At 37.2% G+C, this 72,089-nt stretch overlaps 4 protein-coding genes and 2 long non-coding RNA genes across 7 annotated transcripts; 2 read left to right on the forward strand and 4 right to left on the reverse strand.

The window, feature by feature from the left end:
* Window positions 1–3,619: 3,619 nt before the first annotated feature.
* On the reverse strand, window positions 3,620–4,321 carry LOC121052134. The gene is made up of 2 exons (XR_005808151.1): window positions 4,176–4,321; window positions 3,620–4,068 (listed from the first exon to the last, which is right to left on the reverse strand). It is a non-coding gene; the product is annotated as an uncharacterized LOC121052134 (long non-coding RNA).
* Window positions 4,322–6,423: 2,102 nt separating this feature from the next.
* LOC121052061 lies at window positions 6,424–7,002 on the reverse strand. The gene is made up of 2 exons (XR_005807888.1): window positions 6,798–7,002; window positions 6,424–6,682 (listed from the first exon to the last, which is right to left on the reverse strand). It is a non-coding gene; the product is annotated as an uncharacterized LOC121052061 (long non-coding RNA).
* Window positions 7,003–7,879: 877 nt separating this feature from the next.
* LOC112191463 (putative disease resistance protein At1g50180) lies at window positions 7,880–12,046 on the forward strand. Its single transcript, XM_040517015.1, has 3 exons — window positions 7,880–9,009; window positions 11,344–11,939; window positions 12,026–12,046. Exons 1-3 carry the CDS (start codon window positions 7,962–7,964, stop codon window positions 12,044–12,046), a joined length of 1,665 nt encoding a protein of 554 aa, XP_040372949.1. The 5' UTR covers window positions 7,880–7,961.
* Window positions 12,047–12,076: 30 nt separating this feature from the next.
* LOC121048816 (probable disease resistance RPP8-like protein 2) lies at window positions 12,077–14,769 on the forward strand. Its single transcript, XM_024330813.2, has 2 exons — window positions 12,077–13,148; window positions 14,350–14,769. The coding sequence occupies exon 1, from the start codon at window positions 12,147–12,149 to the stop codon at window positions 13,143–13,145; it is 999 nt and encodes a 332-aa protein (XP_024186581.2). The 5' UTR covers window positions 12,077–12,146; the 3' UTR covers window positions 13,146–13,148; window positions 14,350–14,769.
* Window positions 14,770–16,984: 2,215 nt separating this feature from the next.
* LOC112194363 (ras-related protein RABA4d) lies at window positions 16,985–20,775 on the reverse strand. Its single transcript, XM_024334610.2, has 2 exons — window positions 20,239–20,775; window positions 16,985–17,782 (listed from the first exon to the last, which is right to left on the reverse strand). The coding sequence occupies exons 1-2, from the start codon at window positions 20,463–20,465 to the stop codon at window positions 17,338–17,340; spliced, it is 672 nt and encodes a 223-aa protein (XP_024190378.1). The 5' UTR covers window positions 20,466–20,775; the 3' UTR covers window positions 16,985–17,337.
* Window positions 20,776–48,213: 27,438 nt separating this feature from the next.
* Window positions 48,214–51,259, reverse strand: LOC112193823 (transcription factor bHLH130). Of its 2 annotated transcripts, XM_024334069.2 has the most exons (6): window positions 50,230–51,244; window positions 49,360–49,463; window positions 49,112–49,279; window positions 48,875–48,940; window positions 48,734–48,802; window positions 48,214–48,638 (listed from the first exon to the last, which is right to left on the reverse strand). In XM_024334069.2, exons 1-6 carry the CDS (start codon window positions 50,780–50,782, stop codon window positions 48,567–48,569), a joined length of 1,032 nt encoding a protein of 343 aa, XP_024189837.1. In that variant the 5' UTR covers window positions 50,783–51,244; the 3' UTR covers window positions 48,214–48,566. The 2 variants fall into 2 exon arrangements, with proteins under 2 accessions (XP_024189837.1, XP_040373233.1); XM_040517299.1 differs by lacking the exon at window positions 48,875–48,940 and having other exon boundaries at window positions 50,230–51,259.
* Between the last annotated feature and the right edge of the window lie 20,830 nt (window positions 51,260–72,089).

The raw sequence follows: 72,089 nt of genomic DNA on the forward strand, positions 1-72,089 counted from the left end.
TTCAAAAGAATCATGCTATTTCAACCATTGCAATCCAAAACAACAAAGCCTTTAAAACTGAATTGATTTGAGAAGCAAACCCCCAAAACCATTTTGCTCAATGTGATAGAACTCAAGAAGAATGCGGTCGGCAAAATCAGTTTAAAATTCATGTGAATTGTTTCAGTAAGAAAATGGGTTTTGGGCCCTAGAACCCGTATACGATGTTTGAACCAAAAAACTGAAGCAGGCCTTACTTCCTTGGCCTGGAATAATTTTTTTTTAATTTTTTTATTGAAAAAACCCAAAATCTTAAGTACAAACACGTAATACGATCTAAACATTTTGTGGCATGCTCTGATACTAATTGAAAGGTCAAACACAGAATATAAACACTATCAAGCTTACTGCAGATACATGTATGATTATATTCAAACATCCAAGATCACCAACAAATAGTTTAGATACAATTATGTTCAAGTGTTTGTAGTAGTTATGAAATATGTACATATTGGAGTTAATGGTCACATACCTGGAGCAGGCATAGATCAGGAATAGAAGTAGTGCAAACGAGATCTTCTGCGAAGCTCTAAAGTCTAAGAGTCTCTCTATGGGACAAGACGATGAAGACTTGTATATTAATAGAGATGTCACCAACAGAGTTCTACCCATAAGAGAGACTCTGTTTAACTATGACTGATCCTCTATATTATCATCAGTAGTATAAGTACCAAATTAATCTTCGGTAGTCCCCAAATGCATAACTAAATCTTAAGCAAACCATAAAAGATGTTTTCTTTTGCTTACTTCAATCAGCAACTATGAATAACAAGGAAAATTTCAAGACCAATTGGTTCCATATCCACTAAGCCACCTAAATGAAGAGTTTACTGACAAATTACAAGCAGAATTTAATTAATTAGGTTTGATAAACGGAGAATTGGAGTTTACAGTAATCTTAGATATGAGGAAATCTATCTTTGTGACTGTGAGCAGTGAAAGCAGAGGGTTTTCGTAGACCGAATCCTCTTAGTGTGGGAAAAACCCTGAAATTCTGAGATCATCATCTTTGAAAATGCTCAGATCATTATCTTCAACAGTCCTCAGGCCATGTTTTAATAGGGTTAATTTTGTTTGAATTAGGATTTAATATACCGGCGGCTGGTTAAGGACAATTTCTCCAATCAAATTCCCAATATTCTTATCACTGCCAAAGGGTACCCAGGTGGCCAGAACAAGATTAATTTTGAACAAGCCGACTTCCATTGTTTCTCATAACAAGATTATAGATATCCTAATGACTCAATTAGATATGCCTCGACCATTATTGAATAATGAAGGCTGCTTCTTCATCAAGTAAGCCGTGTCTGGATTGCAAAGCTGTTTGTACTTTGTACATTTTGGATACAGAGCATTTTGCCTGAGCTTCCCAAATCTGCCTTTTTTGACCTCTGCTCACAAAATTTGGGGCTGCTCCCTCCTCAGTTGTCGTAATCTTGTTCTGTCAATTGCATTGGAAAGTAGACATTCAGGGGTTTTCAAAAATATACAATACGTTCCATAATTCCAACTCAGTTAAAAGATATGGCCTTCCAAATTCAGTTAAAAGATATTACTCAAATAGTAATATCTGAAGTTACAGGCGCCCAATGACAGTGATTCCAATTGAGATTATCTCCCATATTCCAATGGACTCTTAATCTGTGCTGCTGCAAAAGCAACTGGTCTTCAAGAAGCATAGCACTTCCTCTGTTTTCTGTCCAAGCATTGTATTGTCCTAGATATGATTACTTGGGAAAGTTCATAGCAAAGAAAATTGTACAACGAGTAAGAGAAATAGAGAAGGTGAAAATACAAGGACAGAATGTGATTTTTGGAAAACGGGGATTGCAAGCTATGGATCAATCTTTACTGGGCAGCAGAAATCAAAATAGACACACAGAACACAAATTTTGGTTACGTAGTGAAAATCTCAACTTCTGAGATTAAAAACACTGCAGGGCTCTTACTCTTGAGAACCCAAAATAAGAATCAACTTATAACAAAGGATATGTTTTTTTACAAGACTCAAGTAGCACTCAAATTGCTACACTCACTAGACAAAACTATCAAGAAGCTTTTCTTCAATCTTGTACTCTTTCTTCACTTGAACGATCGCCAATTATCGCTCTCCTTTCTTCACAGCTCCTCTACTGATCTCAAGAGAAGATATGCATATGAGACAATGATCACGAACACTTAAACATGGATCAAGTGTTTTGACTCTTGTGAAGACACAAACTCAAACAACCATACAAGAAACCTACACTATTCTTGCGTTAAGATCAGATCCCCTCTTGACCGTGTATGTGTGTGTATATATGTTGTAGACCAACAACAAAACCTCTATCCCAAGATTCTGACCTAATTCCTCTTTAATTGAGAAAGAGACTTTCCATATAAGAAATACAATAAATTTTAAAGGAAATCAATTACACAATTTCATAAACAGAAAAATATCTTTAAATAAAGAAAGTTAAACCTCAAAGATATTTTCCCGTTTTGTATGGGAATGCCAACACACCAAGTTGATCAAAACTTGTACCTACAGAGGGAGAAGGTGCAAGATTGCATTTGCGAGGACTTTGAGACAAGCAGCAAGCAACAAGATGATTAGCCTAGATGAGAAAAGTAGTTGTTCTGCAATTCAGAATGTTTTGGTAAAACCTTGATTATCACTATTCTGATTACGCTAGATTGATCTCATCATGTCTTTTAATTAGATAAGGAACATGTAATATTATTATTTTTTGAACGTGTCGTATTATTATTACATTTTTATGCTAATTTGAAAATAAAAATATTAGATATGTTGAAAATTATTCAATTGAAAGAAATAACGTAGTAGATGCCACGTAGGACACCACGTAATTTGATATTAGTTTTTTATATAACTTTTTAGGTATATGTAAGCATGTAGCACTATTCAACACACACCAATTCAGAATTATGGCCAAAATTGGTGTCTTATAGCCCATTTTGTAGTAGTGTATGGAGCTATGAATTATATCATTAACACCCCTTCTCACGTGTAATCTGATTTAGTCACATGGTGGGGAGCAATTGAAACAAATATTGAGAGAAATGTGTAGATAAAACCTCATAATATGGACACTTTACATTTTAGAAAAAAGTAGAGATTGAACGATATTAGATATGTTGGACATACAACTAAGGTGACTCCAAAAAACTTGGGCTTTATAGAGAATAACAGTTATATTAAGCTACAAAATGTTACATATAGTACTAATTTCTTCTACCCAGACAGATAGACCAGCCGATCATTGAGTTGATGCCCTAGAGAATCAACATTCATATTTTAACAATGACTATTTCAAAAAAAAAAAAATGACAAGTTAAGAAGATAACGAATGAACGTACAACTTTAAAGATCAAAGAAAATTATCAGGGTCCGTGACTATGAGGTTAATAATTAATTAAGTTTTGATATCTATGTATAATTGCATATCCAATTGAATAATCAGTACGACCTTAATTAATTAATCATTCTCTTCGTAGAACAGGCCAGCCATGTCAATTTGAACATTATATATATAATTAAGACTAGAAAGTATACCCGCGCTTTGCTGCGGGAATCCAGTTGTTTAAAAGAGGAATTACTTTTACAGATGATAATATGGTTAAATCTTATAACATGGCAGAATGTACGTTTATGTAAACTAACGAAGCAATTTACAAATTTAATTTGGTTTGAACTTACTGATTCTAGTGGAGAAATTCGAGTAACATTTTTTAATTGAAGAGACAGCAGGGCTATGAGAACCCTTCTTATCCGGACTTTGCAACGGGGGAGTAAAGGCAGTGAAAGAAGAATTTTCAAAGAAGGAACGGACATTGTGTCTTTGGGCTATGGCAGGTGGATTCTTGGATCAAAGAGAGAAGGAGCCATGGCAGTCACATTCAAGTATTAAACTACTCTGCTTTGGTGAATTGAAATTGTAAAAGAAAGATACAGGGTGCCTCCTCGGATTTTTGCAAGTTAATACAGGCCAAAACAAAAGCCGATGCAAGATATTGACAGACCTCCACCTGACGATCAGGAAAAAGAAAATCCAGAATATAAAAAATATACATATGCTTTTTAAGCTATAGTTAAATGTGATTCAAAATTTCAAAGCAAAGGAGAATGTAGATACCAAAGACGTAGTGATCCAAGCTTTTGTTTGGCGTGTACTCATATATCAGCATCTTTTTTTCCCTTTCACATGGTGCTGTATTGCAGTAAGTGTAACCTCGTTTTGAAACTCTTCAAGGCCTTGGTTTGAAAGTTTTGAACGTCTTTTCAATGATGAACCCTAGAAAAACACATCAATTATTAGCATATTCCTACAAAGCACCAACTTTTTGACTGTGATATGAAGTAAAGATTCTGCATTGCATTTCAAAATTTATATACTAATCATCATTGATGCTACCTGCTGGTATACTAACGTAAAAAGTAACAGTGAGGCTTTTACGTTTAGCTTTGGCAGAGAGCAGATAAAGTGATTGTTTGCTTCTCTGTTGCTGCTAAAGTAATTTGCACTGTTCAAATAGAGCTGAGGCTGCATACAAATAAATGAAAAGAAGTAAGAAAAGAATATCGTATAAGCAAAATGTATCTGGATTAAATCCCCCTCACTATAGTTCTTTAGATTTGAATAGGTATAGTCAAATTAGAGATGATCAACTCTGTTGATATCCAGCATCAACAAAACCCTTAACAAATCAAAACCTTAATCTGTTCAAAAGCAACAGAAACAGAAAACAAAATTAAAGCCGAATTGATCAACTTCCATTGTGATTTCTGCAGAACAGTACTATAATTCAGGCCTGTATGTGAAACCAAAACATCATACATTCATACCAAGTGGGATTTTGCAGTGCAGACCAAGTATTTATGATCACTGATGCTAATTCATTAATTATGGTCAACCATTTCCTCGCTTCTTATGATTACATAACAATTTAGTTTTCATCTAGATGCAAGGGAATAATTACATGGAACATAAGATCATCTAAATTATGCCTTCACAAATAACTGGTCAAGTGACGAAGAAAATATGTATCTCCACAAAATGACCATAGAATAGACATAAAACATGGATATTGCTTAGAGCTGGAACTTAACCCCATTTCATGAATCTCTCCTCAGCTAATTAACTATCCTACTGTCCCAACTATCTAACATAATGCAGTATTTGCTCCAGAAAGTCCAAATTAGAAAATAAGAAGTGAACGAAATAACTGTGGTATCATCATGTTTTAAAGCATTAGTCAATTAATATTTCTGTGAAGGGTGATTACTATAGTTATAACTGGAATTCATTTTCAGTTTGAGCTCTCTAAGAATAGAAATAGCAAAGTAATTTCAGCATTCCACCATTATAGCGATATAATAGTCACACTTGAATGAGGTTAAAAAATTGAGTGGTGAAAAGTTAAACAAAATAAACAAATCAAAACTAAAAATAACGCATTACAGTTTCTCTTTTGTGCAGTGATACTTGGCTACAATAGTGTATGTAAAACAACAAAAGTTAGTGATATCAAGATTGTTCAAAAATCTATTAAAGAGAGAAAAGTCAAATTACATAATAAATTTTAGAAAAGTATCGATGTTAAGTGCAGAAATGAAAATTTTTACTTAACTTCACTCACCTTTCACACACAGAAGACCAAATTATCGTTCACTTCTCTATCGTTACCGACTGATTTTGGTTTTTCAGATAGAACTGAAACTGCACAAAGTAGTTTCAAAATGAGGTTCATCTATTACAGAATATGGATAAATACAATTGTTACCATTGGTTAATTACCAAAAGGATATGAAGTAGAAAACTGTATGTGCTTTTTGAGATATCCTAACTAACCATAAAGCAAAGAGTCCTACAATCCAAAATGCAGTTATGGCAAGAATGCAGCTCTTTTTTCTGCCCCTTAGTTTGAGAAAATATTGCATTTTGAGGCAGAAAGGCATTCAAACAATAAACTAACTGTCCAGCCATCTCACAGGCTCTACGTGATATCAATGAATTTGAAATGAAGTATATTTGTGGACTATTCAATGTTAGTATTCATCAAAGCTAAACAAAAAAATAGGAGGGAAATGGATGAATAAAATGTAACAGATCTCTAAGAGGAATTTCCCCACATTACTTCTAAGCTTACTGTTTTACAGATAATAAGCAAATCAGCTGCAAAATCCACAAATCTAGAAAACCAACTAACCAATTCTATGAAAGAGCTATAATCCAAAGAGTAGATAACGACTGTTAACAACTGTGAAACTACTTGCGGGATACAATTATGTTTTTCACTGGAAAATACAATTATGTTTTTCGCTGGAAACACCACACTAATTCAGCCTCAATCTTTTCAATAATGGAAACCTGAAAACAACAATACTCATAATGTGAAACACAATAACAATAATAGCAAGCAAAACCTGCAAACAAAATCAATGACAACCCAATATCCAAGTATTCAATTTTGAAGCATCCAATCAAATATACAACCCATAATAAATTTCTAATCAAATTCTCACAAAACCACAAATACCTTCCACTTGTGTTGTTTTAGTCAAGAGCTTCCGGTCTGTCTCTTCTCCTTCTCTTCCTTCTTCCCCGTTCTCTTCTCCTTTTCTTTCGTCTCGCCTCTTTCTCTGTGTGTGTGTGTGTGTGTGTGTATATATATATATATATATCAAAAACAGTTTTTATCGAGTGCTAAAATCGATCATCTCGAAGAGTCAATACCCTAAAAATTCAATTGCTAACCTTGGTTCCGAGCTTGGTTCTATAGCAAAGATGGTGGCTTTGTGCTCGTCTGAGAAAACCAGCTTCTCGGTCGACTCTGTTTTGGAACTTATGGTCGTCAATTTTGACACTCTACTATGTTTTGCAACTCTTTGAGTTGCTCTTTTTTGTAGTGATTTTTGGGTTTTGAGGTGGATTTTGACTCGCGTACTGCTCTAGAAGAGAGAAGAATATCAAGTTTAGAACTTCAGATCGATGCGCAGCGGAACAAAATTTTTTTTTCAAAGGAGGGCAGAACGGTCTTTTCCAGCTCCACAAACAGTTCGTGACTGTTCCTAAGCCCCGTGACTGTTCCTTACTATTGCCTTAGGAACAGTAAAACGGTGGAACTCAACTTTAGTATATAGTAAATTTCTTTTCCATCTTCAACTCCTCATCTTTCCTTTAAGAAAATAATTGTTTGAATTGTCAATCTAGGTGAGCGGAGAAATTAATGTAGGCAACTATTCAATTGCCGATAACGGTTAGTCGATCGAAATGCCAAACGGACGGAGATGAGAGAAAATTAATGAATACTTTAATATGAATTAGTGTCTCCATAGAGCTAGATCGCTGGCTTGATTCCGTATTATTTGGTGATAAATATGGAGACCATTTTAGGAATAGGATGCATACCGCCATACCTTGAAATTTTAATATTTGAATAAATTTATGTGATTCTTCTTTTATTTTCTTTGTAGCTGTGATTTTTTATTCGACTCTAAAATTATATGAAGGGAATCCGTCTTCTCTTTAGTTATATAGTCTTGTTCATCTACTCGATAAATTCAATGCTCAATTGTGTTATGGTTGTCATTGGATCTAAATTATAGGGTGACAAATTTACCTAAATTTTTATAGTTTATATATTAAAGATCGATATTAAAAAAGAAGACGATAAGAGATGAAGATGTGCGCATGTGGTTGCGGCAGGAACATGAGTCTTGTGGAAAAGTCCTGTGGCTGTATCTTACTTTGCTGGACAATATAGACTTTCACTTCGAAATAATTTACATCTCAGTTCCCTTGTAATAAGATAGTTCATCATCTATTCTAAAAAAAAAAAAAAAAAAAAAAGATAGTTCATCATCCATCTGCAACTTGAATCTGGTTTGAGTTGCTTTCCTTTTGGCGATAGAAGAGAATATGGCTGAGGCTGTTGTTTCTTTTCTAGTGGAAAGAGTTGGTGACTACATCATTCAAGAAGGCAGACCCTTGTTCGGAGTTGGCAATCAAGTTAGGCGTGCACACAGAGACCTAGTATTCATCAAGGGCTTCCTCAAAGATGCAGACGCAAAGCAACGAGACAGTGAGGCAATACGCACTTTTGTTGCCCAAATTAGAGATGCTGCTTATGATTTGGAGGATGTCATTGAAGCTTTTGTCTTGAAGGTGGATTCCAGGAGGAAAGGAGGTATAAAGAATTTTTTGAAGAGGTTGGGGTGCATCTTCGTTGAAGGAGTTCGCCGTTACAAGATTGGGTCAGAAATTGGGGTAATTACTATCACGATTTCTGATTTGAAGCAGGACTTGCAAACTTATGGTATCAAGGAGATGAGGGATTCCTCTACTTCCCTCCAATTGTGTGAAGCACAACAACTACTGAGGCGAACTTACACTCATGTTATTGATCGTAATGTGGTCGGGCTAGAGGATTCTGTCCATGAATTGGTTGGGCATTTGGTGAAGGAAGAGCATCGCCACCGAGTTGTTTCTATCATTGGGATGGGCGGATCTGGGAAAACAACTATTGCTAAACAAGTTTATCATCACAAAGGGGTAACAGACCATTTTGATTGTTTGGCTTGGGTTTGTATATCTCAACAATATCAAGTCAGGGATGTCTTGGAGAGGATTTATGTCAAACTTCTTTGCCCCACAAAAGAGGAGAGGGATGAAATTGCAAAATTGAAGGATGACGAAATACCAGGGAGGCTTTCTCGTCTCCAAAATGAAAAAAAATGTTTGATTGTCCTTGATGACATTTGGAAAAGAGAGACCTGGGACTTTTTGAAGGCTGCATTTGAATGCCATGAAGACTCAAAGAGCAGAATACTACTTACGACTCGCAATGAACAAGTAGCTTCGCATGCCGATGATAACGGTTTTCACTACCGACCTCCACCACTGAATGAGTCTGAGAGTTGGAAGCTGTTTGAGAAGATTGCAATGAGTGGAAGGAAAGCTGGAATAGGTAATTTCTCGATTCTCCACCCAACTAGATCCATCCTTTATCCGTTTATCGTTCGTTTTCATGTTTATTTATCAAAACTACAATATGCATTGAATCAATAAATGGAAAAAAAAAATTTCCATGCTTCTGGTACTCCCGGCTTTCTATAAATTCATATCTAAAGAAGTTTTTATTTTTTATGACACATATATCATATTTTTCTAAAATTATAGTCTGAAAATGTCTTGTGGAAGATGCTTGAATACATTCAAGGACTCTAGTGGACTTGGAGATTTCCTTATGTCAACTCAAAAAAATAAAATAAAAAATAAAAATAAGCAAACACTATTTTTTTTTTAAGAAACTGGAATTCATTGAAAAATGATCAAAGATTACAAGAGGACGGAACAACTAGCCATCCTTAATTCTAAAAGTAGGCCCTTATATCAGCCTGGTTACATTCCAGCAGCCATAATGACAACTGATCAGACCAAGTACAAGCAGTGGCGTATCCAGGATCTGAATATGGGGTGGGCTGGATTTAAGTGCATAAAAATTTTGCAAGCTCGTAAATATTTTTTCTTTTGAGGTTTGGAACCCAGTGCTGAAACCCCTTAAATTAAAAGTTACGAGTATAAACTTGTTGTAAAATAATAAAAACTAACTAAATCGTACCCTTCGAGGCCCACTCATTTCAAACTCAGTAATCACATAATCATTGTCAATACTCAATACCATCAACAAATTCTTTTCCAATGTTGAGAACCATCAAATCATCAAGAAAGTCATCTTCCATCTTATTTCTAAGTTTATTTTTGATGATGTTCATAGCCGAAAATGCTCTCTCTGTTGTTGTTGTAGAAACTGGCAGAGTCAACACAAGACAAATCAATCTATAAATCATAAGAAACAATGCTGACTTTCTTGATTCAACTAACCGCCGACACAAATCAGACACAGAAGTTGTCTTAGCAAATCTTAGATCCCGCTGAATATATATTAGACAAAAATAACAAAAACACCAGATTATAACTTATAACCAAAACAAAAACAACAAAAAACTAAAACTAAACAACTGAAGCAAGTGAACAATATTTATATAAACAGCCTAATATTCTAAATTTCTAATGACCAAAAGAATGGACACCAGGACATGGCATATTGGCATATATAAAGACCTCCCTACGCCAGTAGAAATCTACCAAGGCAACCACATATAATATTGCATATTTCAAACATTCATATTTAATATTGCAAGCTTCCAATAGCCACCGCAAACCAACTAATATACTAATTATCATTTATCAATAGCCCATCCGCCATCCCTATCACATATTTCAAACATTCATGGATCCACAGATTCTGGGGCAATACCTATACTTGGGGCTCTTTCTCCTTGATTCTGGGTTGGGCTATAGCCCAACCAGCCCTGTGACTGGTTACGCCCCTGATTACAAGTTTTACGCTGCCTAATAACATAACTTGCAAGTTCATGGGCAACTCTATTACATTCTCTTGGGATATAGCCACAAAAGATTGTACTAAGACGCCGCATCAGTAGTTTGATCACTTCCACCAGGTGCACGTCAATTGCAAGGTTCTCCTCATCTGTTTGAATTGCTTGTATTATTGCTTGAGCATCCGATTCAAGTTCCAAAGCAAACACTATATCTTCGTCATATAAACATCCAAAATTTATAATTTTGATATTAATAAATAGTAGTCATTCCTTAAAAAAAAAAAAAAATAGTACTCATGACCTTGAAAAAAAATATCCAAGTTACTCCTAATGGTAGGTACTATTGCAGTGTCAAGTTCGTTGAGCATTGGACTCCCAAGTACAATGTTAATATGTTATACTATACGAATGCATACGAAGTTTTGGCCTTTTAATTAAAACGGTACAACTTTATATATCTATTGCAATATGAAGTTTTGTCAATATACATTGAAACAATAAATACAAAAACCATTGCCTTCCGTGCATCTGGTACTCCCGACCTTCTGTAGATTCATATCTAAAGTTCTAAATTTTTTTGACACATATACCATATATATTCTTCTGAAATTAAAGTCTGAAAAAATAGTATATATTCCTATTTCTATCTTAGAAGATGCTTGAATATATACAAAGACTCTAGTGGTACTATATATATATATATATATATATATATATATATATTAATGTAGTGTCAAGTTCGTTGAACATTAGACTCCCAATATGCCCATTTACACAATGTAATACTATGTGAATGCATGAGAAGTTTGGTCCCTTAATTAAAACAATAGAACTTTATATATTTATTGCTAATTTGTTTTTTCTTTCTTTTTGCTATTTAAAAAAATAATATTTAGATGCTGAAGTTTACACGAAGATGGAAGAATTAGGAAAAGAGATGGTTCAACATTGTAGGGGTCTGCCACTAGCTGTCATTGTACTTGCTGGACTTCTTGCCAGGAAAAACACAATTAAAGATTGGGAAACCATACAAGAAAATGTTGGTGTGTACATAAGTAGAGGCTTTGGCCGCCGGGAAGAAGAACATGCATATGCATCATGGGTGTTGGCGTTGAGTTATGATGACTTGCCATATCACTTAAAACCCTGTTTCCTATATTTAGGACATTTTCCCGAGGATCATGAGATCCGGATGAAGAGTTTGACAAGACTATGGATTGCAGAAGGTTTTATTTCTTTGACAAAACAAAGGCAAAGTTCAGGGGAAACAATGGAGGATGTGGCATACAATTGGTTGAATGAGTTGGTAGAAAGGTGTGTGATTCAAGTAGGAGAGAGAAGTTCAACTTTTGAGAATATTAAAACTTGCCGGATGCATGATCTTTTGAGAGATTTGTGTTTGAGAAAGGCGGAAGAGGAAAATTTTCTCCAAGTTGTCAAAGGTTCTCAAAAAAATGAGGCAATGCATCCAGTTTCTTCTTCTTCTTCCATGGTAACCTATGCATCACCAATGGGTAAGATTCGAAGACTTGCCGTCTACTTGGATGAGAATGATGATAAATTGGTACCCTCACTTAGGGAAAGAGGTGGGCACCTTAGGTCCTTGTTATATATTGGCCCCAATGATTTTCGTTGGTTTCCTAAAAGGAAAGAATTAATACCTTCCAAGTTCAAGGATTTCAAATTACTCAGAGCGTTGATGATTGAAGGTATGCATGATGGAGAAGTAAAAATAAAGCTGCCTAGAGAAATTGGAAACATGGTCCACTTGAGGTTTCTGAGTCTAAGGAGAAGTAATATAAAATCGTTTCCTCCGTTTCTAGGAAACTTGATTTGTTTGCAGACGCTTGATTTTTTTGTTAGAGATGACTACATGTTTATCCCAAATGTGATATGCAAGATGAATAAATTGAGACATTTATACCTTCCATGGAGGTACAGGGCTAGAGGTAAACTGCAGCTATCTGCTCTCGGTGATTTACAAACTTTAAATTATGTTTCGAGTAGATATTGTGATTTGAATGATCTTGCTAAACTAGGCAATCTAAGGAAACTGAGAATAAGATTGTCATCTAGCCAATCGAAAAATCTGGAGAAAATCTTGGATGCGGCAGGCTGCGTGCTCAATGGTATTCGGTCCCTGCGGTTGGTCAACCATGTTGGAATGAAAAGCGGTGCAGAGGTTAGTCAAATAGTTGCAAGGTGCAGTCAAATATACAAGTTGAAGCTATGGGGCCCCACACTAGAACTACCGAAAGAGTTCCACTCCTATTCAAACCTCACCAAGTTACTTTTGTCCGATTGTGCTCTCAAGGACGACCAAATGGCCATACTAGAGAAGCTGCCCAACCTGAAAAGTCTTGATCTGTGCGATAATGTGTTTGAGGAAAATACAAAAGTATTGGTTTTCTCTGCTGGAAGCTTTCCTCGTCTTCAGTTTCTTGAGCTTTATGCTTTGAAAGGAATAACAGAGTGGAGGGTGGAGGAAGGAGCCATGCCTTGTCTCTGCAAATTGATCATTGATTATTGCAGAGAATTGAGTACGGTTCCAAATGGGCTGAGACACCTTACTACACTCAAGGATTTGAAGATTGAGCATATGCCTAAACCATTCTGTAGTAAGCTTGAGGAAGGAGGAGAAGACTTCCATGAAGTCCAACACATCCCTTCCCTTATACTCCAGATTCCGAGGGATTAAAAGGTACACATTGATTAGTTTTATTCCAATCTGAACAATTCTTAGGTTCACCCCTAGGGTGAATGAGCATATTCACCCCTATTGTCGATTAACATACTTTTATTTAATAAATTTATAATCCAATGGTCCATATCTTAAATTAACCTTTAAAGATCATCTCTGTAAAAAATTAAGCGAATCAGAAATCGTTTAATTATCTAATTGAATCAAACAAATAGATGGTTCTAACAACACTTACCACTATTATGATGAACCGTCCATGTATTTCATATAAATGAATAACTGAAAGGTCTTCAATTTGATTGATTTTTTACAAAGCTAATCTTTGTATTACGTTATACAACATGGATGGTTGGATTAGAAAATTATAAAGTTATTATGCGTTAATCGACAATGGGGGTGAATATGCTCATTCACCCTAGGGGTGAACCTAAGAATTGTTCTTCCAATCTCCGTAATGGCACAGTGATATTATCACAATAGAATGGACTTGTATTTATGGCACCTACCTAATTGATTAGTTTTATTCCAATCTCCGTAATGGCACAGTGACCATGCTTGTACCAGCACGTATACTTGCATTTGGCATTACCATCTTATTACTCTTCCTTTCATTATTTCTAAAATATATATATTTTTTAAGAATTACAGATTAGGCTCAACAAAATATCCAAATCAACTGTGATTGTGCTTTCTCATCTGGCATGATTATCGAAAATCAATGTATAATTTTTTTTTTAATACATCAATGTATGATTCTTACAATTTTTTAATTTAGTATAAGTTATGTTTTTCTCTTCTATCTAGCTTTACTCACTTTTTGTTAAAGATCGTAGTGTTACATCTTGAATGGAACCATGTTTTCAAAATATCTTTAATTACTTATCCATCGGTGTTTTTTTAGTTTATTTAAGATTATTGATTTGAATATATCTTAATTATCCATAGTTTTGACTTTTGAGATACTTTATATGAGTCGATATATAATGTCTAGCTTTAGAGTTTTGACTTTTGATATTGAAAAATGGAAATTGTTTCATGGTTCAACAACGTATAATTTTATCCATCAAAATGACTATACAAAATGAACAAAGCCTAGCCGGCCTCTCGTCCATGAGTAAGACGATTTTCTCAAGTTGTACTATAGCTAGTATAAATTTACGAGCTCATATTGGGTTTATGATGACAACATTTTGTTTTGCAGCTTCTGTTTGAGGAAAATCCCCTGCATTCAAACATATCTATCAAAATGGCTATACAAATTTATCAGGTTCTGCTTGTCATTGTAAGAAAGATGGATGATTTTGACAGAGCAACTTCAAGATCTATGGGGATTAATTAAAGGCAAACCAAGTGAGCTGACAAGACGGTTCGATGGTTCCCATGAGTTCAGAACTGGAAAGTTTTTCTACCAGTTGTGGTGCTATTGAATAAATTGAAATCAATGTGCACCTTTGTTAGAAATGTTTTTCTTATATTTTCTCTTGGATTGCTGTTTTTGTGTGCTTCCTATTTAGACTTGTTCCACTAGTTAATGTGCAAGACATTGAGAGGTTTATGTTGTTGCCTAGTTGGATATATGATTGTCGTCTGATATAAAATGCCTATGGCTTTTATTGTTTCCTTCTAAGCTCTAACGCTTAATCCAAATCCTTATTGGAATGGTTGTTTGTAATTGTTTGAACATAGGAGGCATCACTGTTAGTCCAACAATAGTTTAGTTATTACTAGCAAGATAGCCCGGGCGATGCTACGAGTGTATCATCCACATTATTCAATTCAACATTATTGATTATTCAATTTACAAACATTAGTTACACCATATAAGTGCGTCATACATACTGATCACCAATATCTATTCTTCTGATATGATAGACATGTCAATCTTGGAAAAAGTGAAGGCCTTTCAAAGTTGCTATGACGAAAAGTGCACATTTCCTGAAAAGTTCCATTGAGCAACAGGCTGCTAGTGCTCTATTTTTGTGTAAATAAGAGTTATAAACCCATTTGAAGTCGATATGAAAAACAAAACCCCAACACAAAACTAAAGACATGATGCATTATGTGTTTGAGCCCAAAAGTAATTTTGGCAAGATCCTTTAGTGGATTTAGCACAGCGGGCCGATACCTGCGGCCCAAAAATAAGCCTGCTTGGATTTGGGTTACAGCTTCGCCCATTCCATAATCCATAAGGAAAACGAAACCTTATTGGAGTCAAGTAGCAGAGATTGAATAGGAAACTTCAATCAATAATCCTTCTATAGCAAGGAACAGTCAAAGCCCTAGGTATAAATACTAGGGTTCAAGGACAGAAGAAGGACCTCTCTCAAATCAATCAATCCCAGCGATTATAAAGCCTCTCCGGAGCAAACCTTCAACCTCGTTGAAACCCGGTGACCGCGCGCCAGTCCTAGTCTCTCCAAGAGCCGACTGTCAGCATCACCAGATCAACCCGGCGACCGCGCTTCCAGTCCTAGTCTCCCCTTGAGCCGACTGCCAGTGCTACTGCCACCGATACAACCCAGCGAAGCAAGGGTAACGCCCTCGCAACCCAGCGAAGCTAAAGTCACACTTTAGCAAAACCCGTGCTTTCTCCAAACTTCCCAGTGATTGCTCTGCTCAGCCTTCAACGTTGAGTATCGATTCGGTGACGCGAAGAGATCACAACCAAAGTCGTTATCTTGTTGAGTGTCTCGATTTGACCATACTTTATGGCCAAAAACAACCCAATTTTGTCTGACGAAGTTAAACTTAAATCAAGTGTTCTCCTAACTCTTGAGAGTGAAGAAAGATAAAGTTTGCAAGCAGTGGTGTACTTGTGATGAGGGCAGGGACAGAACCAGGATTGTAAACGAAGGTGGGCTAGCTGAATCAAACTAAGTTCTGTGTTTGAAGGAAAAAACAAATTCACTAATCAAAGTTCTGTGCTTGGAGGAAAAAATAAATTCACAAATTAGTTTTATGACTTTTAATTGGAAAAATGACAAAATTTGAGAATTCATTTATTTTGCTTTGGTATGATAAAGAAGTCTATCTTAGATGAACCGGAAAGAACTAAATACACAAGGAAAGAAAAAACTAAGAAAAGAATCACAGAAGAGAACTAGAGAAGAATAGAAGAAAGGGAATTAGAGATGAGAGAGAGGAAAAGACCTTTAGGGAATATTAGCGAAAGACTATTCTATAACCTATACCCTGCATATATTTCTCTCAATGCTCATCCTCACCACTAAGTGATGACTAAGGGTAGCAAGACATCCTCCATACTGGCCCATACCCTAGAGCCCAACAACTCAATTTTGAGCTCAGGCCCCAAGGCTCAAGCCCAAATCTGAGCAAAGGAAGCAGAAGCTCAAGCCTGCTTCTGCCAAGCCGCCTCCATGCTTTGCGGCGGCCTGCCTTTCCAGCAACCCATCAAGTCCAGGTCTGTAAGTGTTGCTACCCCGGTCTGCCTTTCCCCTCTGTACGCCGGAAGGAAAAAACCGCTGCCCGCCGACGCTTGACAACACCCCTCCCTCTGACGGTACTTCTCAACCCATTAAGGTCGAGTCGATTATTTAACAAAAAAAAATAATTGTTAACTAACTATTTCTTTCAGCATGCACCTTGTGAACTTTTTATATACTCATGTATAAAAGAATCAACTTTTTCAGCAATACAGGCAATCAAGCTGCATCTTTGAAGACAACCAACACCAATCCTATTTGAAGTCGAGCTTATAGCCGTGTTCTATTTTTAAGCATGCAGATCTTCAGTGCAAACCCGATTAAGAATTTAACATAAATACCATAGAACAAAAAGATAACTTGAATCCTCTGCTTGAAGTTACCAAACCCAATATGAATCCTTTTTTTTTTTTTTGGTGTCTGAAATCCAATATGAATCCTGAGAAACTTTGTACAAAAAATCTTATATTCTAAATAACGAACAATTATATTCTAGGTAAAGAACAGCTTCCTATTCCATATATTATTGGAGGCCGGTTTCCAGAAATTAGGCTTCTAGGTGTATCAATTCTTTCTGTTCCCAACCATCGATCCCTTCCATAACATTAGACATCTGGTTTACTGATTCATTTCCCTTCCTCATCCACTATTTTCTTTGTTTACGAGGTATATACGCGTTCTTCAAATCAATCCAGCCAGAATAGTTGCTCCAAAAATATGAAAATAAAAAGTGGAGTTTAATGAAATTAGGAAGAGGCAAAGCAGCAGCCACCCTTCTGGGCACCAGCCGGTTCTGGACTAGGAACAGTAATTGCAGTCCCCTTAAGGAGCCCTGAATCCCCACCATCTGCCTCATTAGCAGCGAGGGTCTTCTTGCTCATTATTCGGTATATCTCCCTTAAAATCATTAAAAATGCTGTTTCAACATTGGTAGCCTGAAGAGCAGATGTCTCCATAAAGAATAGGTTCTCTCTTTGAGCGAACTCCTGAGCATCTTCAGTTGGCACTGCTCGAAGACTTCCCAAGTCACATTTGTTGCCAATGAGCATTATAACAATGTTCTTATCAGCATGCCCCCTTAATTCCTCCAACCACCTAGCCATGTGGTCAAAAGATTGACGCTTGGTCATGTCATACACCAACATTGCTCCGACTGCACCTCGGTAGTATGCACTCGTGACTGCTCTATACCTGAACAGAGGCGGAAGGACATGAGTTCAAGAGGTCATAAACTATGTAAAACTTAAGAACAAATATACAGGATACAAACAAACACCATCTTCGACAGAATTCAACAACTCAATGCAGAATGTCTGTGAGAGTATCCTAACTAGGATGAGTAGGGGTTTATCAATTACCAAGCATGATTCCCAAAAAGAAGCCAAAAAGCACATTTGAAATCTTGCCTTAATGAAAAAGGCATTTTTATCCACAAATTCAATTTTAATGGAATCATGTAGGATATGTTGATAATATCCATTTGCAGCCGTCAATTTAGAGATTTTTTTTTTTTTTTTCTTTTAGGCTGGTGTCATTTTAGAGATGCTTCATCAAATAAGATAAACAATCAACGTGTTCATAGTACTACAGTACTGAAAACCACTGAGACCTGATTGTACCAAGAAATAGATTCTTAGAAATCAATAAATGAGATGCAATTAAGTTTTTAACCAACGGAGATCTCATTCCGTCGCATTTAAAGAGTTCCTAACAAGTAACAAGTAGCAAGTATAATAAATCATGCATTCTGAATTGGATGACAGATAGCAAAGCAAAAGATTTGTTTTCCGCCTGCAAGTTTTTAAACAACCATTCGATTCTCACACACTAGGAATTGGGTGGCCAGGTGAAGGAAAAGTGAGAAAGAATGATGGACTAGCAGAATCAACAGCAAGACCAGAGTAGAAGTTGGGATTGCAAATAGAGGGAAGCCAGATGAGATTGGAGGTTGTACTAGAAGGTGATGAAGCAAAAGCAAATGGACATCTTAAGGTGACAGATTTTTCTCTGAAAAACCATTTTTATATAATTATAGGCAGCTTGTTGAGATGAACAAGGCCGTCACAGCGCAAGAGTACATTTCTAGAATGATGTCAGGGAAGTTTTATTGCATCCATTAATGGCATGCAGTGGACATCAACACCATGCAATCAAAAGATTAAAGAGGTAACCATGAAATTCACAGAATATGGCCAAATTTCTGATACTAATTAAGTTCCAGAAAAAAGAGAACTTGCTTGAAAAGAAAGCAATTAGTTCCAGCACAAAGCAATGGAAACCAAAAGTAATGCTTGAGTCTGTCAGAAATAAAAGGACAAACAAAATGTACTGAAAATTCTTCACCAAGGGCAGAAAACCAATTTTGTTAGTTTTCTTTACGGGGCAAGATCCATTAGTGGTAGCATGTATCTGTCCACTCTGATTTCCATTCAACTAAGGTTCTTGAAACACATAGGTTTCGCACATTGCAGCCAAAATATGTTAGTTTTCAGCTATGCATTATGCCTAAGAAACAAATCATCCAAACTTATGAGCTCACACGAAGTCTTCAAACCAAGTGTACTGAAAATTTTCTGTTTGCAACATTAACTGCAGCATGATTTCTGTGCTTTCAACAAAACTCAAGATTACATGTACCAGTCACCACAAAGAAGTATTAACACACTTCTTCTCAAAAGAAGAAGAAGAAGAAGGGCCGGCATATTCAAAAAAGCCGGCGAGCTTAGTGTGCTTTGCGGCGCCCATGTGGCCATTATAGTGTTCTCTGGCGCAGGGAAGGTGTTTTGCTATGGACACCCGAACATCAACACGGTGCTCGAGAGCTATCAAAACGGTCTTAGTTCAGTTGTCAGAGTTAATGAGGAGGCTGGCGATTTGCTGGTGGCGGAGTTCAACAAAGAGTACGTGGAGGCAGAGAAGGAGTTTGAGGATTTGAAGAGGAAAGCCACGGGGATTAAACAGATGGCGGATGAGAAGAAGAAGATGATGAAGGAAATGAATATGAGTGAGGGGTTTTGGTGGGATGAGGCTGTGGATTTGGCAATGATGGATGAACGGGAATGGGAGCAGTACTTCAAGGCGTTGGAAGAGTTAAGGCGAAAGGTGGCTGCTAGGGTTGATGAGTTGAAGATTTTGAATGGGACTATGATGGGGCCGCCGGTCCCGGCGGTTCATCATCGGCTTTGTCATGTGCCGTTCATGACCTCCAATAATTGTTTTGGTAATTGTCAGGACGTCCAATTTGGTTCTGGTTATCATGATTTAGGGGTTTAAATTACTATAGAGAAAACTCCATTGTAGTACTTTATAATATGACATATTTTGGGTTAAAAAAAAAAAAGAAGAAGAAGAAGAAAAAAAAAAGTATTAACACACTTTACACTTTAGACCAATATCTAGAAATTTGCTCTTCCAAGATGAAGGCTCTAATGGAACAGCAAATATAGAAACAAACACCATTTACTAGACATGCATTATGAAACAAGACAAACATAATACATCAAAATCAAACAATTCAGTCATCATCATGTAAAATCCAAAAGGATCATAATACCATAACAGAGAAGCAAATATGTTGAACTTCTTCTTTTACTGACAGTGGTTTAAATTTTAAATAGAAAATGTAAATCAGTGAGGCAATGGCGCACCTTTCTTGGCCAGCAGTATCCCAAATCTGCGCCTTAACGGTCTTGTTATCAAGAACAAGTGTTTTCGTCTGAAATTCGACTCCGATTGTGGCTTTGGAGTCTAAACTGAATTCATTTCTTGCAAATCGTGCGAGGAGCTGTGTTTTCCCAACCGCCGAGTCTCCGATCAACACCACTTTGAACACATAATCAATCTTCTGGTTATAATCACCATACATATTCGACATCCTCACCGCAATTAAAGCTCCCCCAATTGCTTCTCAGATCCAAAGATTGGAACCCAAAAGTCCAAATTCATATGAAATGAATACCAAATTGTTCGGATCAATCATGTAAACTTGAAGATTGTGTACGTTGGAGCAGCAGGGCTTGTGGTACATTCGGGAGATTAGGAAACAGAGAGGGACAGAATGGGAATTGTTGTAAGATTAGGGTTTGAGAGGAGGATGAGAAATTTTTGGAGCTGGAAAACGGTGGTTTGGTCATTTGTGGAGAAGAGAGGGAAGGAGGAGTTAGAGGCGGGGAGACCATCGGCTAGTGCGGGCGCGCCATAACGGTTTTTCAAGTTCACTATGAGAATAATCTTGTACAATAGTTTCGGTATAAATAGTGGAATCTGGGTCGTTTATTTTTATGACTTTTTGGTGGTCAAGACACTAAAAGGATCTCAAGATGTGGGGCGAGAGAAGAGACATATTCTAAAGTTTTTTTTTTTTTTTGTCTTTTCTGATCAGTAATAACACAATCTCGTCACAATTTTTTCTATAAAACAAAAAACTCATCACAATTCACTTTTAACAAATCAAAAGTTGTAACAATTTGGTGGAGACGCTGCCGGTGGTTGGTTGGCAGGGTTGTTTCAGACGAGATGGTGGTGGTGCTAGGGCTGCACGCGGATTGGATTGGATCAGTTTTGATTCCAAACCGTCTCTATACCGAAGTAAGCGGTTTAGACATTTTAGACAACCGGTCATCGAAAAAAATAAGCTTAATCCAATCCAATCTATTTAAAGATGGTTTGGTTCAGTCGGTAAGACGGTTTTAACTTATATAGTATTAACGTTTTGTTTACAAAAAATTCATAGTAAAATACTAAAACTCAATCTCAATAATCAAAATCTAAAACTAATATTCAAGAACAAAATCCTAATTGTTTCAAAATGATTCACTTATTGATGGCTTAGCCATTAATACTAGCTTAGAGTTGTGAATACCAAAATAATATGAAATCAATATGGTAGTAGGCCATTATATACTACCATACTAGGGTTTTAGGCCTTGGGGTCTAGGATTCAATATGATAGCATATCATTTTGAGAATAAAAATATAATTGGAGATTTAAAACTTTCTTATAAAAGACTACCCACAAATATATATATATATATATATATTATGTATATAAATTTAAATTTTTTTCTATTATATTTAATACATACCGGTCGGTTTGGGTTTCGCAGTTTAAATAAAAGAAAAACCAAACCAAGCCAATTCATAAATGGTTTGATTCGGTATTGAACCGGCGGCTTTCAAATTTTAACGCTAAAAAACCTTAACCAAACCATATTTACCGGTCGGTTTCGACCGGTTTGTACCGTGTTTTGCACACCCCTAGGTGGTGCTGTTGCTGCACTCCTGCTGTTGGGTTTGAGCGTGGCAGTTTTGGACCTGGGTTTGTGTTGCTTGGGCCTTTTGATGGGCCGGTGTTACTGGTGTTTAGGGCTTGGTTTTTAATTTGCTTTTGTTTCATCGAGTCAGGTGTACTGTAGGCTGTGGCAGAGACAATCATCACTTTGGCGTTCCTGAGGGTCGTTTCTGTCTGGTTTTGGGTCAGCGAAAAGTCTGCCTGTGGTATAGACGAGCATTTTTAGCCTTCTAGTGGGTCGCTCCTGTCAGGTTTTGGGTTGGAGGCGATGGCGATCTGGAGTAGTGGTGGGATGAAGAGGTGTTGACAATAGGGTGGTAACGGAGTTGGGTTTACTTTAGTCCCAGGTCTGAGTGTCCGGCAATCCTTTTGGTCGAGTTTAGGTCACATCGAGTGTTGACTTTGTCGATTAAAGGCTGGTCACATGGACTCTGGGTGGCGAGTTATTGTTGACATAAGTGAGTCGTCTAGCTCAGTGGTCTTTTTGGCTGGACGAGAGGTGATACGTCAAGGATTCACAGCTCCTATGCATGTTGTCATTGTCATTAGCTGTTGTGCAAGTTTTATTTTAGTCTCTTTTAAGTCTATAGTCGCCATTTTGTGAAATGCGATGGCAATGAGTTTGCTCTCCATTTGGCAAAATTGGATTTTTTGGTTAGTCAACTGCTTATTTTGTTTGGAGTCGGGGCCTTTTTAGCTCCTTTCGTCAGTCAATTTAGAGTTCCAGTGGGAAGTCTAGGGGCGATTTCTGTGTATGAGATTTTGCCCAAAACTCGTTGTAAACAGTTCATTATTAATGAAGTTCTTCTTGATCAAAAAAAAAAAAAAAAGTTGTAACAATTGAATAAAAAAAAAACACACACACACATTTTGGTCCAACAGTACACTCCAAACTTTCCGAGCTACAGTCTCGTTACAAATGGGGGATCTATGTCTCATAATTTTATGACTTTTGATGGTTAACATTTTTCTAGTGTGTTGATAGGTCAGAAGGGAGGCTGAGGGAAACGATACATTCTAGATTTTTTTTCTTTTGCCTTCTTTTTATACTGATTGGCAAAAACAAACCCACACAGTTCAATTTTAACTAATAGAAGTTGATAATTGAGTATAGTTTGCATGGCAATCTTCTCAGTCAAATTATGTAGTTTCATACCATTAAAATGTTGTTATCTAGGATGATTGTCCCGCTTTTTTCAGATCATCTCTCACATTTTAGCTTTTTCTAACTCATCATTCATTGAAAGTTTCTAGTATTTTTACCAACCTTTTTAAACTTCGTTTCATTTTGCATTGTAGTCTCGTTATCCAAACTATTTAATTTTTAGATTTCATCTGTATCTGAAGTAATCAAATCGATAGTTTTAACTTTTAATAGCAATTGAGAAGTTATCTCTTTAATTTGTAACAATTAGATGGCTAAAGAGTGACTTATTTTGCCCCTACATTTGAGATCTCTGACACTAAATGACTGAGGATTCCGTTTAATGGTTTGTATACTTTCATGAAGGGAATTCGTATTTCCAATATGAAGCCTTGATATGGTTTATTTAGGATTGGTGGTCGTTTTAATTGGCGGAGATACTATTTTTTTAGAACTAAATATTGTTTAGTTTCTGAACTTTTATTGAAAAAACACTTCAGTCTCTCGCAATTTAATTTGATATGTTTACTCTTTATCCAAATGCTCCGTTAAGTAGTTGATGTAACATCTTTTTGCACCGAAATGTCTATTATGCTCTCACTTACTCTTTTTTCTTTTTTCTCCTCTTTTTTTTTTTCCCTATTGTTTACCTATTCTTCTTCCAGCTCTCTCTCCTCCTTCCGGGGTGTATCTGGTTTTGGCTCCCGCCATTGTTCTCTGATAAATATACAATAGCATGAATCAGATCAAATGCACAACAAAATCATAACACCAATGAACTAATAGACAATTCTAATCAAAGAAGATAAACTACCAGAGACCAAAATGAATGGTTCTTTCCAAACATTGGAGCAAAACACAATCCACTACAACCCCATGTCAGATTTTCCAATAAAGAATGGTTCTTTCCAAACAACTTAGCAGATTAACAACAAATGGTACACAACCCAGAAAAAGTCACACCCAAAGAAAAAAAAAACTCTTCACCCATGTTTTTCGTCTCCGGCCTCCAATACGAAGCTGTCGTTGTCTAGGAGCCGAAGGTTGAGAATGAAGGAGGAGAGATCGATGGAGATAAGGTCGAAGCTAGGTGGGTTCCTTGGGCTTCGAGGAGAGAAGAGCCTTCATGGCAATGGCCGAAGCAACTGTCGGCGTTGAGGAGCCAGAAGCTGAGATTTAAGGAGGTGAGATCGATGGAGATAAGGTCGAAGCTAGGTGGGTTCATTGGGCATCGAGGAGAGAAGAGTCGTCATGGCGATGGCCGAAGCATCACCGATTAGAGCCGAGGTCCAACTCCATTTCACCTCCCTACTACCCATGGTGGCTAAGAGTTTGGGGCGGCAAGGTTTGAGAGTAGAGATTTAGGGGGTTGAGAGAGAAGTGCAACCTAACGAGTAAGTGGAAAAAAAAATACAGAAAAAAATAAATTAACAAAAAAGAATAAGTGAGGGCATAATAAATATTTTAACGCAGAAGGGATGCCGCGTCAGCGCGTCGCTTTTGGATGGAGAGTAACAGAATAGACCTGTTGGTTCATAATTGAGATATGAAAGAAAGTAAGTGAGGGTATAATAGATATTTTAGCGCGGAATGTATGTCATCTCAGCAACTTAACGACGCTTTTGGATGGAGAGTAACAAAATGGAATCAATTCATAATTGAGAGATGAAGGAGTAAACATGTCAAATTAAAAGGTAAGAGACTGAAGTGTTTTTTCAATAAAAATTTGGAGACTAAATAGTATTTAGCTTTTTTTTTTTATTTGTGTTGAAACAAATCATGCTGCATTCTAAGGTTTCTAGCAAAAGTACCTTTTGCTTAAAAAATTCGAATTAAGAATCGTGAAAACATGTTAGTGTCGTGTCTTTGAATGGTGACTCTACAAGTAAACAAGTGAATAATCTCATAGATTTAAGTTGGCCCTTGATAGAAAAAACTCTCAATTGTAAAGAGTGCTCTTTGTTGTCAACGCTCTGACATTTTTTAACATAATACTCTTGGAAGTCTCTCAAAGGGTCTTTGTTTAGTTTGTGATATAAATGGAGATCAAATCCGCGAGCCCAGAAGATTTCTTATCGAACATAAATATTTCTTACCTTGATAGCTCGCTACCTTAGAAGTTACATTCTCCATGCCCATGCTAAATTGGTTAGCTTACAAGCTTAGGGGACTGGGGGAGGACTTCATATTGAATGAAGTCCATAATATTCCCTACTCGATGTAAACGAGATGACATTATTCTTTTGCTTTTATTTTTTTAGAGAAAATGTTAATTCTATTAACAATAAGAAAGATTACAAGAGATCGATGTAGAAACTACATCATAAATGAAAAATACAATAAATTAAAACATCGGAAATAAAACCTAGCAGAGGTATGATTGGATACAATAATGCATCTAATGATGCACCGAATGTAAACCGGACTAATTAAACAATTACTAATGGTATGACCGACCATAAAAGGGTAATCTTCCAATAAAGTAACCAGTGCTATAACCAACCAAGCATATTCCTCGCATATCGTATGCCGAAAAGAGAATAATTTTCCACCTATGTTACCGATAATATGACCGACCAAGAAAGAGCAACATTCTAACAATGTAACTGGTGATGTGACCATCCATTTACTTCCATTATAAAAAATACACCAAATAGAGGGCAATCTTCCACCTAAGTATATGTACCACAACTAAAGGCCCAACCCAAATCAGGAAAGGTTGGGAAAACACATATAAATATATGCTTTATGTCAACAATTAAGTTGTGAGAGAGAAAAGAAAGAGTTGTGTATGTAGCCGCAACTTTGGTTTCAGTATTTGGTCTTTCTCTTTCCTTGAGTGTATTTGGATGTAATTGGAATTTGGATTGAGTGTTAATTAAACACCATGTAATCTCCTTTTGGTATTAGTGGGATTTGGTTGTAAGCAATCTGTGTCAAAACGGACAGGAGTAAAACTATGGGATTTGCTTCCAACCCAGCTAACGACTCCACATGAGCAGGTGACATAATAGAATTAACACTCTAGGCAAGACCAGCAACAAAAAATTCATTCCCATCACGTACAACAATTCCAATACCACCGGAAGCACTGTTGTAATCATATGCCCCGTCCATGCACACATTAAACCAACCCGGAGGCGGTTTGCACCCCCTTGTTCTGAATCTTGGTTGTTTCTGAGGTCTGGCATTAGCTGATCGAAAACCATTAAGCCAAGTAGTATCACCCAACCTAATTTCTTGTGGTTGACAAATAATGTCTGACCATATATAACAGATCGATCATTCCTAGCTTTCCAAGTAAACCACATCGATCAGAACTAAGAGTTCAGTCCAATCTGTACCTGAAAGAACAATGAACTACTTTGCAGCCAAACCAAAAAAGAATCATCAGAAGTAGAAGGAACCGAAAGAGATAGATGGCCCAAAATTTCTTGAGCAATACGGAAATCCTTAAATAGATGACTAGCATCCTCCAATGCTTCTTCACATAACACACTCTGAAGGGACATCCAACTGACGCCATAACAAATTACCATGTAAAGGAAGATAACCTTTGAGAGCTTTCCAAGAAATATCGTCACTTTAGAAGGCACTCACCATGGAATTCGTCGGGACCTGTCCAAGAGAATGGAGCAAAAGATCTCGAGCAACTTTGTAAGCACTAATGACTGAAAAATGTTTTTTCGGAGTGAAATGCCATACCCGAAAATTAGCTGGGGATCTGAGACTCAAAGGAATCGCCGAGATTACTTTAACATCCTCAGGAGAAAAAATGGACTCCAACAACGATACTTTGCATGAAGCAGAACCAGTCTTTTTTTTTTTGGGACTCCCAATTAAGTGAATTAACTAACTAACTAGAGTCAGTTAATTGGGAGACAAACCTTACCGTGGTAGGGATACGCAGCAGTGAGGTAGGCCCAAATGGACCAGTGCTGGGATCAAACTATCCTCCCAGATTGGAATGGAACTGCCATTGCCCACTCTTTCTAGATTTTGGGAGTGGATCCTCTCCTGAGCATTGTTTTTGCCTGAGCTACAAAGTTTTAAAGGAGATTGAGACACGTGGCAATAACAGATCTAATGGTCTACATCTCTTGTTCTTATTTGTCTTTTTCTTTCCTTCACATCCACTTTTTTTTTTTAACAATTCTTAAGTTCACCCCAGGGTGAATGAGCAAATTCACCATTTCTTGCGATTAATGCATAATAACTTTATAATTTTGTAATCCAGCCATTTATGTTGTATAACGTAATATAAAGATTAGCTCTGTAAAAAATCAATCAAATTGAAGACCTTTTAGTTATTCATTTCTATGAAATACATGGACGGTCCATCATAGTAGTAGTAAGTGTTGTTAGAACCATCCATTTGTTTGATTCAATTAGATAATTAAACGATTTCTGATTTGATTGATTTTTCACCGAGATGATCTTTAAAGGATAATTTAAGATATAAACCGTTGGATTATAAATTTATTAAGTAAAAATATGTTAATCGACAACAGGGGTGAATATGCTCATTCACCCTAGGGGTGAACCTAGGAAGTGTTCCTTTTTTTTTGTCCTTTGTCCCTTCTGTTATCTTCCCTTTATCTCTCTTATTTTCTTCGCTTCTTTTCCTTCACTGAAATGAAACTCATACCAGATGAAGAACTATTTTTGGGTTATAAAACTTCTATGAAACTGTTACCAAGACTAATATTCCTTTGCAATAAATTAGAGCAAACCCATAACACTCCTTCCTTTCCAATCGGTCAAAAATCAAGCAGCATGATTATCACCCCTAAAAAATTCACAACCAAAACGTAAAAAAGCAAAAACCTTTACTCAGTAGCAAGATCAAGAACAAAATTCTGGCTAGGAATTTGAGGGGGGGAGGCTAATTACGTGATCTGGATTGCGTTCAAAACTCGAGAGCTCCAATGCAGCAATTGGGGAAGAACAACATGCACCTTAAAATGAATCATACCAGTTAATTCTCTGAGATTGACTGAATCGGCCACACCCTTCAATTAATTTTTGATCTGTGGTCAACTCAGTCAAAAAGAGCATATGATTTTAAGCTTCCCTTGGCCAAATTTGAATGAATGTATCCCTTCAATAATCTCTTATCAAACATAGCATTACAAATTGAAAACTATGGACTGCGTCAGATCTAAAACTAAAGAACTTGGTTCAAAAGACAAAGAGAGAGAAGAGGGTAGTTGGTGAAGATTTCAGACGAAGAACACTAAGGTGTCTAGGGGTGTGTTTGGTATGGCTATACTTTTAAGAAAAAATGGCTTCTGCTTATTTCTGAGAATAAGTGGCTGAAAAGCAAAGCAGCTGAGTGTTTGGTAAACTAGCTTTTTGTAAGTGTTGTCAGTAGCAAAAGCAGTGGCAAAAGTGTTTGGTAAACTCAAACTAGCTTGTGCTTTTTGTTTGTGGAATGACCAAATTAGACATGAGAGATTATTTTGCCTTAATTGTTTGGTAATACAATGTTGTTCAAATGCTCTTGTTATCATTTCTTTTTCTTTATTATGTCCTTATTAATTTTTTTTAACTTTCAATTTCATGACCATATGATTAATATTGGACAATTTTAAAAATGTTAAAGAAAAAACATGTTATGTGTCTTCGTCAAAGTAACTGACGAAGAGGGAATCAGGAAATTAGAGGTTACAGCTCAATCATCCATTATTGTCATTATTGTAATTGCTATTACCATTGTAATCCTCACTCTATATAAAGGGATTATCTAATGAAATGAGTAGATGAATTTCCCCATTTTACTTTTACAGAAAATAACATATACAAATATATTAGTAACATTAATAACAATTGGTTTCTGGTTTGCATCAAGTAACCACAAAAACTATCATAACATATTCAAAATATCCACATTATTATGCGCACTCATCAAACTTTTTTTTGATTTGTCAATCACACGGTGTCCTCAAATGCTTCCTAGGTCCAGAGACTAATCGGTGCTCGGGGGATCTTGTCAAATTTTGAGTAATGATATTTCTTGTTGTTTCCATTTCTTGTGTACCATGACCATGATATTCTTCTTCTACATCATCATCCATCTCTATCCCACCACTGGACCCATCACCTTCTCTTTCTTCACTGCTGACAAAATGTCTATCACGATGTGCATGTCTATCACGATGTCCTTTAAAATGTTCCACTTTTTTTTTCAAACTCCAAATGTGCATTCTATAATGCCTCTAAGAGAAGAGTGTGCTTTGATATACAAAAAGTACTGCCCTACTTGTGCATATAACAAGTATAGCTCATGCATACAAGTAGAGACAGAGAGAAAGAAGAAGAGCATTAAATAAAACAAATGAAAAAGTAATACAACTTACAGCTCCAGATGATGCACAGGTTCGATGCTCTATTTGTACCTGGCCGGATTGAGCTTCTGGAATAATTAATCAGCAATCTATTATTCTTTTAGAAAGGCTTATAGAAGCCATGGAACAAACACACCAAACTCAAGTATAATAACTAGTTTCAACATCCAACAAATACAAAGACAACACCCACTATGCATAAATCTATTTGTATTACGCAGCTCATACTACAAAGCAGGCAGTACTATTGCAAAGGCTTCCTGACAAATCAAAATTTATGTCCACATCTAGTTCTTTACACTACTAAAAGCATAAAAGGTTCCACAGTCTAGAAATAGATGGAGAGAAAACATGGAATGAAATCACCTAAATCCAAACCTCAAATACCGGTAACTTTAACCTGAAAGGAAATTGTTTGGTAGATGAGAATCAAAAACCATAAGTAATAGGCTCAGTGTAGAGCTCCTTTCTTGTGACTGAGAAATTAAGAGAGAAACAACAAGTATCTCTCTAAAATTAAAAAGAAAGAAAGAAGTTTTTATAATGTATATTTTTTTGTTTTGGTGGTAGCAGATATAGCTAGCTAGCTAATCAAGCTAGGCTGAGCGAGGAGAACCGGTCTGGAACCTGGAAATGAACCCAACAATATTGCAGACAAACCATTAAGGAGAACTAGCAAGCAATACATCTCTCAACAGTAGTAGTAGTACGGATGTTGTTGCTCTATTTCTGATACTAGTACATTGAAACGTGCACACTTAACTACTACGTAAGCATGCTATCAAACATCCAACATAACTAATTAGTGAAACCTCAATAGTTTTATCAGACTCCAAGATTTCGCCAAAGTAAAATTAACCATGAAAACGATAAACAAAAGCATATGTAGTAAACAAACCAAAACAAAGCCCTCCACTTCAGAAACTTTATCCCCTTTTGCCTTTCTACAAATCTGATCAAAACCAACAAAACCAAACTCTCAAATGTTAACCTTTGCTTCTGAAATCAATCTAGCATAGATCAGTGGCTCAATCAACAAGTGACTTTTCTGTGAACATCTTTAAGCATAATGTCCACCAATAAATACAGTGACTCAATACTTCTTGGTCCTTTAGAATCTGATATCATTTAGACATAACCATGTGATCCTTCAAAACTCAAATGCCTATGTCTACAGCCAAAGCCCACAGAACTTCCTCCTTACGTACAACTCTTTTGAAATTCCATATCGATATTTTACTAAGCAACTTCCCACCTATATATAATAATAAACATACATATTATCCCAAAACAATGATCATTGAATTTCAAAACCAAACCAGGTGACTACCAAATTTTACCAAGCTGAAGTGAGTTGTTGTAGTTAAAACATACAAAGACACACATGTATCAAAGCGATAGCAAAGCAATGAGCAAGTAATACAGATCAAACATTACTCTTTACTTGCCCAGAACACAACAGAATTCAATCTCAAAGTTGCATTGCTGACGCATGTTCAACTTCTACTAAGTCAAAAGGGAATCAACACCAATCAAAACAAGTTAAAAGGGTCCAGAAAATTCACCAAAACAAAATCAAACTCAACCCACTACACATATCCAATGCTACAAGGACGCTGGCAGTACTCAAATAATAGGCAAATTGCATTGAGCAAATCCCCAAAATTGAGTAAAATAGATGTTTTGATCACGAGAAATTTTAAATACACACCCCTAATCACTTAATACACATCCCTATTATTTTATATTTCAAATTAGATTTTGTAGGTAGGTTAAATGACCATAACAGACATCTATGCATTAGAAGAAGAAAAAAATAGTCATATTTTCCTTATATTATTCTATTTATGTATAAATAGTTAGATAAATACAACAAATTTCTATACATGGCCCCCCAATTTAATACACGAATCTAATTTAATTTTTTCTTAAATAAATTGTAATTAAATGAGGTCAGAAACTATAATATTTAGAATTTCAAAATCAATGGCATTAAATGTTTTTAAAACATATCGCTTTACTCCCATTTTTTTGTTAATTTTTTTTTTCTAAGAGTTATCATTAATCAATTTATTTTCTAATAAAAAACATCACAGGAGAAATTTTTTTTGTAATTAGTAATTTGTTTGGCCCCTCTAATGAAAACTTTTTTGTTCCTCCACTGTGGAGAAACTGCTGATATAGTTTTGGTTGAATGTTCAACTCATAATTTTATACTTGATTAACATGGTGTTTGATGGAAGAGAGCTCAAATAACACGAAACTTATTTATATGCATCTATTTAAAGGGAACAATAATAAATCTTTATGGATTTCTCAATAACTAACACAAGTAATCGATATGGTCATTTACGAAACGTTAATATACTATAATATACTAATCACATTAAATAGTAACCTTAATATAGTTAAAAAGTACGATATTTCATGATTTTTGAGATTTAGGATATTTTAGGTACTTTGGGTTGTGTATTGAGTAAAATATTAGAATGAGAAATTAAATGGGTGGTGTATTAAGTATGGAGTGTGTATTAAGTAATTAGGGGTGTGCATTTAAAACTTCTCTTTGATCACAACACCCAGTATGTGTGTGTGTGTGTGTGTGTATTATGCGACAAATCACAATCTCTACCACTCATATTCAAAACTCAGAACAAAATTGATCTCGAATATTCATCAAAATCACAAAAATTTGAAACTAAAATAGATTAAAAACTAACCTGAATCAAATTGCCAAGCAGCCTTGCTTGATTGAGGCTTCAATTTCCAAAGCAAAATCATGATGAGAGGCTACTTGAGGCGGTGTCAGAGGGAGAGAGATCGATGTGGCGTCTATGATGAGGGAGAGAGATTGATATCAACAGGGGTTTCATGGCAACAAGTAATTGCTTCAACCAAAGAAGGGTAGTGTCACGCCCCTGATTTTACACACATGAAAATCGATATATATAATCTCATAATTATACATGCGTGAATGTTCAGTCATCAATACAAATACCTGGAACATCTTTCTTTTAAAACAAGTACATACTGATGCCCTGAATCCATCCGAGTTAATATACACTCGCTCCATAGAGTTATATATTACACAAATTTACGAATTAAATTGTCATCACAAAATAAAGCGTAAATGCTCCTCAGAGCTTACTACATAGCGGAAGTCATAACAATGGCAACGCCAACAAAATTTGCTTCCTACCCGATCAGCTGCCAACCAGCTACCTCAACTTCAGCCACGATTACCCTAACCTGCAGGATTAACCCCTACACCAAAAGAATGGTGCACCGGGTTTCCACACAACAAAACCCGGTAAGCTTATGAAAGCTCGTATGAGTAACTCATGAACATCAATCAACAACTCACACACATCAGCTAAAGGAAACCATGCAACCATGATTCCTTCTAACACTCCATATCCTTTCCATCTAAAGGAAAACATAAATCACCGCTGTGACAATGTTCTATTTGCTAACTTAACTATCAAGAAGCAAATCAAGTCTCATCTAGACAATAAAAGAAGAATAATCAAAGAATTCTCCTTTCGCTACATACTTATGAGTCTCCAGCAACCTCGACCGTTACCCCCATAATCTATAATGGCAGACAGACTATAGCTCTATTTAAATCGTAACCACTCGTCCGACTACAGACGTGATTACCTATTTCCTGCCTTGGTCACCATCTGCGACCTGTCACCATCTGTGACATGTGTTTTCAGACCCCGTCTAGTCTCAAAATCAACATTAAGGTCACCATCTGTGCTCTATCACCATCTGTGATACATGATCTTCAGACCCCGTCTGGTCATGAAAGTAAACATCAAGGTTACCGTCTGCAACCTGTCACCATCTGTGATATGTAATCTTCTTAGACCCTATCTGGTCTTAAAGTCAAACGTTAAGTAAGTTGCACCCGACCTAAAAACGTTACAACATCTAGCTTCGGCTTTCCTAATCCCTGCTCACCATCTGTGACTCTTGGTACAAGGACCAATACATTTAAAATGAGTCACGCTTGACTCAAAAATGTAACATCAAGCGCAATACTTTTCAAACAATAGAAATTAAACATCTTTTTTCACAATATTGTTTCCTGAAAAGTCACATTCAACAATAATACGAACAGCATCATGCATATTATTATTCATCACAATCATCCACAATGATATATATATATATATATCCGTCGTAATATATATATACGTAGTCATTCACTCAGGAATGCCTACTAATACCAACTATAGTTTGCAGTTAAATGATTAACGCCAAAACAATAATGGTAATTCTGTTCATAAAGAACCTTGTGAGATTAATCACCTCGAACTCCTGCTGCGTCTTCAATAAAACACAAAGCCGCCAGTTCACAAATAATCGTCCACTGTACTTCGTCAAGTACCTATTCACATACGGTTCCAACTTAGTGACGATTCACATTTGATTTAAGTTCGAAACCCCCTCTTTTGAACTAAAACCCCCAAAGTGGCGCCAATCGAGGCAAAACCACATCCGAGACCTCCCAAAGTCTCCGGAATAAGTCCACGATCGATGTGACCAAACCACAAGTCAATCGGACGCTCGAATCCTCACAGATCGAATAAATCGATCGGTATGAAACTGTAAAAATCATAACAATTTCATACGAACTCCAAAATTTGCATATTATATATCGAAACGCTCGTATCAACGACTAGAACATATATAATACCAAAAACAGTTCTCCACATGGCCGGAAAGCCACCGGAAAGCGGCCACAGATGGCGGCGCATCGCCGCCGGCCAAAACTCAATGTTTCACAAAACTCCCAACATCAAAAAGCTTCATCTAAGTATGCTTGTGAATTCTCATAACTAGCTCAAAGTCAAAAAACAGGCATAAAGGGTCGAAAACTACCTCACAAGCTTTGAATTTTTGCTCAATCCGAGTTGAACCGATTTCCGCGTAAATCGATCGAAACAAACACCATAAATCGATCAAGGAGCCTCCCACGAACCCAAAGATGGAAGCCTGAAGCCTTGACGTCGCCGGAACTGTGTTTTCAGGTCGGGTCCGAAAACACCAAGCTGCACCTCCTTGCTGCTCCATACACGGTGGTTATCGCCACAAGAGGATGCCACATAGACGACCAGAAGGAGGAGACGAGTCGTTATGTGCAGGTTTCACGGCTAGAGGTAGCCGGAGATCTCCGGAAAAGCCGGGTCGGGTCGGCCGGGTCCGGGTCGGGTCAGTCTGAAATCTTTGATACTGAAGGTATCGACCGAGAGAGAAGAGAGAGAGAGAGACAGGAAAGGGCTTCCGGAAAAGGAAAGGGAAAAATGAAACTAAATTTCAGATTTTCCCTATTTATACTAAAATGGAAACTTCTTCCAATAGTCATAACTTCCTCATAAGAACTCTGATTGACGCGTTCCGCATGTCCACGAACTCATATCGATGCGCTCCACAACTTTCGTGAAGGAAGTTTTCCGAGAATCCCAACATATAAAAAGTCAAACTTCACACGACCCCCTAAACTGTGAAATTCGAATAATTATACATACAAAAACTATTCCACTTCACATACAACCTACAAATAAAGCACAATACCAAATATTCGTACAATTGGTCCATTATTAATTACCAAAATTAAATAACAGAAAACCAGGTCATCACAGTCTACCCTCCTTAAAGGAATTTCGTCCCGAAATTCACGCTTGCTCGTCAACAAACAACTGTGGGTACTTCGCTCTCATATCCGACTCCAACTCCCAAGAAGCATCACCCTCGTCATGGTGACTCCACAATACCTTGACCCAAGTCAACTTCCTTCATTCGAAGTTGCTTTGTTGACCTATCCAGAATACGAACAGGTTCAACAACAAAGGTCGTATCCACATGCACCTCAATCGTACCATAATCAATCACATGTGACTCATCCTGGACATACTTCCTCAGCATAGACACATGGAACATATTATGCACGCCAGACATACTAGGAGGTAAGGCAAGTCTATAAGCCAAATCTCCTACCCTTTCCAGAATTTCAAAAGGTCCAACAAACCTTGGTGATAACTTCCCTTTCTTGCCAAATCTCACCACACCCTTCATGGGTGAGACCTTCAAGAACACATGATCACCCTCTTTAAACTCAACCTGTCTCCTTTTCAAATCTTCATAACTCTTCTGTCTACTCTATGATGTTCGAATCCTGTCCTTGATAATTGAAATCTTGTCAGTGGTCTCCTGCACAATCTCAGGACCCAATAACACCTTATCTCCCGCCTCTGCCCAGCAGATCGGAGATCTACATGGCCTACCATACAGGGCCTCATATGGTGCCATGCCAATACTGGAGTGATAACTGTTGTTGTAGGAGAATTCAATCAACGACATATGATCTTCCCAACTTCCCTTGAAGTCCAACACACAGGCTCTCAACATATCCTCCAACACCTGATTCACTCGCTCAGTCTGCCCATCAGTCTGAGGATGAAATGCCGTGCTCATATTTAAATTACTTCCCATGGCCTTTTGGAAACCGCTCCAAAATTTAGAAGTGAACCGAGCATCACGATCAGAAACAATTGACACAGGCACACCATGAAGTTTCACGATTACCTCGATGTAAAGCTCGCACAACGTGTCAACCGAATACGTCATTGACACAGGAAGAAAGTGTACCGATTTCGTCAAACGATCCACGATCACCCACACTGCATCGTGACTTCGTTTGGACCTAGGCAGTCCAGTGACAAAATCCATTGAGATCTGCTCCCACTTCCATACGGGAATAGGTAACGGCTTTAACATACCTGCAGGTCTCTGATGCTCAGCCTTCACACGTTGGCAAGTAAGACACTTGGAAACATACTCTGCCACATCCCTTTTCATTCTATTCCACCAGAATTGCCTTCGCAAATCCTGATACATCTTAGTGCTTCCCGGGTGCACAGTATACCGCGATCGATGCCCCTCACGAAAAATCTCTCCCTTGAGGTCAACACGATCCAAAACATACAACCTATGATTCATCCGCAAACCACCATCCGTTCCCACCGACCACTCCGATGGAACGCCAATTGACTAATCCGCCGCCAACTCTGCCAACTTCGCACGTGAGAACTCATCCTCTGTCTGACCTTGAATGATCTTGGAAATCAAGGTAGGCTGTACCATGATACTTCCAAGGAAACTCCCATTCTCAACTCTTGCTTGCACAAGGTCAAACTCAGATGCAGTCTCCAACATAAGCCACTCCTGAACCATAATAGAAGCAACAATACCTCGGGGATTCCTACTCAAAGCATCCGCCACCACATTGGCCTTTCCTGGATGATACTCCAAGGTGAAATCATAGTCCTTTATGAGCTCCATCCACCTTCTCTGTCTCATGTTCAACTCCTTCTGAGAGAACAGATACTTCAAACTCTTATGATCCGAAAAGAGTTCGAACCTCTCCCCATACAAGTAATGCCTCCAAATCTTCAAGGCAAACACAACTGCAGCCAACTCCAAATCATGAGTAGGGTAATTACGCTCATGCACCTTCAACTGTCTAGAACCATAAGCGACAACACCGCCATGCTGCATCAACACACACCCCAAACCCTGATGAGACGCATCACTATAGATGACTAAACCACCACCGCTTGTGGGAATAGTCAACACTGGGGCTGTGGTCAATCTAGCCTTCAACTCATTGAATGCTTGCTCACATTCCTCAGTCCACACAAACTGGACATCCTTCCTGGTCAACTTGGTCAAAGCCGAAGCAATGCTAGAAAATCCCTCAATGAATCTCCGGTAATAACATGCTAAACCCAGAAAACTACGTACCTCAGTAACAGTAGTGGGTTGGCCCCAGTTCATCACTGCCTCAACCTTAGAATGATCCACGGAGACTCCATCCTTCGAAACTACATGACCAAGGAACTTGACCTCCCTTTGCCAAAATTCGCACTTCTCGAATTTCGCAAACAACTTCTTTTCTCTCAAAATCTGTAGCACAATCCGCAGATGCTTATCATGATCCTCCAACGTCTTGGAATAAATCAAGATATCGTCCACGAACACCACCACGAACTTATCCAAGTACGGACTGAACATACGGTTCATCAAGTCCATAAAGGCAGCAGGTGCATTGGTTAGACCAAAAGGCATGACAACAAACTCAAAGTGTCCATACCTAGTCCTAAAAGCAGTTTTAGGAACATCATCATCTTTCACCCTCAACTGGTGATATCCAGATCTCAAATCAATCTTCGAGAATACAGTAGCTTCCTTAAGCTGGTCAAACAAGTCATCAATCCTAGGTAAAGGGTACCTATTCTTGATCGTCACCTTGTTCAATTGCCGATAATCCACACACAACCGTAGTGAACCATCCTTCTTCTTCGCAAACACTACAGGTGCACCCCAAGGAGAAGTACTAGGTCTAATGAACCCTTGTTCAAGTAAACCATCAATCTGCTCCTTCAACTCTTTAAGTTCAGTTGGTGCCATCCGAAAAGGTGCCACGGATACAGGTGCAGTACCTGGTATCACATCGATAGCAAAATCCACTACCCTCCTTGGAGGTAACCCTGGTATTTCCTGAAATACATCACTGTACTCGGAAACCACGGCAATCTCTGCCATAACCGCAGCACAACTCACCGACTCCACATGAGCTAAGAATCCTGCCCTCAAAGCAGTATCTGACCTAAGACACTAATAACGAAACACTGGCTGTCCAGTTATATGAAATGACACTACCATTTCAAAGCAATCAATCATAGCATGATTTGGCCTTAGCCAATCAATTCCCAAAATAACATCATACATATGATCTGCTAACACAATCAAACTTGTGAAAAGCTTCCTACCACCGATCATAATCGGACATGCATCACAAAACATATCAAGCTCAAGGGAAACACCAAGTGGGGAAATAACACACAAGGGTCTAGCAAGAGGCCTAGGAGTCAATCCTAACATATCAACCACAGAGCTAGATATGAAAGAGTGGGATGCTCCCGTATCAAATAACACTCTAGCAAAGAAATCGAGTAAGGATAAGGTACCTTCCACTCCGGTATTATGCTGACCAATAGCAAACACCCTAGCCTGCCCCTGAGGCTGTTGCCTCTGCTGGTTCCCTTGTCCCCTACCCTGCTAGGTACAATCCCTTGAGAAGTGCCCCGTCTGGCCACAGGTGAAGCATGCCAAGTTCTTCGATTTCGTGCAAGCTCGAGCAACATGGCCCATCTCATTGCAATTGAAACACTTCGGGTTCGCCACCGGCCTATTAGGTGCAACCCTAGCAGGTGCAGCTGCAGTCCTAGCTGGTGCATGCTGATTTGTCCTCTGTCTTTTCCAGAATCCACCTCGATTCCCAAATGTTTTACTGCTCCCCGCAGTTGCCTTTCCCTTCCTTTGGAAATCCCTCTCAGCCGATTCATATTCCTGGAAAGTCAAGTTCTCCTGCTCAATGGCCATAGCCTTAACGAAAATGAGCTCTACCGTCTTCAGTCCCAAAACAGCGACATCACGCCGGATCGAAGCATTCAGTCCCCACTGAAACTTCATAACTAAGCTCTCAGCATCCATCTGCCTCACAAAGCGATACAACCTTGAGAACTCAGCCTCATACTCTCTCACACTTTTAATCCCTTGGACTAACGAGATAAACTCCCTTTCCAATTGCTCCCGCACTGAAGCCGGAAAGTACTTCTTCCTGAACAGTTCCACAAAACCGTCTCAGGTCATGGTGGACACATCCATCACTCTCTGTGTACCATTCCACCAGACCCGTGCATCACCTTAGAGCATAAACGTGGCAATCTTCCTCTTCTCAATGTCGTCGCAAACGACCATCTCGAAGTAGGTCTTCATGTTCTCGATCCACTGATCTGCCAACATGTGATCCGTACCTCCCTGAAATGGGACTCCTCTCAATCTTGAAATCTCCTTTGCCAACTTTGACAAACGAGTGGGATCTACAACATTTGCAGCCTCCACAACAGGTGGAATAGGCAGCTCAACATTTGATGCCTCCACATCATTCTCGAACATCTCCTCAACAGGAGGAGGAATCCTGCCCCTACCTCGGGCTCTACCCCTGCCTCTAGGTCTACCTCGACCCCTAGCTCTGCCTCCTCGAGAATCCATCACCTAAGGTAGGCCTCATCAAAAAGCCCGCGGATCAAGTGGGCCGATGGAGGCCCGCCGGCCCGCAGGGCTTTTGGCCCTGCCCGGCCCGTCAAAAAACCCGCAAAAGCCCGCCTTGGTGGGCCGATGGAGGCCCGCAAAAAAGCCCGCAAAAACCCGGCCCGGCCCATAGGCCCGGCCCGCCAAAAGCCCGCTAGGCCCGGCCCGTAAAAGCCCGCAAAATATTATATGTGTGTGTGTGTGTGTGTGTGTTTATATATATATATATATATATTAATATATATACATATATATATATATATATGTATGTGTGTGTGTGTTATATATATAGATATATCTATATATGTGTGTGTGTTTATAAATATATATATATATATATATATAGACACATATAGATATATATTTGTGTGTGTGTTTATATAGATATATATATATATATATAGTCATATAGATATATATATATATATAGATATATATATATATATATATCAATATATCATATATGTGTGTGTGTGTTTATATATATATATATATATACATATACATATATATATATATATTAATATATATGTGTGTGTATATAGAGAGAGAGATATATATATATATATATAGAGAGAGAGAGATATATATATGTGTGTGTGTGTGTGTGTGTGTGTGGAAGTTCTTATATTATTATACTTCTATATAAAATATGTGCATATATATATATATATATATATATATATATTCTACATATCGGTTGACCAATCCGATCGGATTCGAAAATATGGTGAAATTGGCTAAATTTTTTACCACACTCATAATCTATTGTAATAAACTCATCCAACGGTCGGTTTTTCCATTTTCTTTGAATTGATAGGGGTTGCTCTTTGGAGTGTATGATATATAAATATAGGTTTATAATAGTAACTACGTTTGACCTAGTTGATCGAATTCGAAACGAGAACCAAATTGGCTGAATTTTCTACAACCACCATAAAACATTACAATCTCTCCATCGAGCGGCTGGTTTCTCCGAATTCATTTTCTACTTCATGGTTGCTTTAGAATGAACCTAAACAATTTAAATGCAATGTATAAGTCATACAACTATAGGAATAAAATTGGTATAGACCAATGTGTTTGTAATTAAAATTAATTTTTTTTATCTTATATCCACGCACATCCATTGATGGAATATATTCAAACGTGATGTGAAAAAATAAGCACGTTTCGCAGTTGTCACGGCATCGGTCAACCAATAAAACATATAAGTGAGTACGGTTGACCAATCCGATCGGATTCGAAAATATGGTGAAATTGGCTAAATTTTTTACCACACTCATAATTTATTGTAATAAACTCATCCAACGGTCGGTTTTTCCATTTTCTTTGAATTGATAGGGGTTGCTCTTTGGAGTGTATGATATATAAATATAGATTTATATGAGTAACTACGTTTGATCTACTTGATCGAATTCGAAACGATAACCAAATTGGCTGGATTTTCTACAATCACCATAAAACATTACAATCTCTCCATCGAGCGGTTGGTTTCTCCGAATTCATTTTCTACTTCATGGTTGCTTTAGAATGAACCTAAACAATTTAAATGCAATGTATAAGTCATACAACTTTAGGAATAAAATTGGTATAGACCAATGTGTTTGTAATTAATTTTTTTTTTTTTTATCTTATGTCCACGCACATCCATTGATGAAATATATACAAACGTGATGTGAAAAAATAAGCACGTTTCGCGGTTGTCACGGCATCAGTCAACCAATAAAACATATAAGTGACTACGGTTGACCAATCCGATCGGATTCTAAAATATGGTGAAATTGGCTAAATTTTTTACCACACTCATAATTTATTGTAATAAACTCATCCAACGGTCGGTTTTTCCATTTTCTTTGAATTGATAGGGGTTGCTCTTTGGAGTGTATGATATATAAATATAGGTTTATAAGAGTAACTACGTTTGACCTAGTTGATCGAATTCGAAACGTGAACCAAATTGGCTGGATTTTCTACAACCACCATGAAACATTACAATCTCTCCATCAAGCGGTTGGTTTCTCCGAATTCATTTTCCACTTCATGGTTGCTTTAGAATGAACTTAAACAATTTAAATGCAATGTATAAGTCATATAACTTTAGGAATAAAATTAGTATAGTCCAATGTGTTTGTAATTAAAATTAATTTTTTTTTATCTTATGTCCACGCACATCCATCGATGGAATATATACAAACGTGATGTGAAAAAATAAGCACGTTTTGCGGTTGCCATGCCATCGGTCAACCAATAAAACATATAAGTGACTACGGTTGACCAATCCGATCGGATTAAAAAATATGGTGAAATTGGCTAAATTTTTTACCACACTCATAATTTATTGTAATAAACTCATCCAACGGTCGGTTTCTCATTTTCTTTGAATTGCTATATGTAGCTCTTTGGAATGTATGATGTATAAATATAGATTTATAAAAAGTTAGTGTCTTTAAAAATTTATTTATCAACAAATTAGTATCTATATATAAATATAGATTTTTTTGGGTACAATATAGTTATATAGATTGTTATCTTTGGTTGTATTTGATCATTATCCATTGAATTTCCAAAGCTTGATTAAAAAAAAAAAACTTGTGTCTTTAAATATTTATTTATAAAAAAAGCCCGCAAGGCCCGGCCCAAAAAAGCCCGCAAGGCTAAGCCCGGCCCGGCCCGAAAAAGCCCGCAAGGCCCACTTTATATGGACGGGCTTGGATCCTTTGATTTTTAATAAAGCCCGGCCCGGCCCGGCCCGCAATTATTTAAAAATATAGAAAGGCCCGGCCCAGCCCGGCCCAAGCCCGCTATGAATGGGCCGGGCCGGGCCGTTGACGACCCCTAACCTAAGGAGCATAACAACATGTGGTTAATACATGTATAACTCTCAAACACAAGTATAAGTCAACGCTATGACTCGATCAACCACAACACTACGTCAGAGGATACAATTCCATCCCCTACGTCAATCTTGAGTAAAAACTAAAGGTCATCATTCCTTATAAGTCTTTAACTCATAAAAGCTACATCTAGCTCCTACACTTCATCCCCTGAGCCGACACTACCCTGACGACTCACATCCTACCGCTCACTACATACCCAATGACTATATCAATACCGAAGAGCATCGGATGGGGATCCGCTGCAGACGGGCCATCACTCGAGGAGTATTGATTGTCACCAAATATGTACCTTACGCTCTGATACCAATCTATCATGCCCCTGATTTTACACACATGAAAATCGATATATATATAATCCCATAATTATACATGCGTGAATGTTCAGTCATCAATACAAATACCTGGAACATCTTTCCTTTAAAACAAGTACATACTGATGCCCTGAATCCATCCGAGTTAATATACACTCGCTCCATAGAGTTATATATTACACAAATTTACGAATTAAATTGTCATCACAAAATAAAGCGTAAATGCTCCTCAAAGCTTACTACATAGCGGAAGTCATAACAATGGCAACGCCAACAAAATTTGTTTCTTACCCGATCAGCTGCCAACCAGCTACCTCAACGTCAGCCACGATTACCCTAACCTGCAGGATTAACCCCTACACCAAAAGAATGGTGCACCGGGTTTCCACACAACAAAACCCGGTAAGCTTATGAAAGCTCGTATGAGTAACTCATGAACATCAATCAACAACTCACACACATCAGCTAAAGGAAACCATGCAACCATGATTCCTTCTAACACTCCATAACCTTTCCATCTAAAGGAAAACATAAATCACCGCTGTGACAATGTTCTATTTGCTAACTTAACCATCAAGAAGCAAATCAAGTCTCATCTAGACAATAAAAGAAGAATAATCAAAGAATTCTCCTTTCGCTACATACTTATGAGTCTCCAGCAACCTCGACCGTTACCCCCATAATCTATAATGGCAGACAGACTATAGCTCTATTGAAATCGTAACCACTAGTCCGACTACGGATGTGATTACCTATTTCCTGCCTTGGTCACCATCTGCAACCTGTCACCATCTGTGACATGTGTTTTCAGACCCCGTCTGGTCTCAAAATCAACATTAAGGTCACCATCTGTGCTCTATCACCATCTGTGACACATGATCTTCAGACCCCGTCTGGTCATGTAATCAAACATCAAGGTTACCGTCTGCAACCTGTCACCATCTGTGATATGTAATCTTCTTAGACCCTATTTGGTCTTAAAGTCAAACGTTAAGTAAGTCGCACCCGACCTAAAAACGTTACAACATCTAGCTTCGGCTTTCCTAATCCCTGCTCACCATCTGTGACTCTTGGTACAAGGACCAATACATTTAAAATGAGTCACGCTTGACTCAAAAATGTAACATCAAGCTCAATACTTTTCAAACAATAGAAAACATCTTTTTCCACAATATTGTTTACTGATAAGTCACATTCAACAATAATACGAACACCATCATGCATATTATTATTCATCACAATCATCCACCAGGATATATATATATATATATATATATATCCGTCGTAATATATATATATATACGTAGTCATTCACTCAGGAATGCCTACTAATACCAACTATAGTTTGCAGTTAAATGATTAACGCCAAAACAATAATGGTAATTCTGTTCATAAAGAACCTTGTGAGATTACTCACCTCGAACTCCTGCTGCATCTTCAATAAAACACAAAGCCGCCAGTTCACAAATAATCATCCACTGTACTTCGTCAAGTACCTATTCACATACGGTTCCAACTTAGTGACGATTCACATTTGATTTAAGTTCGAAACCCCCTGTTTTGAACTAAAACCCCCAAAGTGGCGCCAATCGAGGCAAAACCACATCCAAGACCTCCCAAAGTCTCCGGAATACGTCCACGATCGATGTGACCAAACCACAAGTCGATCGGACGCTCGAATCCTCACGGATCGAATAAATCGATCGGTATGAAACTGTAAAAATCATAACAATTTCATACGAACTCCAAAATTTGCATATTATATATCGAAACGTTCGTATCAACGACTAGAACATATATAATACCAAAAACAATTCTCCACATGGCCGGAAAGCCGCCACAGATGGTGGCGCACCGCCGCAGGCCAAAACTCAATATTTCACAAAACTCCCAACATCAAAAAGCTTCATCTAAGCATGCTTGTGAATTCTCATAACTAGCTCGAAGTCAGAAAACAAGCATAAAGGGTCGAAAACTACCTCACAAGCTTTGAATTTTTGCTCAATCCGAGTTGAACCGATTTCCGGGTAAATCGATCGAAACAAACACCATAGATCGATCAAGGAGCCTCCCACGAACCCAAAGATGGAAGCCTGAAGCCTTGACGTCGCCGGAACTGTGTTTTCCGGTCGGGTCCGAAAACACCAAGCTGCACCTCCTTGCTGCGCCGTACACGGTGGTTATCGCCACAAGAGGATGCCATAGAGACGACCAGAAGGAGGAGATGAGTCGTTCTGTGCAGGTTTCACGGCTAGACGTGGCCGGAGATCGCCGGAAAAGCAGAGTCGAGTAGGCCGGGTCCGGGTCAGGTCAGTCTGAAATCTTTGATACTGAAGGTATCGACCGAGAGAGAAGAGAGAGAAAGAGGAAAGGGCTTCCAGAAAAAGAAAGGGAAAAATGAAACTAAATTTCAGATTTCCCTATTTATACTAAAATGGAAACTTCTTCCAATAGTCATAACTTCCTCATACGAACTCCGATTGACGCGTTCCGCATGTCCACGAACTCGTATTGACGCGCTCCACAACTTTCGTGAAGGAAGTTTTCCGAGAATCCCAACATATAAAAAGTCAAACTTCACCCCCTAAACTGTGAAATTCGAATAATTATACGTACAAAAACTATTCCACTTCACATACAACCTACGAATAAAGCACAATACCAAATATTCGTACAATTGGTCCATTATTAATTATCAAAATTAAATAACAGAAAAACAGGTCATCACAGGTAGTTTCCGGTATTATAGAAATTTCATTAATCTACAGTAACCAGCGCCACAGTGATCTTCGGGCTTCTGGCTTCTAAAAGCTCAGTTGAGGCTGCTTCTACTTTTCTACGGAAGCCGCAGCAGCTTCTTGAAAAAGCTTATCAAAAGTTCGGTTACCAAACACTTCTGGATCTTCTGCTTATAAGCGGGGGAGCAGAAAAGCCCCCCCAAATGCAGTCTATGTTCTAAACTTCTAATATGAAGACTAATTGATAAACTTCAAGGCGAGAGAAGAGAGAGGAGAGAGAGAGAAGAAGAAGAATCAGAGTCTATCTGATATTGTCAATTAGCTATTTTTGACCGTCGATTTGATTGCGTCCACATGACAAGCTCTAGTTATATGTCAAAATATAAAACCAAAGAGAAAAATTATCTGGGTCGTTAGATTCATCTTGTAACACATGGCATTACATAAACAAAAGCTTAGCAAGCTCAGCCAAAAATCTAGCTCAGGAAAGGATCCTCTCCCCCAAATTCTATTGGTTTATCTTTTTTTATATATATTTAGATACTACATACTTGTTGTTTGACGCTTCCACACAACACCTTTCTCTAGTACGCAAAATATTTTGACATGTTTTCTACACATTCATTGTTATCTTCCCTAACAGTTCAGTTCACAATAGAGTTTTTTAGAGACATTGAAGGCCATCATCAATATGAGAGACTAATTCTGTCCAACGAGACATCTTTAGCCACATAATAGGCACTCTTGGTTGTGAAAAACTCCCTCCTGTTTGGGTGGCAAACCAACCTAACTCATATAGTGGCAAGTTTTTAATGCGGCACCTCTAACTCATGGTTGTAATGGACCAAGTTTATTAATGAAAGGTTTTATAGATCATAGTATAAATAAATAGCATTGGTGGAGATATATATTAAAACGTGCCATCTAAAACTACTACTTTAGCTAAAATTTAGTTAAAATATAGATAAGCCTCTTCTTCTTTTTTTTATGAAAATAGGTCAGCTCATTATATATATTCAGCAAGCAATACAAAAACGAAACACCCCTATGGAGTCGACAGAAAGAATCGTTCATCAGAGCACTCTAAAACTCCTATTCTAAATAAGAATAAGAGTTCAGCATACCCCCAGTACACCCACCCTTAGAAAATCTACACACTATTATTCCAAACAAAAACCTAGGAACTCCGAAGCAGAATAAAAAAACCTCAGAGCAACTGGTCTTTGCGACCTAACAAAATTAAGTACTGCTATGGACCCTAGAGGCCCAATCTATCCAACCCCACACTAAAGGGTTGGTCCAACCTATGAGCCCAAATATAGATAAGCCTTGTTAGGGACCTATCTCTAGTTTTGCTTGAGGTAATTTATGAAAAAAAGAGGTATTAGACGGTTGTATTTGATTTGCAAATCATTTCCAAAATTTATAAGGATATATAAAGTAGCGGTAACTAAATCACATTCCGATTATTTTATTTTGAATCATATCCCTCATTCATTTCATTATAAATCAACCAATATCTTTCTTATACTTTTCTGACCTGCAAAACATCGACCCACGGAGATTTGAGCGTTCTGTTGCAATCGTAGTTGTTTAGATTGAAGCGAAATTTCAATGTCATGAGTCGATCGTTCAAAATGCACTCTGTGGCATCAGCATAAGTGGAATAAAAAATCACCAATATGCGAGAATATATCGTTTTCAATACATGCAACCAAATATGAAAGCGAAGACTAGCTGCAATTATGGAAGATCAATTGGGTTATTACGTGTTTGAAAAAGGCCGATTTGACCACTAGGCGAAATGAAATTCTTTTAAAAGTTGAGGCTCTAAAAGAGTAGTAAAAATGAGAAAGTCAAAAAAAGACCGATTTGACCACCAGGCGAAAATCGCGAAATGAAATTCTTTCAAAAGTTGAGGCTCCAAGTGTAGAAAGAAATTCTTTCAAAAATTGAGGCTCCAAAAGTGTGTAGAGAAAATGAGAAAGTCAAAAATCACCTCTAGGTGAGACAAAACTTGTCCAAATTCAACCCCGTCTTCTTAGTGTGAAAGTAAATAAATAAAATAAATAAGAAGAAGAAAAGAAGAGTAAAGCCCCCATATACTTGGAATAGATATCGATTGATCTCGGTCAATGGTAGCAAAGATTGTAGGAAAGAAACTTAATCCTAATTTGGGACAGGTGCTCTTAAATTGCCCTTATTTCACAAGACTCACGAGTCACAACCCTATCCGGTAACCTTGTGTGGTCCAAGACCGTCTAGCCAGGACCATTCTTTCACAAAGAATCCTAGCTTTTCAGCATTTTCTTGCTGAGTATAGAGAAAGAAGGAAACCTTAGCTACAAAGAAAAAGAAGTAAAGAGGCATACTTTTCTCTACAAAAATGGACAAACAAGCTAGTCGAAGTCGCACATATTAACTGCTTAAAATTAAATACTCGTTGTGAGAGATAAGGCTCCAAGGCGAAAGACAATATGAAGTCACGTAACTAGCTCAGATCATAAATGAGGTAGAGGCATTCATCAATAATTAAGAGATAGTCAACTTCCTCAGTTTGTTACCAAAACTAAGCCTTCCTTCAGCACAATCATTTTGTACCCAACTCATTTCCTTTTTCTGGATAAACTAGGGAGATCTTATCAGAACCAAACAAGCAACAGAATCAGCCTAAAATGGAAAATATCTATGTTATGTCTGTCCTGAAACAAAAATACAAACACGTATATACATCTAACTGCAACAAAAGGACTGCATTATTATTGGAGAACATATCCTGTACATTCTTTGTCTTTTATTCATATTCTGTGTAATAGGAACCCTAGCTTGTTAACTTATATCAGGACATGGTCCCCTCAGATGTTGTGGTGCAAACTCTACCAGCCTACCACATCACATCCCACCAGAAGGTACAGCGATATCTTAGAGCTCCTTTTTATATCACTTCTTGATCATGCTTTTAATTTAGCTCCTTAACTAGTTTCTACTTACTATTCATGGCGTAACCAAAAGGTGTGTAACATTTTGTTTCCATCCACTACTTCTCCATCACTTTCCTGGTCTCCTGTACAGAAAAGGCCGTCAAACTATCTGATTTTGAACGGGCTTCTGCATACTCAAACACTTGCAGTTGGCTCGAACATCGCTAAGACTCTGCAAAAGAATACAAAGTTTAGATTGAAAATCGTGGTTGTAAATCGTGGTTGTCCTAAATGCAATCTTCTTGATTTAACTAGCTTGTTTAATACCTTGAACTGTTTCTGAAGTTCTTTAATATAATCAACAGCCAAGTCCAACATGTCTGCTGTATTTGTTTGCTGTCAAGAAACAAAAAGAGACTGTTAGGCTCCAAAAACAAATAGAGGCCAAATGGTTATGTAAACTTCTACCTTGTCCATGTTCGGCACAAGCTCTTGTAGCTTCCTCATTCGTTCACTAATCCGTGTTCTTCTCACCTATAAATAAATTACTCCTTATGGTCATTTTTCAATAATGTTCATTGATAGAGTAAGATCACCATGTTAAGTAAATGGTGAATGCACTAATTGTTTGATAAATACTACGAGGATGATATGCACTTCAAATAAAATATAGCTAGCTATGGACATATATAGAAAAATATTTACCCTTTCTGCAATGCTTCGAGGATGAGTGGCACAACCTCGCTTTGCTCTAACTTTGCAAGGTACAGAATCTTGGAGTTGGAGGAACTTTTCCATGGCAACTTCTGCTGAATTTTTTGGTAAACTCAAGTGGTGGGATAATATATGAATCCGGTTCCCAAGATCACCATTCTGATTATGAATTGTTCAGAATAAGTGAAAATGAAACAAAAATCTGAGGAAACTCAACAAAATACAATGCAAACCAATACCTGAGTAGCAGAGAATAACTTCTGGTCATTATCTTGGTCTCTTCTCATGCCACTTAAATTATCGGCAAAATTTGATGGATCATTCCAAGCTCCAAATGGGAATCCTGTACCAAAAAAAAATGAAGTGTCAGCATTTTCACTTCCAACCTTTGTACTATCAATGAGAAGCTAATTCGACCCTTCCACCTATTTGTAAATGGGCTTGGTTACCAAATCCCAATTAGTACCCCACTCAGTCCATATTTCCTGTAACTTTAATAGTTATGATCAAAAGACATTCAGAATTTATGAAGCTTCCTAATCCAAAGCTATCAGCTAATTTATGACTTATGTACTCACTAACATGACCATCTAGGTAAGTGCTTTGTAAAGTAGTAAATATTATGATTGCAATGCTTTCCTCAACTCTTTTAGCAAGCTTTCACAGAATTTGTACAAGAAAAGATAGGAAACTTCAAATTGTAATCAAATATCTCCTCATATTAACCAGAATGAAACTTTGTGTCTATTTAAAACCGAGCCAGATGAAACCATTATGCCTAGTAGAGGCGTAACTATCTCACTCCTGAGTTTTCATTTATTTAGTCTTTTCCAGTTCCTTCATTGCCCAGGAAACTAAGGAATTAATTGAAAAACACAATATCCCTTTTAACTTTTGGATCAAATCTTTAAACATGGCGCCGCAGAAAAAAAAATGTTCACAACATCTGTGTTTGATTGCACATGCTCAAATGAATGTTCCTTATCAAGTGCTTGTACATCGAAGAACACAATGACATGTAAACGAATAAATATCTCTTCAAAAATCTAAAGCCCTCCCCCCAAAAGAAACAAAGTCAGAGGTATATGAAAGAAGAGAAGAATCAATACCATTTTGAACAGAGGTGTTGTTGGAGAAAAGCCCAGCAGGAGAACTACTCTGCCGAACAAGATTGGAAGTAACAGTCTTGGCTTGCGGGTGATGTTCCACTGCAGCCGAACCCACCAACCCATAAGAGCCATTACCACTCCCAAACGAGTTCTGTCTCGGATAATGAGGTGGAAGACCAGGAAACCCCTGCTGCTGATGCTGTGAGCTCATACGACTCGCCGTCACAGCCGCCTCCGTCACCGTAGATTTGTCCTCGAACTCCTGGAAACTCGACGGCCACGATTCCGAGTCGTTACTGTGACTGTAGCTCACGAATCTCGAGAACAATCTGTCGGAGTCGGAACCACCCTCGATTAAAGTTCCCTTATGGACCCCCAAATCGGCGTTGTTGTTGTTCTCAGCGAACACTGAGCTCGGAGCAGAGCGAAATCGGAGCAACCCAGAATTGGGTTGGTGGTGGGGCTGTTGGTGCTCCAGATTGAGATGGGTATTTGAATCCATTAACGGCAACTCTGTTTGCCACGATTTGATAGGCGGGGCACTATTATACATACATACCCTGCAGGGTGACCTCACGTAGCTTATTCTGGGAATTTTGTCCTCTCCTTTTCTTCTTTCACTTTCCGTTCAGCTTGGTTCTTAAGCACAAAAGTGGGATAAGAACTTGTACGAGAAGCAACCTTGGCTTAGCTTGACATAAGCATAAGCTTACTGAGAGGGGCAAGCAACAACCTTAGCTAGAAGATAATGTCACAGGGGCGTAAATAAATGGAACCTTGAGGTCTGTGTTGTACGGAAATGAGAGGGTGATTGGGAAGCAGGGGGAAAAAGAGAGGTCGAGTACTACTGCAGAGTAAGATTGGCTTTTGAAAGCACCGAAAGCAAGGAAGATCTTGAGAAGCTGAACAAAGAGAAAGAGAGAGAGGGAAGCAATATTTATCTTCTTCTTGTTCGCCTCCTTGGCAAAGTTGTAATAAAGTTGAGTTCGGTTGCGGGCCAATCAAAAAAAGTACAGAAGATCCCTCAATCCGGTCTCAGTCGCCGCACTAGAGCGTTTCCCCATTTGCTTCTTTTGCCAAATTGCCCCTTTAGTCCTTTTTCACTTCTATTTATTATTTTTTATGCTAAAAAAGAAACGGCTAAAGGTGCAGATTTTATTTGGTTTTTCTTTCCTTTTTTGTTTTTGTTTTTTCTTATTTTTCTCTTTTTATTTTTTAGGGCTAAATACGAATTATTAACCTGTGGTATAGGTCTAAAATCAATTCAGTCCCTGAACATTCAATTTCATCAAAAACACCCATGTATTATGATTTATCATCCAATAGGTCCTTCCGTCTTGCTTCCGTCAAATGAAGCTGTTAAACAGCTGACTTGGCATACCAAGTCAACTCTGGTGGGACCCATATGAAAGGTAAAATACTAAAATTAACCCTGGCTCTCTTTAAACCCAGCTTTCACCCAAAACCCCTGTTATGCGGCTTTCTTTCTTAACACAGTCCCAAATCAAAAACTAATATCGGGAGCTTGGGGTTAACAAAAATTCGCCATTCCAAAAACTCCATGATGTAAAAAGCGGTTCCAATCACACTTGGATCAGTACACAAACAGAAAACTTTCGGAACCGGAACTACAGTATGATTACCCAATGCTTGAAGAACCTGTAGCTCCAAAATTAAAAAATTACAACATTCTCAGCTCAGCATATGTGCTTGATTTCAATTTCAAACGAGCATCAGGAAGTAAATTACATGCTTCTCACACATCTTTCTCAAGCAACCCAAGCCAAAATCAAATAGCCACAAAAATAAGAACAATCAGTGAGAGAGAGAGAGAGAGAGAGAGAGAGAGAGAGAGAGAGAGAGAGAGAGAGAGAGAGAGAGAGAGAGAGAGAGAGAGAGAGAGATAACAGAGTTAGATAGGTTAACCTGGAATTCTCTCTCCACAGCATGAGCAGACTGAAGCAACTTCCCCGGCGGCTTCTTTCTCAAAACGTAGCGTTTTACCGACGCTCCGGATCCTACTTGCATCAGATAAGTCGGATTCAATTGTCCATGCTCGAACTCAACTTCATTCACAAACAACACATAATCCGATTCTCAAATTCCAGAAATGCGCACAGAGATATAAAACCTTAGAGAGCCAGAAAGAGATAGCGAACCTTAGAGAAGGTGAAATTGGACGGTGAGGGAGGAAAGCCGGTGACATTAGAGGCGGCGTAGCGGAGCAAAGCGTCGAGGTCGAGGTCGTTAGCCATTTCGATTCTCGCCAAAATGAAGACGGTGTCGTTTTAGCATATTGAAATCAAAGATTTGGATATAAATTAAGATGACCCAAATGACGGAATCGAAGTAATAAGACTGGGATTGGATTGTCAAGAAAGAGAGGGGTGAAAGACTTGAACTTTAAGATCAAGAACCAGTTTTGGGTTCTGGATTTTATACAATGCGAGTGATTTGATGGATTTGAAAAAGAATAAAGCTTTTGAATTTGATAAGGTGGATGCAATTCAATCCCTATTCATTGCTCCGAGTCCCTAACCCAGACTTCACCAAAACTGTTAATTCTTTACATCTGGGTTTCTCAAATTTTTTTTTTCTGATTTGGGACAGTGTTAAGAAAGAAAGTTGCATAACAGGGGTTTTGGGTGAAAGCTGGGATTAAAGAGAGCCAGGGTTAATTTTAGTATTTTACCCTTCATGTGGGTCCCACCAGAGTTGACTTGGTATGCCAAGTCAGCTGTTTAACGGCTCTAGTTGTAATATGGTTTATATTAGAGATATTCTCGGAGAATCTTGGTAGATATCCAATCAATGTACGATTATGTTTCCATGTACAACTCTATCTTTATGCTTGTAATCCTCTATATAAAAAGGCCCCTATTATCAATGAAAGCACGACTCAAATCTCTCCCAATTTCAGTTTTCCTTAAACACGTTATCAGCACGAAGCCCTAACCCTGAAACCCTAAAATCATAGCTTTCAAACACTAGCAACCACCGATCCTCACCTTGAAGCTCTCGACCCCAGGAGCCCATAACCACCGGCAGTGTCAACGAAACAGGCCTGAAAAGCACCGAACCAGCCCCCAGAAGAGAAACAGAGTCTCCTGACCGGTTCGCATTCCTCCAAATCTCCTTCTACAGTCAAATTCAGCCACTACCAGAGCCTTGACTCCAGAATCTGGGAACCAAAAATTTGACTCCCTAAACTGGCCAAAAAGCTGTCAGACCAGCTTGCTGAAGCACTGCACCTCCTTGAACCGCTGGAAAGAAGAAGAAGAAAAACACAAAGAGGTGTGCCCCAAGTCAGCAAAAGAAGGAAAAAAAAAAAAAAAAAAAGCAGCCCAGAAAGGAGAAGGCTAATGCAGCCCAGAAACAGGAAAAGAGAGTGGGCTTGGGCAAAAGCAAAAAAAAAAAAAACAAGGGAAGCCCACCAGCCAAGCTTTTCCAGTCAACCACCTCTGGTGACAATTTCCGGCGACCTCTGGCGACTTTCTGATCACTGTTTCAAGGTAATTTTTACTAAAAGTCCCCTTTTTAAAGTTTTTTTTTTCAATTTCTCTTCTTTTTCTCGGGGACTTGTAAACTGCCTTTTTCTACCCCCCTTTTCTTCTTCACAAGCGAGACCAAAAGGCGAACTATGAGGGTTCGTGCTTACTCCAAGCTTGGAGCTTGTTGAGATCTCCAAATTTAGAGTATGTAGAGAATTTATGATTGACCACTTACATCATTGTTTCGATCTAATCCAATACCTCTTGGAATCTGATTTTTTGGAAGCGACTACGCTCAAAAATCCCTAATTTCTTAGAAGCGATTAAGCTCAGAAATTCATAATTTCTTGGGAGCGACTACGCTCAGAAATTTTATATGATTTCGTGGTAACCTTTTTCACTGACTAACCCTTTTTCTTGTTCTCTTTCAGAATGAGTAACCTGAACAAACTAGACTTCGCTCCATTGGGAACAACTGGCTCTGGATATCACAAATAGGTTCGTGATGTCCACCAGCATCTCAAGGCCGATGGAATCCTAGATACGATTCTCGAGTTTAGCCAGGACGTGCTTACTGTTGAGCAAGTTCAAGATTTGGAAGCAAATAGAGCAGCCTTTGAGACAAATAAGACGAAAGTCATCATCCTAATGACTCGTCATATGGATGATTCGCTCCAGTATGAGTATATGAATGAAGAAGATCCCAGAAGATTATGGGTTTCACATGAAGAAAGATTTGGCAACGTTCGTGACTCCCTACTTCCTAAACTAGAAGTGAGATGGCATAACCTTCGCTTCTGTGATTTCCAAGTCAGTTATTGACTATAACTCGGAAGCAATTTGCATTCCATTAAGGATTTAATTCTATGGAAAAAATATCACAGATGCGATGTTGATTGAGAAGACTCTCTCTACCTTCCTTGTCTCTGCTTTGATGGTTGCAAAGAACTATCGAATCAATGTTACTGCAGGACGAATCACAAGGTTTCAAGAGCTCATTGGAGCCATGAATGTTGCTGAAAAGCATGACAGCATCCTTGTGAATAACTATAATTCGAGATCCGTGGAAACAGAGCATATTCCGGAGTCCAATTATAGTCGCGGCCCTGAGAGAGGGCACCAAGACCGAAACCCTAATCTTAGGATACTTCTGGACGTTCTGGTCCATATAATCGCTCTACTAAAGAAGGTAACCGCTAAAATAGGCAAACACAGAACCGAAGAGGTCAACGTGGAAAGAGAAAAGGAGGCAACGCCTCTGGCCATGTTGGTGGCGCCACCAATACTAAGAGCCATCCTTATGACACTTTCAAAGTGCCTCAATCAATGGAGTCTAAGCACAAAGATGTATGTTCCCGATGTGGAGTGTCTGGTCATTGGACACACATTTGTAGAGCTTTTGGAAATATTGTCACCGCCTACAAAGCATATTGTGAAGCAAGAGAAGCTCCCTATGTGGAACAAGAAGATCAAGAAGATGATCTAGAGTGAAGGGTTGAAGACTGCAAATCTGGTTGGAATCAATAGATCACCAATTATGTTTAAGTTTTATTTTTTCGAGAGATTTAATAGGCAATTGCCATATATTTTGTACTACATGCCATTAGTTTAGTTTCTCTTCAAAGTAGGGTCATCCAAAGTGAGTATGATGTGTAGGAAGGTTTTGAGATAAGTGGTACTTAAGCGAGCTTTACTCCACCGACATCTCTCTACTCACCTGGTCATATTTATTTTGGAGTTACCAAAAGAAGTTAAACGACTACCATTGTTTTGCATTAGCTAATACCAGTGTTCTAAAAATCGGCCGCCCAGGCGCTGGGCGTATGCTTCCCAACTCGCCTACTGTGTAATCGGTGGCTTTGGGCGGTCATAATTTGAACCGGCGCCTGGGCGGGTGTCTGAACAGTCTGGGCAGCCTAGGCGGGTGTCTAAACGGCCTGGGCGGCTATAGGTAGGCGCTGGGTGTTTTGCAGAGAGGCCGGCGAATCTGAAGCTACAGTGAATAACGGCGTAGATCTTGACGAGCTCTTTGAGTTTTCTTTGAATGCCCAGACGGTGGACGCCGATACATTTTGTCTGATGCAATCTGTCGGTTTTGAATGTTCTATTTGAACGTTCCAGACCATTAAGAACCACCAGTTGGTCGCAGAGGAACTAGATAGTTGTTCCAACTTCCAAGACGGTTTTACTGGTGTCCATGTAAATTTGTTAAGTATGTGTTGAATAGAATTACGAAACCCATCAGGTCATGTTTGACTTGCATTGGTATCCTTTAATAAAATATTTGTTTTAGAATATTCTTATATATAAATTATAATAAGTATTTATATTATCCTTTTAAGCCTCTATAATAATAATAATAATAATAATAATAATAATAATAATAATAATAATAATAATAATAATAATAATAATAATAATAATAATAATAATAATAATAATAATAATAATAATAATAATAATATAATAATAATAATAATAATAATAATAATAATAATAATAATAATAATAATAATAATAATAATAATAATAATAATAATAATAATAATAATAATAATAATAATAATAATAATAATAATAATAATAATAATAATAATAATAATAATTATTATATTATTATTATTATTATTATTATTATTATTATTATTATTATTATTATTATTAATTATTATTATTATTATTATTATTATTATTATTATTATTATTATATTATTATTATTATTATTATTATTATTATTATTATTATTATTATTATTATTATTTTATTATTATTATTATTATTATTATTATTATTATTATTATTATTATATTATTATTATTTTATTATTATTATTATTATTATTATTATTATTATTATTATTATTATTATTATTATTTATTATTATTATTATTATTATTATTATTATTATTATTATTATATTATTATTATTATTATTATTATTATTATTATTATTATTATATTATTATTATTATTATTATTATTATTATTATTATTATTATTATTATTATTATATTATTATTATTATTATTATTATTATTATTATTATTATTATTATTATTATTATTATTATTATTATTATTATTATTATTATTATTATTATTATTATTATTATTATTATTATTATTATTATTATTATTATTATTATTATTATTATTATTATTATTATTATTATTATTTTATTATTATTATTATTATATTATTATTATTATTATTATTTATTATTATTATTATTATTTTTTTTTTTTTTATTATTATTATTTATTATTATTATTATTATTATTATTATTTTATTATTATTATTATTATTATTATTATATTATTATTATTATTATTATTATTATTATTATTATTATTATTATTATTATTATTATTATTATTATTATTATTATTATTATTATTATTATTATTATTTATTATTATTATTATTATTATTATTATTATTATTATTATTATTATTATTATTATTATTATTATTATTATATGTATATATATAAACCTATATATATTGGTATATGTTATAAAAATAAGTTAAAAATTATAAAAAAATAAAAACCGCCTAGACGCCTAGGCGCTAGTCCCGTGGCTACTGCCCGACTAGTGCCTAGCGATTTTTCAAACCTTGGCTAGTACTTGGATTAGATTCTCTTAATGGTTAAGAAACAATGATGTATTCCATTGGCTTATGAATAAAATTTTGAGTTTTTTTCATTATGACTCCATTTTGATTCTGAGCATATTACTTTGTGACTACTATAGCTGGGCCATCAGTATTAGTTTAAGGACTCCATGTCCCCCAAGTTCCCTTTGCCAAATGGCATCTTGATTATTGTCACAGAAACTCTCTACGCTCTTAGGGCCCTTATTAAGCCATTCGAGCCAACGGATTCCATGTAGAAATGCATGTAGAGAACCCAAAAAAGTTCCTTTGCACTATTTCCAATGATTGCGAATAAAGACGCATCTTAGAGAAACATATGTGTCTTTCTAGTGGATTTTATGTCACCACTATTTCGAACTATTAAATCCAATAAAATTATGAGAGAATATCTCTTGGATTTAGATACATATTGGCTTTACCACAACAGGATAGGTCATCCTAGCCATGATGATCCGTCTACTAAAGACTTCACACAGACATCCATTATTTTTAGTGAAACGAAGCATGAATCAAAGTTGATTCTTGGACTAAGTGTGACCGCCGCCGCCGTCCACCACCTGCCTAGGGCTGGCACAGTCCCTATCCATGATGTCATGGATGACGTCCATTACGGTGATGGAGCCCCAGGTGATGTTGCAATCACTAACTTTGCTTCAAATAGCATTTCAGACGCTCAGGCCCAACCAAAATCCTCATTGGTTGCTTCTAAGGCCTCTCGCTCATTTTACAAAGCCCGTTTCTTAGGGAAATTAGGACTGAGACTATCCTATGCAAAGGATATAAACATACTCATTCTGTTCTTACATAGAATTCGTGGGGATCTGTGGATTGATTCAACCAACCTGCGGACGTTTAAATATTTCATCATATTGGTTGACACGCAAACACACTGATCACGTGGTATGCCATTGTCCACCTATAAATGCTGCTTATACTACGCTTCTAACACATAGCATATGACAACGGGCTCACTCCCTGGATCATCCTATTCAGTCAATTGGACTCGATAATGCTAGAGAGTTTACATCGAAGACTTTCGATGGTTATTACATTGGGATTGATATTGGACATCATATTCCCATATACACACCTAAATGATCTCGCGGAAACATCTACGATGGTAGTCCGGACGTTGGTAATGCGCACCAATATCTTTATATCCACTTGGGGTGATGTAATATCGCATGTAGCTATGCTAATTTGTCTACGACTCATCGCCACTCAATCTACCTCTGCGTTACAGACTTACAGCTAGTGACTAGATACCAGTATCTCGTACTTACGCATATTTGAATGTGCTATTTATGTGCCAATTTCCCCACAACAGTGCTCAATGATGGGTCCTTACAGATGAATAGGAAATTACGTTGGATTTAAAACTCCAACTATCGTCCGCCACTTAATACCCTTGCTAGGCGATCTCCTTATTGCTAGTTTTGCGGATTGTCACTTTGATGAGATAGTCTTCCCGTCGTTAGGGGGAGATAAGAACACAGATCTTCAGCAGGAACGACAAAAATTGTCGCGATCTATCCCCACTATGTCTCATCTCGATCTCTGCTACAGTTACGAGATCACACATATCTGCTGCAAATATACCTACAAGGATGGACATCCCTACGAGAGGACGTAGTGCCTACACGGAAGTAGGCATGACACTAACACCATAAAGAGTGGCACTCTTGCGTTACAGGTCATGGCCCTAGCTAGGATGCACCCAATGATACTTTGGCACAATTCAATCCTTTAATCATTGACACTCAAAATCCATCTCATGAAAAATTTTCAATTATGGTTATCGTTGGGGACACCTCAACATCAGAACATATTCTTGAGAATATAAAGCTCTATCAAAATTATACTAGTGTACATGAGACGTGAGATATAAACACCATCATAATTGATGATGTAATCGCGCATGAGTTTGTTGAGTCCGATGATATCGAACCACGCTCATTGATGAATGAATTTCAATGTAGAGAAAATTGGCCTAATGGAAAGATACGATCCAGGTTAAGTTGGATTCTCTAACAAAGGGGAAGGTTTTCGAGCCAGTGAGGTCAATACCTCCTAACATAAAACATATTGACTAATGTGTCTTCGTTAGAAAGCGTGATGAGAAAAAGAGATGATAATATCGCCTTATGGTGCAAGGCTTCTCATAAAAAGCCCTGGAATCGACTACGATGAGACATATTCTCTTGTAATGGATGTCATTACACTCCACTACCCTGTCAGTTTGGTAGTTTTTGAATAACTGAACATGCAACTTACAAATGTGGTCACTACGTATCTCTATGGAGATCTAAATACGGAATATACATAAAAGTTCATAGTGAACTTCATTTACCCAAGTCAAGTGGCTCTATACCACGGAGCACGTTTACAATGAGGTTGAAAAGCTCACTAAACTGACTACTTGATTGGGAATGGATATGCCCGCGCGTTTCTAAGACAAGTTCCGGATTCTATTGCAGTTCATGTTGGACATGACCGTCATTAATTAGAATCCCTTAAAGAAATGGGGAAACAGCTGAACACTTGAAATCCGAATTTGAGATGAAAGATCTTAGGAAAACACGATTATGGCTCAGTTTGAAAATTGAGCATCGTGTTGATAGATGCTTAGGTATTTTGACAAAGTCAAGCCTTCAAGCACCCCCATGATTGTCTGTAGTCTTGATCCTGAAAATGATCCTCTTCGTCCAAAGGATGATGATGAAGATGTGCTAGAGGCAGAAGTGCCTTATTTAAGTACAATAGGCTCATTATTGTACTTAGCTCAATGCACAAGACCGAACATCTCATTTGCCGTGAACTTGTTAACTAGATATAGCTTTTAGCCAAAGCGACGCCATTGGATTTGTGTAAAAAATATCTTCCCGTACTTGAGATATACGATTGATATGAGCTTGTTCTATCCCTACAGAGAGACGATAAATTTGGACCCATCATATGTCAAGAACGCCACCAATAGTGGTCTACGTTCCTTCTCCCCACCCTAAAATGACATAAGTGTTTTGGAAGGTTTTTCTGATGCTGGGTACCTCTTTGACCCACCCAAAGGTCATTCTCAAACTGGTTAAGTGTTCACTATGGGTAAGACCGCGATATCTTGGAGATCTATAGAACAGACCCTAGTCGCTATATCTTCGAACCATGCAGAGATATTACTCTTCACGAAGTGGTTCGTGAATGTATATGGATTGGATCCATAATTACGCATGTTTGAACAATTGTAGTTTGAAGTCTACCACAGATGAGCCTACAAGCATTTAGGATAATGCTTCTTGTTTTGAACAAATGAAGCAAAACTACATCAAAGCGACAACACCAAGCATAATCAACAACAACATACTCTCCTCAAGATCAAAGTGAACTATATTCGATCTAAGGACAGTGTGGCAGACTTGTTCACTAAGTCATTGCCCAATTTCACTTTCGAGAAATATGTTGGTAGCATCGTTTGCGAAAGTTATCCGAACTCCAATGACCAAAGTCATCATGAGGAGATGCAGACATCAGGGGGAGATGTCTACATGTATGGTCTCGAAACGTGAAGAGTGTGTTGTGCTCTTTTTTCCCTTCGACCGAGGTTATTTTTGTCCCACTGGGTATTTGTTACTCAGCAAGATTTTTAATCAGGCAATGAGAGGAGCACCACGTTTAGGCGACACAAGGGGGAGTGTTCAAGTAAATCCAGAATATGTGTCTGGCCCAAACTCTAGGTTACTTGCTCTAGTTGTAATAGAGTTTATATTAGAGATATTCTCGGAGAATCTTGGTAGATATCCAATCAATGTACGATTATGTTTTCATGTACAAAGAGGCCCTTATTAGTAAGGAAAACACGACTCAATTCTTTCCCAATTTCAGTTTTCCTTAAACATTATTTAATTTATTATCATTGTCTAGAGGATGCCCACAATGTTTATCAAGGCCGCAGTTAAGACCAGGAGTTAAGGAAACTCAATATCTGTAAATAACCTTAAAGTAGAAAAATCCACCCCAATCATAAGAACTATGACAATAGGTGCATCACCATGCATGGACCTGTAAATGACTAATTAGGTCAAGTTTGGCATGTATACAGCCTTCATTGGCTAAGTCCTTAACTGATCGATGAGCATAGTCATTGAGTAGCAGAAAACATAACTCATTCACTGGTCGCCGACGAACACCAAAAGACAAAAGCATGTTTGTCACAACCCTAAACGAGTTTAGAGAAGTGAGGGGTCAAGGAAGTTTGTCACAACCATAAGTTTGTATATGTTTATTTTTATCATCAACGTCAAATAGAAATAAGTCAAATAACTACAAAGAAGTCTAACTAATGGCTTGAACAATTCTACTTTATCCAAGCTCAAGATTATTGTTTCCTTCGTAGGGACAAAGAAAAGGAAGCAAAATCTGGATAGGGAAGTTGTTTTTCAGTGTGACAATGCTCAATTTTTTGAAATTCTTGCTTAAGAATGAAGATTGAATTTGAGATTTTTTTGGTTTGCAGAAAAAGAATGTTGTATTTCCCATGGGAAGGAAAACTAATGGGAAGTTTTTTTTTTTTTTTTTTCTCTACTTTTTTCTTTTTATAAATGAGAATCAAAGGATTTCACTCCTACCCCCATGGTGACTCGAACCCATAACCTCAATTTTAAGTAGTGGATGCTCTAACCACTGAGCTAACTCCACTTCGTCTAATGAGAAGTTTAATTTCCCTTCCGGTGTTTGGAAATACTAGGATGGCAGAAATACTAGGATAGCAATAATAAAATGTACTTTTATTTACACTCCGGTGTTTAGCTTGTGTGAAGAAATGAAGCTAAATCAAATTAATATTTCATTAATATCCTCATTTATATAAATCATAAAACTTTTGAATAAAGTTGTCGATAAAGGATATAGAAGTTTTTATCTTGTGAAATTACTGCATGGATAGTGAGGGCATGGATAGTGACATTATCCCAGAAAGGACACTAAATGGAATGACGATATGACGTCGTCATTAGTCCCGTGAGCATCAGATTCACAGACGCATATAAAACGGCATCCCATTCGATCTTCTCTCCGTCGTTTTCAGTTTCCGCTTTTGCCTCTAAAATCACAGGCGCCGTCTTTTTCCTATAAGACCTGACTGCATGCATCTTCCTTCACTTCTGTCGTTCTAGTGAGAAACCAAAGACATGAACTAACATCTCATACATTTTATGTCGACCAAAATCTATCACAAATTCACAATGGGAGAGATTCCATTGCGAGCAATTATAGGAAATTACCTAAACAGAACAAATATGAAAGGAAGAACTTATTCCAAGATGACCACATTAGCATAAACCAAATATTTGTTTGTTCTTTGATGGTCGATAAAATTGGTTGCAAACTCGAAAAACAAGTTTTTATTTTCAGTAGACTAATAAGATTAAACATAATTTTTTTTTTTAGGAGAAATGATAAATTTAACGATAATGCGACGACATTAATAGAAAGACTGGTCGAACACCTAAAAATCCCCCATATATAACTTAATATTACGCTTCACAATTGAATCTCAAGTGGTCTAACAAGTTCTACAACAGTAAGTACGACTGTTTCCATTACTGACCGTAAAGACACCAAATTCTCCTTTAATTGCTTCAACAGCGGCCAAACCAGGGAAGCAAACCTAGTAACCACTGCAAGTGACCTACTGGTTCTTGTCTAGTTGGGTATGCTCCCCAACCTAGGTTCGAACCCCGAAGCTGTCAAAGCGGCCAGACACTGTGCTGCAATGCACAGTTGGAGCATTTCACATGCGCCGAAGGGATTTATCTTAGGCCTCAGAAGCCTTTGGATTCCCTTTGACAAAATCAAAAAAAAAAAAGGGAAGCAAACCTAGTGGCGTGTGTCCATATCTGCAACCTGTGAAACCCCGTCGAGCCAATTAAGCACCAGCGAAGCCTTCGCGCGTCCATAGGGTTAGACTTCACGGCCATGGTTTGAGGGTAGTGGCGGAGTCAGAAAATGATCTCAACTGGGGCACTCAAAAGTTAAAAAAAAACAAAAAAATTTAAAAAAAATTGAAAATTAAACTTAAAATATATCAAAATTGTAATAAAAATAATAATTAGAATAAGGTTAGGGAAAGATCAATATTTATTTTTGTACTAAAAAAGATCAATATTTTTTTAGATTACATATTTTATTAATCAAACTTATAGTTTTTAGATTTTAGACAATTTTTCATAATGGAAATATAATTTATTTTTGAACTTTAAAACTATATGAAAGAATACTATTAATTTTTTTTTTCTGAGAAGAAATAATGGTATTAATGTTAGAAAAAGAAAGAAATAAAAAAACAATTAGCACATTACTAAGAATAAATAATAGTATTAATGTTAAAAAAACAAAAGAAAGAAAAAAAATTTTAGCAGATTGCTAAGCTACTAGCAATCGAACCAAGACCAGCCCAAGACAAGAATAAGCCTCTACCACTACAGCAAGACAACACTCAGAGTTATAATGAAACCAAATTTGTATATATATCAAAATCTCACTGGGACACGGGACCCACCGTGCCCCAACGTGACTCCGCCCCTGTTTGAGGGAGAGAAAACCCACATCCAGGGCTTTTTGGGTAATAGACCAACGTAAATGCAAGCAAGAATGTTATGTCATTATACTCGGGATACAATTGATTTGGCCAAGACTATGTTATTGTATCTAGAGATATGATATGATAAGATACTCTATGGAATCGAATCTAATACGTCAGAAAAATGACAACCAAGAATCACGTACATGCAACATTATAAATTTTATTCCACCATGCATGGAATCAATATATTGCCCATTACTTGTAAATTATGTTTTCGATCTGTGTTGTCTAAGTAATTGGTTCCACTAGATTTAGATTCAGTTTGTGAGAAAGAGATTCTCTACTTTATGATCTGAGATAGATGTATCACAAATCCATAATGTATAATTAGATGATAAATATTTCGGACTTTATCGTTGATATGGATTATTGGATTAAACACTACAGGCCTTCATCTAACAATATCTCTTCGTTTAATAACCTTTAGTATGACATGTTTCAAACGTAGTCAAGATACTACGGAGGGGATCGAATACGCCAATAGAACCAATCGTTACCATTTCGTTACCAATGGTAATAAAATTGTTAGAGTTTATTCACGAAGGTTGTGTAGGGTTGGAATTTGGTTATGAATGTAGAGAAAAACTCCGTTTTTTGTAGAGAATTACCCAAGTTGTTATTGCATTATTTATTCTTATATGAAACCAGTATTGGTAGAGTGATGATTTCATATCACAAGAGCAATAATAATTTTACACTAGGTTTTCGTGATCATATTGTCGCTCCATTACGAAACACCGTTGATGAGTGATGGTGGTTTAGATCTAAAACTATCATGTTCATTCACTATTTAAGATACGGAGTTAACACGTACATATGTATTTCCTCCGTTGTTCAAAGCCATCACTCAGTTGGTATGCTAAGGCCATCTCCAATAAGGAGGGCTATAGGTAACCTTTGGCCATTTTTGCTAAAAAATGAACTCCAACAAGGGAAGGTCCAAAAGGCTAGAGGTGGAGAGGTGGGTGGAGAGAGCTACATTTAGCCCTATGGTTGGCCCTTTAGCCCTTGGTGGGACCCACGGAAAATCAGCCAAATCTTCCTCTTCTTCATGCAATACTTAAATCCAATGGCTCATAATTATGCAACCAATTATATCCAATGGCTCACAATTAATGAGTATAATTATACATATTCACAACTAGCCGTTGGCTTCATAATTGTTTTTTTTGTATCATGTTATAATTATAATGGTGAAAGTAATTTATTTATGAAAATTTTTAATTGCATTTCAAGTGCATTTTTTTTAATTGCTTTCAAGTGCATTTTTTTTTAATTTATTCATTTTATATCATGTTAATGAAGTTTATGTAATATTTTATTTATGAAATAAATGGTGAAAGTAAAGTAGAATTAAAGTACACTTTTATTCATTACAATTGAAACAAAAAAGCCACACAATAAAAGTTAAAGCAAATAAAAATAAGTCACCCATTAATAAAAAAAAAAACAAACTAAGACCCGAGCATTATGACATGACAATGAAGTGGCACGTGGCACTTAAAAAACTTATCAGAAAATGTTATTAAAATATTAGTCTAAATTAATTTTAGTCTAAATTACACTATTATTAAAATAAAATAAAATCATAAAAATTAAAAAACATAATGTAAAATCATAAAATACTTGATAGGGCTAAAATTTAGCCATCCCTTACTGGAGATGGTTCACTTGTTCATGAATAAAGAATAATATTTTTGAGGGCTAAATTATAGCCCTGGCCCCAATATAGCCCTCCCTTACTGGAGATAGCCTAACATTCATTAATTCTATCATTGATTTGACCCTTAGTCAGATTTAGATTCTTTATCGTCACATAACCATCTTTCTAGTCACGTGGTGTACTGAGATTATATAATTTCATCAGAAAAATATGTTCAAACCCGCTGGACTCTATTATGATTAATCAATAATAACTCCGAATTATAAGGTTAAAGATTTTAATTGTAAGATTTAAAGAGAAAAAAAAAAATCATTGGAATACCCTAGAAACTGAAGCCTTGTTTGACGGAATTACTGGTGGTGCTCTTGTTGAACCACTGACTCTCTCGCTTAACGAAAACATGATCAAGCAAAAGCTATCAACTTTTTTATCGAGTGATTTTCTGGTCCCCTTCCTATCCCTCGTGCTACCTCTCATCATAAAGTAAACCAAATAAAAGTCAATTATAAGTTGTACCTCTCAATTCAAGGCCATTGAATAAGGAAAGGCCCAACAGGTAATGTTTGTGCGGAGGGTAACAGGGACACGTGACCCTGCATTTTCCTCAATGAGTTTTTCCCTATTTTTTTAACTTGTGGAAAAAGCACGGCCACGCAAAAGCGGAAAGCCAGTGTTTTTAAAATAAGCAGACTTTTGCAATTGCGGTAAGAATGGGGGGACCTAAGACAGCTGACCTGTTTCGAAATCCCAATTTGATTCTCTGTTCTGGACAGAATAATATTAAGTCCATTTCTATTTTGGGGAATCCATAAGATTCGAGAGATATTTTGATAGATTCTTTGTTCATCTCCGGTTTTGGCTAACGAAATCGTGTTCGGGTATAGAAACAGAAAATGTTCGTTGCAAAGAAAAGAACGAAAATTCTTCTACCCACCCAGGTGGGTGGTCACCCAAACGTGGCAACAAACTATGCACGTTGAGGCGACTAACCAATATGAACCCTTGGATCAACCGTTAGTTAACAAAGAAGAAAGATGTCAGTTTTTGAAACAGAGTTGGCCAAAAAAGTTGTTTGTCGACATGGTAAAATTCCAAGGGATATGTAAACTATAACTATGGTTGATATTCGATGTAGGCGACGGGCAATTCATACAAGAGGGCTGATCGATGTTGCATTGGATCTTGGGCGAGGTTTGGTGGTCGTACGAGGTTGATATCCAGATCTCTCAGGCCAAAATCGAAGTGGGGTTGGACGGGCGCAGTCGACGGAAGGTAGTGGTTAGGTTGAGGATGGTGGGACAATTTCTATTGAGTGGAACGCAATACTAGCCTTACAGCCTCGTGCAATCTATTCACCTTTAAAGTTCTCAATCTGTAAGTGTTTATATGGTATGACTTTGGAGAGATTGAATATGGAGACAAAGGCAACAATTGTCTGTTAGATGCTTTTGTCTTCAAATCAAGTTCTACAATTTCAGCTTCTTTTGAATCCTTTGGGTTTTTCGATTCAACATCAGTCACTTCAAGGTCGAAGTATATCAAGATTGATGAACAAATGGCATCCTTTGCGATCTCTGCAACACTTTTGGGTTCAGTAAGTGGCCAAATCCTATATTCCCATCTTGATTAATTGCAATTGTACAATTACCATTCAGAGATGGGTACCATCACTAAGCTGCTAATGTTGTTCTGGTCCTGAAAGCACAACCCGAAAGGTCAAAAGGCCCAAAACCCAGTAACCCAGACATTGGATTTCCAGCGACGGGAACTCAGATTTAATCTTTCGCCAACTCACAACTGTCACCAACGACCAAACCATTGACATCGGACATCACTAGCAGATTTGGCTGATTCCATCTCTCCTTACCAAAAGTTTTTATGGCCAGGGGGAAATATTGGATTGATTCATATTGTATAGCACGTGCAAGGCATTTAATTACCCCATTTACTAACCTCCATGTTTTTTTTGTCTTCCTCATCAAATGATCATGGAAGTCAAATCCTAGCTAACAGCGCGTGTATTACATGCACTGTTAAAGACCCAAGGTGAGCACCCACTTGGGTGGCTGGAAGAAGTTCCGAGAAAAGAATTGTTACTTAATTGTAGTCAACTTGGTCGTTGGGTTGATCTATCGGAGACAAAGCTAAACTTTTGAAATATCGTAAGTTAAATTTACTTTATGAATTTCTTTTTCTTTTTTAAAATTCACAATGTTTGTTTTTCATTGTAATATTTCAATATGTAATAGGTACAAGGATGAGCAAAAAAGTTTTTAAGTGCTAAACATAACCAGAAAATATAAATAGTTTTTTTAAAAAAAAATAAAGAAGATAAATATGATCATAAATGCAATGAGACTAAGAGCAAGTTCACTCAGTCAGAATCTCTGAGTCACTGGGTCTCTAGGTCAGAACACCGTTCACTGCTTTTTTATGTTTATTTCCACCTGTTAAGTCATGTCTCTGGGTCAGGACACTGTTCATCTAATGTTTTATTAATTTGTTTATTATAATTGAGAAAGATACAATGTAAATAAATATTAATGATGAACATTTCGAAAACCTACCGAGTTATATGACTTTGGAAATAAAAAATTTGGTAAAGGGACAGAAAGTATTGGTGCGGGAAGAGTTTTTTTTTTTTTTTTTTATAGAATTGAGAATACTTCTATTCATACCTCCAAAATTAATATTTGGACCTCTATCTTTTTCAAAGTGATACTTATCTTTATCAATTCATATAAAATGACCAATTAGACACGAATGAAGGAAAAATAAACATTTTTGCGTATTTGTTCGACAAAGTGACAAACAACCCAACGGATGTGTACCGTAAGACTCTTAAGTTATTGAATTGAGCTCAATAGATATCATCTTTTTCTCAATTGATAGTATCGTGGGTGTTGAAAGTATTATTTATCTTCTATCAAACATACGTTTTGAATTAAAAAAATCTACCGTAGCCTTATCAATGTATCTAATCATATTGTGATATTAACACAAATTCCAAATGGTTCTCTGATATAGGTTGAATGCAGTCTAGTGTTCGCACAATATCATATCTGAATTGTAGATATTTTCTTTTAACATCAAAATCATTTGATCTGCAATAGAACATAGCTTAAATAGGACAAATTATTTCAAGGTTCTTAACGATTAAGATGAAGCCCTACTTCAATTGAAAGAAAAAGAAAGAGGATTATCAAACGCATATCATCTCACTTCCTAATGACCTTCCCATGTTGCTCTTTTGGATTCTGGTATCGATTTGGGTAAAATATGATAATGGAATATGTGAAATCTGGAGAGAGCAATTTTGTGACCAACACTTTTTATTCCAAAAAAATGGCAGCTGCTGTCGAAGACCCTATTATTCTACTAGCGCTAGCAACCACCAATATTTGAATAATAGCTTCGATGAACTCCGTTTTGAACCACATGTAGAAGAAGAGTGAAGATAATTAAACAATTTTTATTCAAAGATCAATTGCAAGCATCTATCTTGGCACCTTGCAACTAAACCTTTTATCCAGAACCCTAGGTTTGGTCAGATAGTATGGGCCAAGTGCATTTTAGAAAAATTGTAGAAGGTGTAGTTAGCATAGGGGTCATCATGGGCCGGGCTAGGGCCGGCCCTACCCTAAATTTTAGGGCTTAGGGTCGGGCCGGGCCAGGCCTAGTCAAAGTCAACAAAATTTAGGGCCGGGTAGGGTCGGGCCAGGGCTTAAATATGCTAACCCTTACCCGTCCGAAAAGCCCGATCCGTTAGGGCCGGGTCGGGCCGGCCCTCAAATAAGGTCAAATATGGCCGAAATGGGCCAAAAAAGGGCCTTATTTTGTTTAACAAAAAAAAAACATTATTTTTTTCTTCTCAAAATATGGTTTAATGGTATATATTGGTAATAAAAGACTCATTGTTTTTTATTGAACATATTTAATACACACACACACACTTGTAACTTATAACATGACAATGCTCATATGCATATACAACAGTAGTAGGTATTGTGTAAAAAAATTATGCCGATCTGCGTTAAATAAGGCACCAAACGGAGCGGTCAACACTTTGTATAAGCAAACTTCCGTAAGGGGAGCGGCACCTTTTGCGGACAAACATCCCCGTATTTTGACAGCAGGTGATAGACCCCCTCCCCATGAGAGTGTGGGAGCTGATAGATCAAAAAAAATAAATTGCAAATTCTCGGTTATGAGCATATTTGTGTTAGGTTTTACTTAGGGTATGGAGTTGACTGGGTCGATAGAGACCCAACCGAAGGTGGAAGTCACTGAAATTTTTACCACTACCATATATTCATATACGGACGACATCCAACGATGCATTTTAAAAAATTCCATTTCGTCCCCCATTTTGCTCATGGAGGATAACAAGCCTAATAAACGAGTTATACTACATTAATAGGCATATAAGGATTATATGTGATCCAAAAATTCTGAAATGGAAATCGACCAATCTGAAATTCTCATATGTTTATACAACATTGATAGGTAATTAGGTATTGTGTAAAAAAATTAGGCCGATCTGCCATGAATAAGGCGCCCAACGTAATGGTTAACGCTTTGCACAAGCAAACTTCCCTAAGGGGAGCGGCACCATGCGCGGACAAACGTTGCGGAATTTTGACATCCGTAAGTAGACCCCCTACCCATGAGAGTGTGGGAGCTGAAAGATCGAAAAAAGTGAATTGCCAAGGACCGGTTAAGAGCATATTTATTTTATGTTCTATTTAGGGTATTGAGTTGACCGGGTAGATCGAGGTCCAACCGAATGCGGAAATTGTTGAAATTTCTACCACTAACATATATTCATATGCAAACAACATCCAGCGGTTCATTTTAAAAAATTCCATTTCGTCCCCCATTTTTCTCATGGAGGGTAACAAGCCTAATAAACTAGTTATACTACATTACAAGACATATAAGAATTATGTGCAATCCAAAAATTTTGAAATGAAAATCGATCAATCAGAAAATTCTTATATGTTTATACAATAGTGATAGGTATTGTGTAAAGAAATTAGGCCGATCCGCCGTGAATAAGGCACCTAACGGAGCGGTCAATGCTTTGCACAAGCAAACTTCCCTAAGGGGAGCGGCACCATGCGCGGACAAACGTTGCGGAATTTTGACATCCATAAGTAGACCCCCTACCCATGAGAGTGTGGGAGCTGAAATATCGAAAAAAGTGAATTGCTAAGGACCGGTTAAGAGCATATTTGTTTTATGTTCTATTTAGGGTATTGAGTTGACCGGGTAGATTGAGGTCCAACCGAATGCGGAAATTGTTGAAATTTCTACCACTAACATATATTCATATGCAAACAACATCCAGCGGTTCATTTTAAAAAAATCCATTTCGTCCCCCATTTTGCTCATTGAGGGTAACAAGCCTAATAAACTAGTTATACTACATTACAAGACATATAAGGATTATGTGCGATCCAAAAATTTTGAAATCAAAATCAATCAATCATAAAATTCTTATATGTTTATACAATAGTGATAGGTATTGTGTAAAGAAATTAGGCCGATCCGCCGTGAATAAGGCACCTAACGGAGCGGTCAACGCTTTGCACAAGCAAACTTCCCTAAGGGGAGCGGCACCATGCGCGGACAAACGTTGCCGAATTTTGACATCCATAAGTAGACCCCCTACCCATGAGAGTGTGGGAGCTGAAATATCGAAAAAAGTGAATTGCCAAGGACCGGTTAAGAGCATATTTGTTTTATGTTCTATTTAGGGTATTGAGTTGACCGGGTAGATCGAGGTCCAACCGAATGCGGAAATTGTTGAAATTTCTACCACTAACATATATTCATATGCAAACAACATCCAGCGGTTCATTTTAAAAAATTCCATTTCGTCCCCCATTTTGCTCATTAAGAAGTTAACATTACATTGGTAAAAAGGTTTCAACTCGACCAATTGATTATTTTTAGTTATGTTGATTACTTGATTTATTTCAAAATTGGTATTACATGAATATATTGTTCAATTTGAAATAATAGCTTTGTAATTATTACAGTTAATTAGTTAACAGTAATTATTGGTAAATATTAAAATACCCATAAGATTATATTAAAATGGCGGCGTTTTTGCCGAATTAACGGTTAATTCTTTAAAAAAAATTATTTTTTTCTTCTCAAAATATGGCTCAATTTAAAAGACTCATTTCCTAATATGGCAGATTGAAATAATTTTCTACACTTCCATAATTTTATACATATAACATGTAATAGAAAATAACAAAAATAAAATATAAATTTTAGGGCCGGGTTAGGGCAGGGCTTTAAGGGCCGAGCCGGGCCTAGCCCTTACGGGCTCAATCGGGAGGGCCGTAGGGTAGGGCCGGGCTTTATTTGTGTGACCCATACCCTACCCTAAATAAAAAAGG

The sequence above is a fragment of the Rosa chinensis genome, chromosome 3 (genome assembly GCF_002994745.2).
Source record: "Rosa chinensis cultivar Old Blush chromosome 3, RchiOBHm-V2, whole genome shotgun sequence".
Classification (NCBI taxonomy): Eukaryota; Viridiplantae; Streptophyta; class Magnoliopsida; order Rosales; family Rosaceae; genus Rosa; species Rosa chinensis.

Bases quoted from the DNA above. Each gene is read 5' to 3' on its own strand.
- LOC121048816 (XM_024330813.2), top strand. From the start codon at position 12,147: ATGATTGAAGGTATGCATGATGGAGAAGTAAAAATAAAGCTGCCTAGA.
- LOC112194363 (XM_024334610.2), bottom strand. From the start codon at position 20,465: ATGTCGAATATGTATGGTGATTATAACCAGAAGATTGATTATGTGTTC. The intron at 17,783-20,238 runs GTGCGCCATTGC...GCCTCTGTTCAG, and splicing joins GATACTGCTGGCCAAGAAAG to GTATAGAGCAGTCACGAGTG.
- LOC112193823 (XM_024334069.2), bottom strand. From the start codon at position 50,782: ATGTATAATAGTGCCCCGCCTATCAAATCGTGGCAAACAGAGTTGCCG. The intron at 48,941-49,111 runs GTAAATATTTTT...ATTTATTTATAG, and splicing joins CTCGAAGCATTGCAGAAAGG to GTGAGAAGAACACGGATTAG. The intron at 48,803-48,874 runs GTAGAAGTTTAC...GTTTCTTGACAG, and splicing joins TTGTGCCGAACATGGACAAG to CAAACAAATACAGCAGACAT.
- LOC112191463 (XM_040517015.1), top strand. From the start codon at position 7,962: ATGGCTGAGGCTGTTGTTTCTTTTCTAGTGGAAAGAGTTGGTGACTAC. The intron at 9,010-11,343 runs GTAATTTCTCGA...AATAATATTTAG, and splicing joins TGGAAGGAAAGCTGGAATAG to ATGCTGAAGTTTACACGAAG. The intron at 11,940-12,025 runs GTAACCTATGCA...ACCCTCACTTAG, and splicing joins TTTCTTCTTCTTCTTCCATG to GGAAAGAGGTGGGCACCTTA.